Here is a 72,089-nt window from a genome sequence, read left to right as displayed (position 1 = left end):
ATAGCCACCAGCCCTCTACCCAAACAGCTCCTGAGAAATATCTCATGTCACCCTGGTCTTAGTTGGTCTGCAGGCATCCTGGGTGGATGTATAAAGCTAGCGTTAGACTACATATATGTGGAAGTGAGGGACTGAACTCTGTCCAATAAAGTGGCCTGCCTAAAGTGAAACCTTACTTTGTCCAGGAAGTTTTTGGTTTACCCACAGCCGAACAAGTGGCCATCAACTAAAAGCTAGGTACCTACCTGATTCCTGAAGAAGGGCTTATGCCCGAAACGTCGATTCTCCTGTTCCTTGGATGCTGCCTGACCTGCTGTGCTTTTCCAGCAACACATTTTCAGCACCTACCTGAAATATCAAAACATCAAAAGTAGGAGCAGGAGTAGGCCACTTGGTCCTTCGGGCCTGCTCCACCATTCAGTGTGATCATGGCTGATCCTCTATCTCAATGCCATCTCCCTGCTTTCTACCCCATACCCTTAAAGTGTTTAAAAACTAAAAATCTCTCTTTCTTACATGACCTCAGTGATTTGGCCTACACAGCCCTCCATGGGAGGGCATTCCACAAGTTCAGTGCTATTTGAATGAAGAAACTTTTTTCACTTCAGTTCTAAATTATCTGTCTGATATCCTGTTACCGTGTCCCTTGGCTCTAGATTCTCCAACCAGGGAAAACATTCTCCCTGCATCTTGTCTTTCCAGCCCTGTTAGAATTTTAAACATTTCAATCAGATTCCCTCTCATCTTTCTAACCTCGAGTGATTACAGGCCCAGTCAAACCAAGCTTTTCTCATTCGACAGCCTTGCCATCCTCAATATCAGCCTCGTAAACCTCTGCTGCTCTCCCTGCATCCTTTCTTATGAAAGGAGACCAAATCTGCACATTACACTCCAGATATGATCTCACCAAGAAATAAGACATCCCTAGTTCTGAATGCAAATCCTCTTGCAATGAAGTCCATTATGCCATTTGCCTTCCTAATCCCTTACAACACATGCCTGTCTGCTTTCATTGATTGGTGAATAAGGAGACCCAGATCCCTTTGTAGATCCACACTTCCAAATGTATCATTATTTAAATAATACTCTTCCTTTCTGTTTTTCACATCAAAATATATAACTTCACATTTAGTCATGTTGTACTGTGTATGCCAGATGTTAATCCACTCACTCAATTTGTCTAATCCACCTGAAGCCTCCTTGCATCCTCCTCACAACTCATAATCCCACCCAATTTTTTGTCATCAGCAAACATAGAAATGTTATGTTTGGTTTCCTCATCTAGGTAATTTATATATACTATGAATAACCGAAGCTGTAATATTGATCCTTGCAGTATCTAACTAGTCATTACCTGTCATTGGGAAAAAGACCCATTTATTTCCATTTTCTGTATCCTGTCTGTCAATCAACTCACAACCCATGAAAATATATAACAGCCTATTCCATGTGTTTTAAATTTGTACCCAAATATCTTATGAAGGACCACATCAAAAACCTTCTGAAAATCCAAATGTACCACATCCACTTGCTCTCCCTTATCTATTCTACTAATTACATTGTCAAAAGGCTCTAGTAGATTTGTTATTAAAGATTTGCCTTTCACAAACCAATACTGACTTTGTCCAATCATGCTAATGCTTTCAAAATGTTTTGTTACCACATCTTTTATAATAGACTATAGCATTTGATCTACATTTGAGTTGGACAAGTGATAATGCTCTGCCGAGCTCCATTTTGGAGAGCCTCCGCTGAATTGGCTTCTTGCTGTTCTCCTCTGTCCCATTCTCTCCAGCAGGTTACAAAGGACAAGGTAAGCAAGGTTGTGGAGAAAAGGACAAGAATTTAACATGTGTCTGTAGAATGGTTATACCTCATAAAATGGGTAGATTCTATTGCTCTCTAATGGTAAGATTGCTCAACTCTCTCAGGATTTGTCTGAGAGTCTTTCTGTTTAAATGGACTTCTCCAAAACCACATTTTCCTTGGGCTGTAATAAATCTGACAGACTTATCAATAATGACAGCAAGAATTTTTTTTTTGCCATTTCTGATTTCAAAGCTCCACAGTCACAATTTTCAATTCATGTGTAGGGATTATTAATAAAGTTATCTATGGATTCTCTTTTGAATTCTTTGGCTCAAACTTTCCTTCACAAGAATTGTATGTATTCTCAACTTAAAGTGGTCATCACAAGATGTTGGAACTTCTACGAATGAACTGTGTCCCCTTTTAGATTTTTGAAGTTTATAGCTTCCTCTGCTATAGCATTCACTGAATATACCAATATATATTTATTTGTTCACCTTGAGATTTAGTCTTTAATTTTGAAATCTGAAGAACTATTTTCTGCAAAATTTCAATCCTATGTTCTGTTTGGCTCATCTTGGATATTGCACCTTGATGGGAATATTTTGAAATAACTTTACAATAATAAAATATTACTGTAAAGTTATTTCAAACTTTTATCATACATTGGTAGCTATATGGGCAATGGCAACTAAATCTTCTCCCTCTAACTGCAAGTTCATTTCAAACAGGCAACACAGTTATCTGGATTCATGCTTTTCTCTGCAGAGAATGGTGTCAATCCCTATGACTAGACTGTCCCATACTATAAATACCATTCCTTTAAGCTCTCACCATTTGAATTACTTCCTGTATTGTGATGCTATTATCAATTTGTTCATCCATGCTACAGACCCCACTCTCATCTAAACAAGCTGACAGAACATCAATCCTATCAAGACATTGTAAAGACTGAGGCTCCTCCATTTCTGCCGCATTCACAGTCAATACTCTCGTATAATTAAACACTGGTCAAATCAGAAAATACTATCCTAAGAAATCTTTCTATCTGGTACAAAGATTCCAGGTAGCAATCTCCATCCCCGATATACTGCCTTCAGCCTCCAGCTCATAAAATCTGAACCAAAGCTACTCGGGTGAGTCAAATACTTACTGTGGCCATGTTTGCCCGAGAAAGAAACACTGAATTCAGGAGTGCCCATGGGCTGCAGCTGTAACATATCACCAATCCTGTCATGCTTAATGCACTCTCAGTAATTACTTAGTTATTTTGTCAATTATATATTTATTTACCTTACAACTGGTTGCTATATTATGTTAAACCAGAGGAATTGAATAACTCCCAGTCGGGCCGAACCAGATACTTTCCGGTAACAGAACAAATTCCTGGAGTCCGAAAAATACAGAAGCAAAAGAGCACTATTTTTCCTTCCTCCCCTAATTCACTTAACCTCCCAATTTCCAGGACTATTGTAGGTCGAACTAAGTTGGCTTGTTTTATATGCTCCTAATACAAAAGACCTGGCTGCCCCCAATTACAGAGGGGCCATTTTCATCTGCTTCTTTAATTAATTATTCCTATTTGCTTTTTCAGCAGAGGCCTCCTTAAACCTCTATTTAAAACTGGGAGCTCTAGAATTTAAACTGTAGATTTCAGGTAAATGTTAACTACAAACAAAAAGAGACACTATCTGGGCCTCTTGGCTATATGTCCAGCAGGAGGATCAGTTCCACCACAGAACACACCAGATGGTCTCTTTATTTTAAAGACGGAAATTCCCCCTCCCATATGGTTGAAGATGCCCTCCAACGCATCTCATCCATGTCTTGCACCTCTGCCCCTCCAACCGTAACAAGGACAGAACCCTCCTATTCATCGCCTTCCACCCAACCAACCTCCACATAAATCATATCATCCGCCACCTACAAATGGACCCCACCACTAGGGATCAATGTCCCTCCCCACCCCTATCTGCTTTTCGCAAAGACCATTCCCTCCGCGACTACCTGGTCAGGTCCACGCTCCCCAACAACCCACCTCCCCTCCTGGCACCTTCCCCTGCCACTGCAGGAATTGCAAAGCCTGCACCCACACCTCCTCCCTCACCTCCATCAAAGTTTCACCTGCACTTCCACACATCATTTATTGTATCTGGTTGCTCCTGATGTGGTCTCCTCTACATTGGGGAGACTGGACACCTTCTTGCAGAGTGCTTCAGAGAACATCTCTGGGACACCCGCACCAGTCAACCCCAGCACCCAGTGGCCGAACATTTCAACTCCCCCTCCCACTCTGCCGAGGATATGCAGGTCCTGGGCCTCCTCCATCACCACTCCCTCGCTACCCAATGCCTGGAGGAAGAACGCCTCATCTTCCACCTTGGGACCCTTCAACCTCAGGGCATCAACGTGGACTTCATGAGTTTCCTCATTTCCCCTCCCCCTACCTTACCCCAGTTCCAACCTTCCAGCTCAGCAACATCCCCAATGAGCTGTCCCACCTGTCAATCTTCCTTCCCACCTATCCGCTCTACCCTCTTCTCCAACCTATCACCTTTACCCCCACCTCCATCCAACTATTGTACTCTCAGCTACCTTCTCCCTAGACCCACCCACCCCTCCCATGTATCTCTCCACCCCCGAGGCTCCCAGCCTCATTTCAGATGAAAGGCTCCCGCCCGCAACATCGATTTTCCTGCTTCTCGGACACTGCATGACCTGCTGTGCTTTTCCAGCATCACACACTCTCGACAGCATTTTTATGTTAATGTTATCCTGCCTCATTACAGAATTACCATTAGTAGACATTAATCATGAGCTTCTGTTTCAATGGAGAGTTTGATGGCACAATCTTCTGTCCAGAGGCAACAATGTTATAAACTGAGACAAGCTCTGAAAGCTCTTACAGCTCTGAAAGCTGTTCAACAAATTAAGTTTTTAAAAAAATTTATCCATTCTTCTCCCTTCTGTGATACTGTGTCATGGTATGAGGTATGCTCTCCAGTTGCTTTCTCATGTTGGTATTCCTCATTTGTGAGCTGGGCAGTGGATGTTGGCAAGCTAGGAATTATGAGCAGCATCACAACCAAGACAAATGACCTGATGTCCATACACGTGCACTTGCCAATGAGGATAGCTGAATAGCAAACAGGGCCAGGAGCCCAGGGACATTTTATCATGACTTTATTCCTGGCAAAACAATGTTGGTTTGATTTGTAATACTCTAACATCTGCCCCAGCTAAGATAAACCAACTCAATCCAAACCAGAGGCAACCCAGAAAGCTTACTGGTCAATATGGCTCAGTTTTGGTCTCCATGTTTAAGGAAAGATACACTTGCTTTGGAGATAGAACTAGATTGGGTGCTGGAAATAAGAGGGTTGTCCTATGAAGAGAGGCTGAGTAAGTTAGGCCTCCACTCACTGGAAATAAAAAGAATGAGAGGAGATCTCATTGAGACAGATGAGAATCAGAAGGGGCTTTGTAGGGGAGACACAGAGAGGTTCTTTCCTCAGGTTGGAGAAACTAGGACATGGGATACAGTCTTAGCATAACAGCTCATTTATTTAGGACTTGAGTGAGCAGAAATTCCATCACTGAAAGGATTGTGAATCATTTAGCAGTCTTTACTCCACATGATTGTGGATGCTTCCATCAGTGAGTAGGTTTAAGGTTGAGCTGGACAGCTATTTTGTCACTCAGGTAATCAAGGGACACAGAGAGTGGACAGGAAAGTGGCAATGAGGAGGAAGGTCAGCCATGATTGAGTTGCACAGTGAAGCAGGCTTGAGGGGCTGTCTGGCCTGTTGCTTCTGTTTCATTCACCTTCTGCTTACACAAGTAATCTCTTCTTTAAGCACAGCCTTGCCGAGATATGAGGTCAGCCAGACTGGTGAGTTTCAATTCTGCTGCATAGACTTGACACAGCAATAGCTGTGAAGCACTTTGAAACTGGTGCCAAAGTGAATCAATGAAGAAATAGCAGAAATCCTGCAGAGGTAAAAAAAACTGAAACCAAATCAGGAAACGTTGGAAACACTCTTTTGGCCAGACCTTATCTGCAGAGAGAAAGAACTGAATTCTGATGAAAGTCCACTTCTGAAAACACATCCTCATGCTGGGTATTTCCAGCATTTTCTGTGTTGGTTTGTTTGCTTGTGAAGAATGATTGGTGTTTGTTGAATTGGTAAATGCTGCAGAAAAGTGGTCACAAATACACCAGCCTCGAAAATGCCTTTATAAGGTTTGGCACAATACAAATATGAATCAGCAGTCGTATTGTGGAACTTTATTTTGCTTGTAAATAAAAGCTCTGATAATTAAATAAGTAACAAAAGACACAGGTAAGATATGTATTCTTGAAGTTCTTATTGTCTTGGAATAATCTTTACTTCGCTGTTTGAAAATGAGTCATCATTGTAATAACATTTATTTTGCACTTAGTTTTTATGAAGCATTGCCATGTTATTTTTATTGCTATCATACATAGGAGTATAACTCTGGACTGGGGATGAAAACTCAGGAGGGAAGCAGGATTCAGGCAAGTAGAAGATGTTTACTCAAGCAGAAACCAGTTAAAATAGGGAGGGGCGGGTCAAAACATCTTCCCCAAATCTGGCCTCGACGCATGAACTCAATTATTCGCTTAATCTTTGGCTCAGATTGGAAGAAAGATCAGCAACACACTCAAAATCATATAGTAAAAAGCAGTATTTTTATACAGTTCAGTATTACAATGATCACATTCAATGTCGTTACAGCCCTTCCCTCCTAATCCACACAACCAATTCTGTAAAACCTAATCAATGATGGGTATCTTTCTGGCTATCCCGAGATTCCTATGCTCTCATGGTGTTTAACAAACACCATGATCGCTAGTCTTTGGGATCTTTCTATGCACCCATTCATTTGCATTCCAAAGTTAATGGCCACACTCCCTTGAACTTATCTCATGCTGGGTTATCTCTAAGGACAGCTTGAATCCTGTTATTCACTATATTCTATTCAATTACTACCTTTGGATTTCTCACTGTCCTAAATATATATGTGAAAATACGAAATACAGTTACTTTTAACTAACTGCTATAAGATTTGTAATATTGATTTTTGTTATTAAGTTAGTTATAAAGTTTAAAGTTAGATACAGCTATTTCTACTCTTAATATTTTGTGATTAATAGGCTGTGAACAATCTATTTTGTTCAGGGCATATGACAGGGCATTTTTGAAAGCTAACTTTCACATATAGGCATTAATGTTTTGGTTATACGTATCTATTTTTTATGTTGGAGAATCTCTTACTAGAACCTATTGCTTAACAAGGCCTGGTGTGTGGTAAAGTGTTAGTACTGCTGGCTCACAGTGCCAGGGATCTGTGTTTGATTCCGGCCTCAGCGATTGTCTGTGTGGAGTTTGCACATTCTCCCTGTGTCTGCCTAGGCTTCAACCAGGTGCTTTGGTTTCCTCCCACAGGCCAAAGATGTTAAATTGCCCATAGTGTTTAGGGATGTGTAGGTTTGGTGCATTAATCATGGGTAAATGTAGAGTAATAGGGGAATGAGTTTGGGTGGGTTAGTCTTTTTTTTAGATTAGATTACTTACAGTGTGGAAACAGGCCCTTTGGCCCAACAAATCCACACCGACCCTCTGAAGACTAACCCATCCCCCTACACCCCTACACCTAAAACTACAGGCAATTTAGCATGGCCAATTCACCTAACCTGCACATTTTTGGACTGTGGGAGGAAACCGGAGCACCCGGAGGAAACCCACGCAGACACGGGCAGAATGTACAAACTCACACAGACAGTTACCTAAGGCAGGAATTGAACCGAGGTCTCTGGCGCTGTGAGGCAGCAGTGCTGACCACTGTGCCAGCATGCCGCCAATAACCGGCTTCAGAGGGTTGGTGTGGACTTGCAGGGCCGAAGGGCCTGTTTCCACACTGTAGGGTTTCTATGAAAATAACTAGGTGTTGTTCTAGTACTGGATTAGTGGTGCTGGAAGAGCACAGCAGTTCAGGCAGCATCCAACAAGCAGCGAAATCAACGTTTCGGGCAAAAGCCCTTCATCAGGAATAAAGGCAGTGAGCCTGAAGCATGGAGAGATAAGCTAGAGGAGGGTGGGGGTGGGGAGAGAGTAGCACAGAGTACAATGGGTGAGTGGGGGAGGAGATGAAGGTGATAGGCCAAGGAGGAGAGGGTGGAGTGAATAGGTGGAAAAGAAGATAGGCAGGTCGGACAAGTCAAGGAGTTAGTAACTGAGCTGCAAGTTTGAAACTAGGATGAGGTGGGGGAAGGGGAAATGAGGAAGCTGTTGAAGTCCACATTGATGCCCTGGGGTTGAAGTGTTCCGAGGCGGAAGATGAGGCGTTCTTCCTCCAGTCGTCTGGTGGTGAGGGAGCGGCGGTGAAGGAGGCCCAGGACCTCCATGTCCTCGGCAGAGTGGGAGGGGGAGTTGAAATGTTGGGCCACGGGGCGGTTTGGTTGATTGGTGCGGGTGTCTCGGAGATGTTCCCTAAAGCGCTCTGCTAGGAGGCGCCCAGTCTCCCCAATGTAGAGGAGACCACATCGGGAGCAACGGATAGAATAAATGATATTGGTGGATGTGCAGGTGAAACTTTGATGGATGTGGAAGGCTCCTTTAGGGCCTTGGATAGAGGTGAGGGAGGAGGTGTGGGCACAGGTTTTACAGTTCCTGCGGTGGCAGGGGAAAGTGCCAGAATGGGAGGGTGGGTCGTAGGGGGGTGTGGACCTGACCAGGTAGTCACGGAGGGAACGGTCTTTGCGGAAGGCGGAAAGGGGTGGGGAGGGAAATATATCCCTGGTGGTGGGGTCTTTTTGGAGGTGGCGGAAATGCCGACGGATGAGACCACATCGGGAGCAACGGATACTTAGGGGGTTAATAGACTGTATCTTCCATCTGGTGTTCATTCATTTACTGGGATAATTATTCTTTCATTAGTAAATCTGAGAATATTAACTTGTTTGTTTCATAGGCATGCTCTTATCAAAACTGTCTGGGATGGTTGCTGCTCAAGACCCCTTTGCTGGCTTCAAAGTAGCTTTGTTCAAGGGCACCATTGTTTTCTTTACTTAAACGCTGGAACAGACTGTTCGTCTCATTAATCTCCTTTCAGCCATCTTGTTTTTTACTGCTAGGGCAGGCTGCCTTTCTTTGTTTGTCGGCCATTTTGTGTGAGCAGACACGGGGCATTTTGTTATGAGCAGGTATAGATCACTCCTACAGCATTTTTTTTTTAGATTTAAGATATTTGACATTGAAATGAGTCTATTGAAACCCAAGTTAGATTTTCTTTACATACAATACTTGGGACAACTTGAACCAGGAGTTCTTGCCTATATTCCACAGCAATTCCTAAAACCAACCAGTCCAATAGAAATAAGCACTCATTGGCAGTAACAATGGAATCTTTTGTAATCTAAATTCCAAAAAGCTTTCTGAAGAAATTGAGTAGCTTATAATCACTGCACAGCTGTCACTGGAAGCCTGAACCTATAAAAGAGGATTTGCCTAGACTTGTTTCCATCAGTTCAGGATGACAGCTAATAATGTAGTTGAGAGACTAACTAAGTCCAGTGAAATCGTCTTTTCATATCTACATTGCCTCCCCACCTTGAACACTCATGGTGCTCTACAGGAATCAGAGTTCACACCTTGTGAAACTGAAAGAGAATCTACCCACTAAAATTAAAGTTGCCACCTTTTACCAAGTCCAAGACTGAGCAGTGACAGGAGTAGGCACAGGCCTGACCTGAAGCCTTACCTGAGTTTTAGCATCACCATGTTAGTTATGAAGTTAACTTTGGGGATGAGGGAAACTAACTGCTCTTTTAAATAACAATGGGGCACAGAAAAGTGAAATGAACTTTTGTCACTTCAAAAAAAAGCTGTTTGACTCTCAATTCACTTTTTCTGATAAACTAAATGATCAAATCCAAAACCTGTTATGAGACAGCTTTAGACAGATTCGAATGTCTGAAATTGTTCTGCTTATGTTTTCCTGTAGCATGTCGTTGATCTCGGCCAATCCAGGTAACAGATGGAGACTTTGAAAATTAAGAGGATAGGTTCAGTGCAGCAGAGGCTCCTGGTATTGTCCATTCAGGCATTTGACATCCACGAAACATGGTCAGAACGTCAGACTGTCTGGAAGATAGGAGCCCACTACAGTAACTCAGAGCACACCAGAATGACAGTCACCTGGAGAATTTTACTCCTCATGCTGATGTCCATAGTAACTCATGAGAGGGTAAATTGGCAGGTCTAGTAAAGTTCAGCATGTTTGCCCTTCATAGCAGCCTTATGGAGATCACTGAACCTGAAATGAAGTCTAAGCTTGCAAAGTAACATTAATCAGGAAATGTATTACTATATCATCAGAAACACCCAATATAATAAAATAGTAGATTTATGGCACACCTTACTGTGAGGAGGTCGCTTTTCAAGTCTGACATACTCCACCAAAGGATTCAGGATGTCACATCATTCTTCAATAAGCTAGAAGAGAGATTAATTACTCAGTGATAGGTGTTGTTGTCGTTTCATAGCAGTCATGCAAATTGGAGCTGCAAAGCTCTTAACACTGTTTTCTATCGTTGCCATTGAAATGAACTGGCCACTCATGAGGGTTATTAAGAAGGGAAACTCAACACCAGCCAAGCTGCAGTTAATGTATAAGGTAAAAAACACACAATGCAGGATGCAATAACTGCAGTGGTAACACATATACCAGGGAGACTCTGGCAAGTCCCTCTGAGCACTTCAAATCAAAAGATTTGTCAATATAGCCCTGGGCAGTTCACACAAGTGATACATCATGTTAGTTCACAGAGAAGCAAAGACCAGACAAAAACAAAACTTTCAAGGTGGACACCCTGGTGGAAGCAACTTCTCTAAACTTCATTAGTTTGAGAAGAAGATGTGATCCCAAATTTTCAGGACAATTAAGGATATCTAACAATTAGATGTCAACTTAGGCCGTGATGCACATGCTGTGAGAACAAATGAAAATAAAAATGCAAAACCACTCAAAGAATCATGAAGTCACAGTAAAGAAGGAGGCCATTCAGCCAATTGAATTTAGATTAGATTACTTACAGTGTGGAAACAGGCCCTTCGGCCCAACAAGTCCACACCGCCCCGCCGAAGCGCAACCCACCCATACCACTACATTTGCCCCTTACCTAACACTACGGGCAATTTAGCATGGCCAATTCACCTGGCCTGCACATCTTTGGACTGTGGGAGGAAACCGGAGCACCCGGAGGAAAACCACGCAGACACTGGGGAGAACGTACAAACTCCACACAGTCAGTCGCCTGAGGTGGGAATTGAACCCGGGTCTCAGGCGCTGTGAGGCAGCAGTGCTAACCACTGTGCCACCGTGCCACCCACCGTTCATGCCAGTCTCTGTGGACTAATCCATTCAGTTGACTTGCCCATTCAGTTCCATAGCTCTGAGATTTTATCTCCTTCAAATACCCACTAAATTGTTTCTGCATCAACTATTCTCATGGGCAGTAAATTCCTGGCCATAACTAGTTGCTCTATAAAAAAAACGTTCTGCCTCATATTTACTGTGCATATCTTGCCCCTAACCTTAAATCTGTGTTTCCCAGATATCTATTTTATAGTGCTTCATTTGCCTTTACTGGATTCCTCTGTTTGATATTGTTACCCCATTGTAGTGAAATGTATCAGAAGATAATTGCAATTGGTCAATTAATTTTAAGGTGTTAGTCCATGTAAGAATGTACTGCACAATGGTTAACATCTGGTGTTTGCCTTGTTCTGCGAAGTAAATTGGCAGCAATTGCACCTTTCATGTCTTGTTCAAAGGTCAACGTTCAAGCATAATGAACAGAGCAGTGCAGACAAAAACATTTCCAAGTATAAGCTTTTGTTGTTTTCAAACTATTTCTGTCTTGATTTTCTTTGATGTTTTGAATTGTTTTCTTTAATCTCAGAGTCTTTCCTACAGAATCAATACAGCCATCAATAGGAAACCTGCTGTCTGAGGTGTTGTGAAACAGAGGAGTTCCCCAGATGGGATGGCAGGTGGATTAACACGAATAATCTGTTGCTGTCCATTGTGAAAAATGATAAATGTGTGGAGAGCATGTGTGTAAATATCATGTTTGTTGACTAATCTGGTGAATTTTCATCTGAATCTGACAATTACAACTTTCCACACTGGATTAAGACATCTTATATGGTGTATGCTGGAAGATGCCATGTAAAAGTACCATTGTTGACATCTGGCGGGCAATGCTGTTATTGGTCTGTGTCATTCTTGGTATATGTCATGTGGTGCTATTGTTGGTGACCGACAGTGTTGTTCTGGATCTGTAGATGACATTGTTGATCTCCTCCTAGCAGTTGCCTTTCCTGTACTAATATGAGGTGCAGTCACAATTGTAACTCACAGAAAAATACATAAAGGCATAAGACAATGCCATCCTCAAGTGGCAGGTATAATACCAGTATTTAAAGAGATGCAACTTGGCATTGCTGGTCATTAATGCATTAAGATATACAAACTAACCCAGTCTTAAAATATTAAAGGGCAGCACGGTGGCTCAGTGGTTAGCACTGTTGTCTCACAGCACCAGGGATTGGGGTTTGATTCCAGCCTCAGTGACTGTCTGTGTGGAGTTCGTACACATCTGCATGGGTTTCCGCTGGGTGCTCTGGTTTCCTCCCACAATCCAAAGATGTGCAGGTTAGGTGAATTCGCCAGGCTGAATTGCTCATCGTGTTCAGGGATGTGCATGTTAGTTGCATTGGTCAGGTGTAAAATATAGGGTAGGGGAATGGGACTGGGTGGGTTACTGTTTGGAGGGTCAGTGTGGGCTGAAGGACCTGTTTCCACACTGTAGGAATTCTATTCTATTTTGGATGAGCATTTTAACTACTAGCATCAATCAACTTTTAGCCTCAGATCCACAATTACATCAATGTTTTATCCCGGTTGAGCTTTTGAAAGTCCACTATCTCACTTGGTCTTTGTATCTGTTACTTTTAACACAACTACTTTCCAATTCTCAATAGTATCTATTTGAATACCATTTTACTTATGTGAGTGCTGTTTGGTGAAAAGGCTCACAACAATATAACCTGCTAATTATCCTCTTGTCAGTTTGCACTGTGCTGTAAGTAGTAGGAGTGAAGGCAAGAGCAAGATTTTAAATTTTGAAAGCATGGAATGTTGGAATAGGTGGAATAAATTATTTTCACCAACAGAATGCAGAATTCATAAGGAAATAGTAAAGAAAAATGACAAGGTGAAAGACACTTTAAGTTTCTGGATTTGATGCAAAATTATTTTTCATGAGCTTAAGCTACTGACAATTGTGCTGAGTGGAGACTGGAGCTCTGACTGAATTCTGGACTGAGATTAAGTGGGATACCTGTGGTTTGGGTTGTGCAAGCCCTTATAAACCTATTACATAGGTCAATCCATAATTGCTGAAATAAGTCAGATTTTACTGAAACTTTTCATTTTGCACTCATTCGGATATTTATACTGCATGAGATGAGAGAGCTGATTGTTTGCCAAGTAGACTCTAAATGGAGAATGAACTGATTAATATTGATTGACAATTAACAGCCAAAATTACTGAAATTTTAAGCAAAGCATGTCAAGTCTGACTTGTCAAGGTATTACCCTGAGAAACGAGGCAACAAATAGTTGTCACTTGTTCATTGAGTTGAAACTGGGTCATCGCATGCACATGTTCTTTCTGTCTGCTCAGTAGCAATGCAAAACAGAGTGAGGTATCTTAAAGTTTAGGACAACAGGTGAAGCCAAATGTTTAACTTTTCAATTTTAATGCTCTGACCTATCAGAATCAATTGGCCTGGTTTAAAACTTAAGCAAAGCCTAACTGTCAATTAGTATCAATGGTGCATTCTCCATGGCAATGCCTCTGCAAATCACAGTCCACCTGCCAACCAATCAGCCTTTTCCGTGCATGCAATTTAAATATTGGTTTTCCCTCCAATTTTTGTATGCTTGTGAAATGTCCTGATGAGTGCAAGATAAGAAGCTTTGGACTATCAAACAAATATTTACAAACCATGATATTTTGATTGGTTACAGGCACAGAATGAGTACTGACTGTCTGACATTTAATCAGGCTCTGAATCCTTCCATCACTTTCCACTAGTTTGTTACGAAATGTGAATCAAGGACTCTTGACCCAATGTGGTGGGTTTTTTGTCGGCATGGGGGGATATCTCGGCCTGGTACAGTGGACTTTCAACCTGGCGTAGTGGACTCTCGGCCCAGTGAGTTGGTCTCTTGGCATGGCATGGCAGTCCCTCAGTGGCCCAGCGTGGCAGTCTCTCAGTGGCCCAGTGTGGTGATCTCTTGACTTGGTGTGGCAGTCTTTTGGATTGGTGTAGCAATCTCTCAGCCTACTGTGGCAGTCTCTAAGTGGCCCAGCATGGCAGTCTCTCAGCCCAGCGTGGCAGTCTCTTGGACTAGCGTGGCGGTCTTTTGACCTGGCATGGCAGTCTCACAGTGGCCCAGCATGGTGGTCTCTCGACCTGGTGGGGTGGTCTCTTAGTGGCCTGGCATGGTGGTCTTTTGGCCCAGCATGGCATTCTCTCGGACCTTGCGTGGCAGTCTCTTGGCCTGGCATGGCTGTCTGTCAGTGGCCCAGCATGGCGGTCTCTCAGCCCGGTTGGTGGTCTTTTGGCCCAATGTGGCAGTCTCTCAGTGGTCCAGCGTGGCGGTCTCTCGGCCCAGCGTGGTGGTCTCTCGGCCCAGCGTGGCGGTCTCTCGGCCCAGTGTGGCGGTCTCTCGTCTCTCGGCCCAGTGTGGCAGTCTCTCAGTGGTCCAGCGTGGCGGTCTCTCGGCCCAGTGTGGCGGTCTCTCGGCCCAGTGTGGCAGTCTCTCAGTGGTCCAGCATGGTGATCTTTTAGCAGTATGTGGTGATCTCTCAGCTTAACATAGCCTCAGCATGGACTTCTGGACGTGTGCTAATTCCTTGAAGTGTGGTCCCATCATGGCTAAGCATTTGAGAAAGACTGTAATGTTTGAACTTTCAGCTTTATTTCTTTGTTTTCTACTTAAGAAGGTGTCACTGTACTATGATCACTACAATGTTCAACTTTTAACTTTGTTCTTTCTTTTTACCTTGTTCTGAAGATTCTGTACCTAGGTACTTGTACCTAAGATGGTGCCTTGTGTGACAACATTATAACTTTTGACTGTACTCCTGTACGTTTGTACTCGAGGACACCTGACAATAAAATCAAATCAACTGTAATGCCATTTAGCATCATGCAGGATTAGCTTTATCATTGTAACATTTGTGTGATAAATTGTTCAGTGCAGGAACTAAAAATTAAATGAAGCTCATTGGACCAGTGAGTCAAGATTATCTCCAAAGCTGTCAGCAATTGAAGTATCAAATAACCTTCAGTTTTCAGCAGTTAATGAGCTTCTATAGGTCTCAATAAATTGTATCTGAACATTCTCTTTTCCATACATTTCACTTGCGACAGATATAGTTACCAGCATGATTAGCATTGTTAACAAATACTAGCAGATCTCCTGTAGTTTTGCTCCCAGGTAGCCTGGTTTCAGTAGCCTATTTCACAAAGAGCTGATAAGATGGTGTTTAAATGATCTTGTCCCTGTAAACCCAAAGCTCAAGTACTCCTCATGAGACCATAATATAAATAGGAAACTCCTTTTAATTATGGCTGCTTGTGAATACATCAGGTCATTGAGTTGTTAATTAATAATTATTTATACTGTTCTGAACAAGTTTTCTTCCTACTTATGAAAAGTGAGACATTCCAAAGGTCATTAAGAGTTGGTCTGACTGCAAGATTTTTTTTATATATCCATCAGTTCTCCTGAAAGACTGCTCATAGTAAGTTGTAGGATGCAAGTACACAAGGATTATAATGTCATACTGAATGTACCACATTTGGTGATGTTGATCCAAAACGAAGAAATGAATGGGATGAGAAATCATGCACAATTTGACATAATTTATGATGCATTTATATGTTGTGCTGTAAAATAAACTGAATGTGAATTAGTAATACGAGTTAATGAAAAACAGTACATTTTAGAGGGTTTTGCCATTTTTTGTTGAGTAATATTTCTCAGAGTCAGGAAAGGTTCCCCGAGATGGGAAAAAGCAAATGCAATTTGTTTATTCAAAAAAGGAACAGGCCTAAAACCAGTCAACTCCAGACCTGTTGTCTTTTATAGGGAAAATGTCAGAAGGCTTTATGAGCAAAGTTAAAGCAGAGCACTTAGGTAATTAGGCAGATTGAACATGACCTTCTGAAAAGGAAATCATGTTGAACTAATTGAAATTATTTGAAGAAATAACGTACTGTAGATAAAGGGGAACCAGTGGATGTATTGTATTTCCAGAAGTCATCTAATTAAAGGCTGTATCATATGGTTTTGTGGATAAAAAGTTAATGTACAGTATAACACATTGGCACAGATGGAGGACTGGCTGCCTAACACGAAGCAGAGAATAGTCATAAAAATGGCCATTTTCTGTTTGGCAGGATATAATGAATGGTAACAGAGGGATCAGTGGTGGGCTCTCAAACTTTTACAATTTTCACAAATGTTCTGGATGAAGAGACTACAAGCATAATTGCTAAATTTCATGATGATATGAAGCTAGATAGAAAAGTAAGTTTTGTGGAAGATATAAGACAGTTACAAATGGATATGGATAGGTTAAGCGAGTGGGTCTGACAAATGGACTATAAAGTATAATCTGACAAATGGAGTATAAAGTGGCTAAATGTGAAATGTCCATTTTGGCAGGAAGAAAGAAAAATAAGCAGCTTGACTTTAGTGGTCAGAGTCAGCAAAGCTGATGCAGAGGGATCTGAGTGTCCTAATGCATGAATTGTAAAATGCTAATATGCAGATTACTTACAGTGTGGCAACAGGTCCTGCAGCCCAACAAGTCCACACCGACCCTCCGAAGAGCAACCCACCCAAACCCGTTCCCCTACATTTACCCCTTCACCTAACACTATGGGCAATTTAGCATGGCCAATTCACCTAACCTGCACGTTTTTGGACTGTGGGAGGAAACCAGAGCAAACTCACACAGACACACGGAGAATGTGCAAACTCCACACAGATAATTGCCTGAGGCAGGAATTGAACACAGGTCTCTGGCACTGTGAGGTAGCAGTGCTAACCACTGTGCCACCGTGCCATCCAAGCAAGTAATTAGGAAAGATAACTTAACATTTATTGCCTGGGAAATTGAATATGAAATTAGGGAGACTATGCTTCACTTATAACTTTCAGGTGGTGGGATGACATCTGAAGTACTATGTACAGTTTTGGTCTCCTTATTTGAGAAAAGACAGAAATACATTGAAAGCAGTTCAGAGATGTTTAACAATACCTGGGATGTGAGTGTCGTCTTACTAGGAAAGGCTGGATGGACTGGGCTCAACTGCAGGTTAGAGGAGTAAGAAGTGAGTTGATTGAAAAATATAAGATCCTGAGGGGGCCTTAGCAAAATGGTTGTGAGAATCTATACCTAGGGTCACCAATTCAAAATATGGGGTCAACTATAAACCTAGAACCTTGTGACTCAGATCAAGATCAAGCCACAGCTGACAATTAGGACCAACAACATGATATATTTTTCTTCACGCAGATGACATAGGGAAACTAACTTTGCAGAATGGCAATGGAATGCACCGGCACTATATTGTTTACTAATTTAAAATGTCCTAAATCGGTTGAGACATGATTCTGAGAGGTGGCAGCAAGAAAGAATGCTGTGTGCAGCCTTTGGGAATTGCTCCTTAAAAACTGACTTCAGTGTTACTGGAATATTTTAAGTTTACAAAGCCCAGTGCAAACATGATCCAGTTCTCTGGCAGAGAAAGATGGGTCAGTGCGGAAGGAAGTCAGAAAATCCTGTTCTGATTCCCTGATTGGAAAAAGGAATGCACATTTTTCCTCCCAATTTACTGAGTGATCTTCCGAAAAGTGTATCATTCGGAACAGATTCAGCACGGATTCCTCAGAGTGAGCAGCTTAGAGAATCGTGCAGAGGCCATGCCCATATGTTAGTTGCTGTATTCCATTAAGTAAAGAGTTTCAATGTTTTTGAACCTTTTTGAACAGCCATGGAGCTTTGGCATGTCGGGGAATAGAGGGGGTAAAGCAATAGAGCTGAACATTAAGTGCTTCCAGGGATGGAGGGGGATGTGGTGGATAGGTTAGATATGGAGGGGTATATAGTGGATAAAGAGATAGAATTGTTGAATTAATTGTGTCAGAGTCTAGAGTGGGATGGGGTAAGTGTGTTAGGGGATAAAGTGAGTAAAGGAGTAGGGTGGATGGGGTGAGTATGTAAGTGGATAGGGTGCAGCATGTGCAAGAAGCTAAGGTGACTGGGTGAGGAAAGTGAGTAAGGGTGGATGGTTGATATGGTGGCAGGGTTTTAGGATGGCAGAGTGAGATGGGTCAGGATTCCCTCTCATGCCTGGAGGTCCCCTCACAGTGATTTCCGGTTTTGGATCACTGCTGTACAGGGACCTTGGAGATCTGTGCAGTGGGAAAAAAAAAGAAGGAATATTGGTGAGGATAAAGTTGGATTGGGAGGGCAGTGAGAGCGGGGTAGGGGCTGGTCAAGTAAGGGGTTGGGGGTGGATCTTGCGGTAAATGGGATAAGGAGCTCGTCAGGGTAGATTCGGTGTTGCACGGTGCTGAGTTACACGAGGATTTTTCTGTCTCTAATATATCCTGCACCACTATGCACGCAAGTAAATCAGAACTGCTTGGATTTCTAACTGAAGAGTAAGAAGCTATCTTTCAGGGAGTCCCTGGAGCAACAGACTTGCTGACCAGAAGATCACCTTTCCTAAACAGTTCCAATCGAATCTACCCAGACAGCGGGAGATCTGCACTTTCGTCATTTCACAGGATTCCTGACATAAATAATGAATGGTTGATGCTGGGCCAGAGGTGCTTGTACTTTGCAAAGCACACTTTTATCAGCGTTCGCCGAACTAGCTGCTAATTTGGTGTCTTGTGTTTCCATTCAAAGAGCAAGAATCAGATTTGAAACTTGGCAGTTTTATAGCACTGCAAATGCTTTCTCCACAACACTCTCTCCAATCAAGGAAATGCTTTTTAAAAACACTGCAGCCACTGTTAAAATGACGGTAGTTTCAGTTGTATAATCCCACCAATGATTAACTGGCAAATAAAACAAAAAAGAAGTCATGTAACTCAGAAAGTATAACTCCATGAACTACGTGATTCAAGTATGGATTGCTATTTCCACCTGATTCGTTTTTAAAGAAAATACTTTCTTAGTTGTTGGTTTAAATGAAAAGGAAGGGTGGTTCACAGAATGAAACAGGTTTTTGCATAATCTTTGGCCCGGCGTCAGTAAGCGAGTTGACACACACACACACACCTTGACATACAGTACATGTTAGAACTGGTTTCCACGCCCTGTACTCTGGTGCCGTACCCTGCTTACGTACTTACTAAACTGTTCAGTTTGCAGGCCGTCACTGAAAACATTTGAACCAGCGAAGATTGCAGTGGCTGTTTCAACACTGAAGAGAGAATTAGTTATCTATAACTAAAACTGTCAATAAGGCCGTGCTCCCAAGCTACTGGACAGAGTAAGTAAACATTTCAGCTTCTCTTTTGAGCCTGTCTTCTGGTCAATTGCTCATAGGCCAGCACCGACTTCTTACTGACCATTCCTGGGACCAAACAATTCATGCTCTGTCAAAGCAATGTAACGCTGTTTTAAGAACCAAGCATCTAACAATGGGAACACCAGTACAAGTGGAGATATCCATGACAATGCAGCCAAGACGAAAGCAAACTCAACTCCAACTTCTGTAGAAATGTGGAGCAAAACATTTCTCGGGTCCCTGTATATCTGCTCTGTTTAACAATATAACATTATTACAGGCAACTTGTTCGACAAACGTCGTTTGGTAACAATGGTTTCAATGTAAGGGCTTTGAACAGCGTAACCACACTTACAGCGACATCACTAGAGCATGGGCAGCGTTATTTCATTGTGTAGTTTTTGTTAAATCTGGATTAATTTTCTCAAAAAAAACCCAGCACTTTTGTTTTTCCCCACTTCAACCCATGGAGTTCTTCTGTGGTCAGTTATATTGCAGTGATCAGTCGGAAGCTATTAGTTGGTGCACTCATTGCCCGATATGTATTCAACCTTAAGAGTTCTCTCACTGAAACTCCCAATATGTTTTGAATGGATACTGAAACCGCAAACAGCAGTCCCTGTTTGTGTACATCTGAGAGCAGCCAAGCTTGTTATAATGGATGGCAAAACAGAATTTGCCAATATTCAGGAATGTCAGGCAGCATCTAGGGGAAAAAGCAGCATTAATTTTCGGGTTCCTGATTATTCATCAGATCTTTCGAATCTCAACCTGATATGTGAACTCTGTTTCTCTCTCTCTCCACAGATGCAGTCTGACCAGTTAAGTAGTTCCAGGATATTTTTGTTTTTATTTCGGATTTCTAGCATCTGCAGTATTTTCTTTATTATTCATGAGATGCATTTATTGACCACCCCTAATTGCCAGAAGGTGCTTAAGAGTTGAGCACATTGCTGTGGATCTGGAGTCAAATGTAGACCAGACCAGATTAATGATGGCAAATTTCCTTTCTAAACGATGCTAATGAACCACGTGGATTTTTACAACAATCAATGGTTGTTACGATGTTATTTGACTACTTTTTATTCCCCATATTTATTGTATTCAAAGGGCACCAACTGCCATTGGTTTTTGTGTTAATGGTCCGTGCTAACTGTCTTTTTTGTCATCAATATTGAGGTGAAGCAAGACAAGGAAAAATTTTTAAAGTATCTTTTAACAGCAAAAGTTGTAAAATGCTTAAACTGTTTGTGGTCTGGTTTGAATTCCTGGTTGTACAGAATTGTAATACTTGCTTTTCTTCCCCCAGCAGGTACAACATCAACCCTGGATAACATTTCATATTCCATTTTAACAACATGAACTTATCTTCCCACATCTCTTCACTGGGCGAAGAATTCAGATCTGAGGATTATGTTGAACCTCACTATAAGGAATGGTACCGTGTAGCCATTGATACATTAGCAGATGAAGGGATTCCTGCCTATGAACAATTTCTAGCAAAGGAAGGACTGAGTGAATTCCTGGCTGAGGAAGAGATCTGTTTAATCAAGGACAATGTTCAAAAATTAGCCCCATCCATTGCAACCTATTATCTGGATGACAATAAGGATGGTTCATCCTCTGGCACCTACTGGCCTGTTCAATCTGATACGGATGCTCCAGATTTAGACTTGGGATGGCCTTATGTTATTAAAGGCTTGGAGACACAAACCAAAATCGACCTATACTTTCATCCGCCTCGCGATAACTCGCCTACAATCAAGGAGATTGTCAGGAAGTTAATAAAAAATGGAAAACAGGTATTACAATAATTCGCCAGTAAATTAAATGTGGTGCCAAGTTAAGGCTTGCGCTATTTGTTTTGGAAAGTAAGGGCTAACTGATGTGAACAATGGTGAAGATAAGGTAAGGAACCAACTTTGTCTGAAAGCATTCCAAGCTGAGCAGAAAGAGGGTCATTATGCCATTTGGACATAACCATTGTCAAAAATCATGGCAATGAAACAAAGAATTGTGGACGATGGAGGTCCGAAGCAAACACAGAAATTGTTGGAGAAACTCAGCAGGTCTGGCAGCATCTGTGGAGAGAGAAACAGTGACCCTTCAGAAGTTCTAAAGAAGGTTCACTGGACTTGAAATGTTGACTCTCGTTTTCACTCCATAGATGCTGCCAACCTGCTGAAGTTCTTCAGCAATTTCTGTTCTTGTTTGTTTCAAAATTAGGGCATTTTGATTGAATAAATCAGGAGATTTCTAATTAGGGGTCACAGATTTCAGATCATTGACAAAAGAAAATTTATTTAGGCAGAGAGTTGATGATCTGAAATCACTACTTGATAAGGTTTTGGAAGCAGTTTCCATAGTATCTTTCAAAAGAGAATTGGGAATATTGTATATGTGATGAGAGGAAAAAAAATGTGCAGGCAAGGGAAGGATTTGTGGAGTTTTAACAAAGAGCTGGAGCAGGATTAATGGATTGATTAGTCAGCTCCTCATTGTCTCTATGATTCTGACCCAAGATCAATCCAAAGAAATAGAAACAAAATTGCAGTCTTTAGGATTTACAATGTTTACAATTGTTTCCATGTGGAATTTCTTTTACAGTTAAAATTAAGTCTCCAGCATGAAAGTTGAAAGATGCAGGAAGCTGAAAAAAGTGGACACCAACAAGGGCTCATTTGAACACACCCATTTTTGTTGGGAAATGGTAGCTGGCTGATTGTGGGGATCTTTCAGGCTATTGTTGTAACTCGTAGGCTATCCACAGCAGAGGAAGTACTGGGCAAGCAGACAGGTAGGGATTGGTGGTGGGGTTGGAGTTTGCTAGTGAGGAAATATGTTTGCAAGGCTTTTTGAGGAGCGGACTTTCCACACGGGTTATGGAAGAATAGTCCTCCCACAGTAGGTCCCACTAAGTGTGATTTTATTTCACATACCTTGGGTTCGGCCGGCTTCCCAGTAGTTTTACCTGGCGGGACAAACAGGGTGATTACCCCACTTAGGGTCAGACTAAAATTCCAGCAGGATTCTGTGTGCTTTTTGAGCCCTCCTGACTTACTTTCATTCTTAAGGCTAGTCTTGAGCTTCAAATGTTCTCAATGAGTAATGTCTTGATATTAATAGCAGCTCTAATTTAACTATTCACCTCCCCCTTCCCCAACAACTAGAGGTAGGGAATAATTAATTGCCTCGCTGGTTATGAGCCATAGCTACGTGATTTTCTTAATGAATTTAATATTAAATTAAATTAATCCTATTACTTTTCATTTATACCTTGATATTGTTCCCTTAAAGGAATGTGGAGATAGGCAGTTTAACATAGCAATCAGAAAAATCTCTTCTGCTCCTGTTATAGTATCTGTCATGATCATGAGGAGGAGGTCTTCAGAGAATATCAAGATCTGTGAATAAACAACGTGACTGCAGTGTGGCAAAATGAATCACTGGCCTTAGGTGGTATTATCACTGGACTGTTAATCCAGAGATCCAGATAATATTCCGGGGATCTGGGTTTGAATCCCGCCAGGGCAGGTGATGGAATTTGAATTCCATAAGACATCTGGAATTAAGAATCTAATGATGACAATGAATCCATTGTCGGTTGTCAGAAAAACCCATCTGGCTCACTAATGTCCTTTAGGGAAAGAAACTGGCATCTTTACCTGGTCTGGCCTACATGTGACTCCAGACCTACAGCAATGTGGTTGACTCTAAACTGCCCTCTGGGCAATTAGGGATAGACAGCAACGCCCTCATCCTGTGAATGAAAAGAGAAAAAAAAATTCCTTCCTCAAACATTGCATACTGCAGCTACCCATTACCACCATTATCCCGGAAGGTTATGTCACTGGACTGTAATCTAGAACCCCAGGCTAATGCTGTCGGGACATTGGATCAAATCCCATCCTGGCAACTGGTCAAATTTGAATTCAGTGAATAATTTCTGAGTTTCCCACATGTCTTAGTAATGATAACTATGAAATCATCAGGACTGTTTTATGAACACTCATTTAGTTCACTTATGTCCTTGAGGGAAGGAAATCCACCATCTTTACCTGGTCTGACCTACATGTGACTCCTGAATCCAGTAATGTGATGATTTTTACCTTTTTCTTGAGGACACTTGGAAATTGGCAACAAATACTGCTTAGTTAGTCATGCCTACACCTCATGAATTGGAATAATGCCCAACTACCTGAAAAGTCTCCTACATCTAAGGTATGCCCCTTTGTCACAGCCAACCTGTCCCATCAAGCACACACAGACACAAAACCTATCAACCTATTACTCTATCTTAATCTTCCTTTGAACCAACATGTAATAGTAGCTTGTGCCACCTTGCCATCTGCCTTCCTTACAATGCCTGTGTCACCTATCAATTCCTTTCAAAAATACAGAAATTCCAATGAGCAATAAGAAAGAGGAAGAGAAACACACACATCAGATGTGGTCAAAAAAAGCATCATAGGTACATATTGAGACAGAGAGAACACAACTGTTAGTGTTTGTATAACGACTTCAGTATAATGAGATGCCCAGATAATACCCTTTCACTTTCCATGGATGATGATAATGGAAAACGTTATTGAATAAATTGCCCAACCTTAAAGAGTTGGGAGCCTGTGTTCCTGAAGACAAAGTCCAGATTTTTGTTAGGAGGGAAAGTAATGTAATTGTCACTGATGGAAGTAGGGCTGATTGGCTCCAGAAGAGGCCCTAATCCCCTCTAACACCCATGAATCTCAATAGGAGCTGTGAGTGGAAATGACAGTAAATTGAAATCCCACAGTTCCCCTGACTGGGAGGTAGAGCCGTACACCACGAATGGTGCAAATAAAAGGTGATGTTGCTCCATTATTGCATTACTGGCCAAATTCATATTGTATTTTTAAGTTACCGAATGCAGATCTTTAGCATTATTATCATTTATTTCCTTCATACTGTAATCTAGATCTAGGTTAAAACGCCTCAGAACCTGGTGTTTTCTTGCCACAGATGCCACCAGAGGGGAATTAAAGCATTTGACTATCAGCACCATAGGATCTTTTCGATATTATACATAGCCTGATTTTCTTTTTGGATAATCACATGATGATGATGCCTTTTTGCCTGGGTATGTAAATATAACCATCACAGAGGCCAGGCATGACTGTGGTTACTGTTGTGGTTGTCTTTCAAGGTATGTGAGCTTGTTGCCTCTTGCAAATTACCCTTGAGAAAGTGGTGGTGAGCCACTTTCTTGAACGATGTGATGTAGGTATACCACAGTGCTTTCCAGCATGGTGCTCCAGGGTTTGACTCAGTGACAGTGATGTAACATTGATAGGATGGTGGTAGCTTGAAGAGGAGCTGCAGACAATGCTCCACCCATGAAGATGATGTATGTGTTCTCCTAGGTGGTAGAGCTCAGGGTTTTGGAAGATGCTCTGAAAGGAACATTGGTGAATTGCTGCAGTGCATTTTGTAAGTGGCACACATTGCTATTGTTTATGAGTGATGGAGGCAGTTTGAAGTGGTGAATGGGTTATTGACCAAGCTGGCTACCTTGCCCTGGATGGTGTCAAACTGCTCAAGTCTTATTGGAGTTGCATTCATCCAGACAAACGGTGGGTATTCCAACACCCTCTTGACTTGTCCTTTGTAGATGGTGGACTGGATTTGGGGAGTTACAGCAGGACCCCAAGCCTCTGACCTGCTTTGTAGCTGCAGTTTTAAATGGCTGGGCATGAGGATTGAAAATAGTTAGTCCTTGAAAAGAAAGTACAGTCAGTTCTGCTATAACATGTGTTTCTTCAATGTGAATTGGCTTTTATGCATATGGAATTTTGGATAAGTTCTTTCATGTATTTTAAAAGAATGTGTTGTTCCCAAAGTGATACAATGGCAGGTCAGCTCCAAGGGCTAATTGACTTAACATTGTTCGTTGAAAATTTCAAACAGGTCATTGCGATTGTTATGGACATCTTTACTGATGTGGATATCTTCAAGGAGGTGCTGGAGGCTGCTGCCAGAGGAGTTCCAGTCTACATAGTGCTCGATGACTCCAATTTCAAACACTTTACCACGATGTGTGAGAAACAAGGAGTTCACCTTCAGAGGCTCATGGTAAGGCTTTTTTTGCTTTTCAGACCCCTGGGCTTTTCTCGTCTGAACTGAGTATACACTGGGGTAGAAGTCTGTATTCCCTATCTTTGGTTGCAAATGTGATAAAAGTATGTGCAAAGCGTGCTTAAAGTAGGACACACAAAGCTGACAAAAAATGTGGGATCTGGGTCCTCTGCTAAATAATCTGTGCAAACTATGGGTCAAACTTTTCACTTCCCATGGCTGTTTGCCTGATGCCTGAATAAATTTTGTGACAACTGCGGCCTTATCAGCAGGGGCAAATCCAGGGAGTGTGGAGCAGCAGGAGAAGGCAATTTTAATGGCTGTGATGAGAGAGAGACTCAGCCAATGTTCGGCTACTCATTTCAGTGGGGAAGCAGGTTAGTGATTTGGGAAGTGATTTACATATATCATGCATTGTAGTCTTAGAACTCTGCAAAGTGAGCAAAAAGATGTTTGGACTTAGATGGTGACTGATCCGGGCTACTTTGCTTAGCTAGTGCTAAGCTGCTTGACATTTTTTTTCCACCAGATTCTTGACTTCGGCTTTGTAAGGACCAAGAGGCTATTCATTTAGCACAGAAACGCAGTCCTACTCTTGGTATCCATGATAGATATTTGGCTAGCCCAATTGGGGTTGAGTCAACTAGGTAGCTCAGTAATGGTGGGGATCTTGGCAGTGGTAAGGACATTGAAGTTGGTTTTGCACCCTTGTTGGAGAGGTTCATTTCCTGGCACTGGAAGCACACATGTTACTTTCCAGTTATCAGCTGAAGCCTAAAGATTGTTCAAGTCTTGCTACATATGGATACAGACCGCTTCAGTATTTGTGAAATGAAAATTGTCCAATATATAGTAAAAGCAAAGTGCTGCATATGTTGCAAATCTGAAGCAACACACAAAATGCTGAAAAAACCCATAGTTCTGGCAGCATCTGGAGAAAGCGAAACAGAGCTGATGCTTCAACATGACTCTTCTTGGTATGTTCTGAAGAGTGATGTCCTGTGGCTGAGATAACTGGCCTTCACCATTCACAATTATCTTCTTTTGTGTCAAGTATGAATTCTAACCAGTGAGAGTATTCCCCCAATTCTCAAAGACTTAGTTTTAGTAAAACTCCTCAGTGCTTCAGTTGATTAAAGTCTGCCTTGATGTTAAGAGCAGTCCTACTACGTCATTTCTTGAGAATTCATCTTTTGTGAGCAAGTTTGAACCCCAAGGTTTTAGGGCGGTCTGAAGATTGAGTGGTGTTAAATAAATTAAATGTAAGTGTAAATTAAATGTAAGCATATCAGAAAGTAACTGTTACTTTATCTGTCAACTACACCCTCCATTAGTTCTGATAATTAAGCATCGATTAATGAACAGAAATTGAATTTTTCCTGCTTTTTGTAAACAGATTATGTCTGGGAATTTTTGCATATTGTCTAGTCACTGTTGGGCAGTGTTGTACCAGCACTGGAACTGTTTGGCAGCTCATTCCAGGTTAAAAGCCTGCAGCCCAAAAGCTGAGGCCGATTGGATTTGCTCAAATATACCTTGGTGAACCTTGATGTTGCGTAGAATGAGTCAAATTAGCTGAAATCTGACATCTTTGATTGTGGGGACTGCTGGGGAGGACAAGAAAGAATATTCCGTTATGCTTCTGTCTGACGATGTTTGCAAATGCTTCATCTTCATCTTGTGAATTCCATCAGTAAGGAGGGCATATTTAGAGAGCCAAAGCAAAAACAGAAATTGCTGGAGAAACTCAGTAGATATGGCAGCAGATGTGTGAGGGAAAAGGCAGCGTTAACATACTAGACTTGAAATGTTAACTCTGCATTCTTCCCACAGATGCTACTGGGCCTGCTGAGTTTCTCCAACAACTTCTGTTTTTGTTTCAGATCTCCAGCATCTGCACATCTTTGTTTTACTTGTAATATTTAGAGAGCCTTCTCCTCCCATTTGCTTTTTAACAGTCATTGATTCATGACTGGAGTTGACATAGCTATAGAGCTTTGATCTGATCCATTGATTGTGGAATCAGTGAGCTCTGATTATAATGTGCTGTCTTTTCTTATTAACATGCATGTAGTTCCATATGTCATGTTTTATTCTGCTCAGACAAGCCATGGAAGTGCAGGGAAGGGATATAGATTGGATAATAGTTGTGGAAAAAGCAGACTAGACTCCAAATTTCAATTTGACTTTGTGTTTATGTTAGGTTTTAAATGACAACATTTATTTAGTCAGAATGGAAACAACACTTTCAAACACCTTTATCATGGATAAGTGAGCAAATTTGTTCCACTGCTCAAATACAATGCATCATATATAGAGAGCAACTGAACAACACCTTCTCTACTGATTTGAAAATTGGATTAGTCTGCTAAATATACCTTTCTTCAAATTAAAAGGTGGGGATAATAAGAGCAATCTTAAGTTATGTCTAATCCATTAAATCACAGACTCTGCTCAATTAATGTATGTAAAACACAGCACGACTATTCTAGGAAGATATATAGCAGCAAATCATATGATTTCTGTTTCAAATACTGCAGCTTAGGAGATGGCATTACAAGTAATGAAATTGGTATCAGCCATGGAGAAATTATATCATCAGGGTAATGAACACTGAGCATTTGCTTTCGCCCGGAGTTAATGTTAGCATTTTGTCTGCTGGTTGGTTGGCCGAGGTTTAAGCAGTTTTTAAAGTGTTTTTCCTTTATTTTTTCATGGGATGTGAGCATGGTTGGCAAAGCTAGCATTTGATGCTCATCTCGAATTCCACATGAACCAAGGGGCTTACTAGACCATTTCAGAGTTAGCCACAATGCTATGAATCTGAGGCAGGCTCGACCAGGTAAGGACATTCCATAAAGGACATTGATGAACCTGTTGGGTTTTGGTGACATTCTGGTGATTTCATGGTGGTTACTGCTGCTTGTTCAAGATTTGTTCAAGCATTATTTGATTGATTGAACATAAATGCCCCAACCACTCTGGGCATTTGGACTTGAATTTCTGAATTGCTAATGCACTGACATAATCACAATGTTATTGTATATGCAAAAGAAATTCAAATCTAAAGTGCACCACTGATGCTGAGCGGTAGGACAGATGCAAGCATCAATTATACCACATCCAGATAAAGTGGCAAACCACCAACTTATTCTCCAAACTGGTGGGCGCATTATGAAGGCTTATTTCCAGTCAGCAATGATGGGCAATATCGACATGGGTGCTATCTCTGCAGAGATGGGTAGTGACCCTTCATTATCCTCCTGGTGGCTGTCTGTACCATTGGAAAATTGGCAAGATAGTGGGAAGACATTGGCTCCCAGGGCTAGGACAATTTAGCTCCATGTTGCTAACTGGCAGAGGCCCTTTTAGCAGCTCTGTGTGATAGCATCCCAAATGTAAGTTGCTGCTCTGTAACTGTAATCTACTGGTGATCTTTAGTTTCTATTTTAATCTCTGGAAAAATCATTTTGATTGCTGAGAATGATCATCTGTACCTTTACCGGTGCGTTGCTGAAAGATGTTCAGGTAACGTTGCCTTTGTGGCTGGAGGGTGAGGGGAAGCAGCAAGAAAAACAGCAAAAAGAACACAGGAACAGTGACCCCAAGAGGGAGGAGGATGGTGCAGGAGGATAGTCAAGGAATATGTAACCCAAAGTAACTTCACTTGTGCAAGATGTGAGGCACCTTTGGTTCGCTGAAGGAATTATGGGCAAAATCCTGAGCGATGTGCATGATGGGGAGATCTGTGGCAGAATCAGAGAAGGCATCTGATGAGGCCCATCTCATCATCAGGAGCATCTTGGGCTATCTCTTCTGTTTTTGACAAGTGACTTGAAAGTTTCTTGCTCTGCAGCAGGGACTTGCCAGTTAAAGCAGGTTATTGCTTGTTGAATGTTTTGTTAATGGCCCAATTCACGTCCTTGACATTCACCTTTCTATCTTACCAAACAAGTTCTGCATCAAGGAAACTTGACATGGAAGTCAGAGCAGATGCTGACAGAATCAGATTGCCACTTGCTCCAAACGACTTCCATGTTGCACTGAATCAAAGTGCATGATACACAGGAATTAGCTGGTACACAACTCTCATCCACGGGCATTGGCATTTGGCATTTGCCAACTCCTCATGACCGTTGTGGCATCTCTCCAATACACTGGCAGTGCGCTCTGGAAGTACAGTCTTCCACTAGCATCAAACGGAAAGAACATTGCACACGCACCCGGGTACTGTTAGGAATCCGAGCCACTCTAAAGCATTCCCCTGTCTACGTGTTGCACCACCCTACCACAGACATTTCTGGACAACTCGATGACATCAAGACCTAAGTCAATCAAAGCTGCAAAAGAATGGGGACGTTGTGGAAAGGCATTGGCAGCACACGTAGCACTGGATAGGCCACCTTCCTCTTGCTTCTAGACGATGCAGCAGGTTCTGAGCACTGATCTCCAACAGTGAGCTTTGTCTGTGATGACAAAATGAAGCCTGATGCTATAACAATGACATTCCAGGCTACACAGAGAGCTGAACAACCAGATGTGAGATCAAATCAGTCACACTTACACTCAAGTGCAAAGTGTTTTCACTCCTGCCGCCATAGTCCCTTACATGAGTCTTCTTCCTCTCTCTTATTATGTGTCAGTGTTGTCCCAGGTTTTGAAGTTAGGGATTGAAGGACTCTGCTTGAGACTGCAGCAACGGCCTGTAGATTTGGTTTGGCAGCTGCAGGATTAAATAATTTTGCCAGGATCAAAGTGTGGGAGGCAAGGTGATGGTGGAGGACCCCAGCCACCTTGTCTCCATGTAAGGAAGGGCACACAAAATGTGCATGGTGTTCCCCATCCTTCTGTTGCCATGCCTCCTGTTGCCTGAGGACCAATGGGTGAGGCAATGGAGTGCAGGTTTGTGCACCTCTCCAGTAGTCCCTGAAGGTGCTGAACCTGGCTTTCCATGGATGCAACCACTAACCTGTCCATGGAGGCAGCTAGACAGTCATATGACTCACTGTGTTCCTGCCACTTCTGGGCTATGGCAGGGTGGGGTCATTGCCTCCCGCAGACCTGTCTGCTGCTTCCTGTTCCTCCCAGTGAACGTGGAGAAAATCCCTGATTGCCCTCTCCTGCCTGGTCAGTTCTCCAATTGTCAGCAGCCTGAGGTGGTTCTTCCTCAGCTAGCTGCAGAGTGAAATGCTGAGCAGATTGTGCTCCTGAACTTTCCAAATGCGACATTCCCACAGAGGTGTCTGTCTCCGAGGGGAGGAGGAGATGGGTACGGGAGGCCTCAGCACTGTCATCCTCATGAGTTAAGGAGGTGGCCATTTCGCCACAGAGGTGCTGGACATTCTAGAGGTAGCTGCAAGACTAAACAGAGAGAAGGCTTGGCGGCCAGTGGTTGGAAGTGGTGTGTAATGAATGACTTTGACTTTGACAGGGGGTATATATGAGAGTTGCAGTGGAATGAAGACTGGTACTTACTGAGTTAATGAGGCATGGATATCCTAGCATTCCCATTGGTCCTTTGAGGGCTAGGATTCTCTCCTTGTATCGTGTGCGTGCACGTGCTGCGGGGGTTGGGGGTAGGTGAAATGGATGTGGGCAGCACAGTTGTTAATGCTGGTGCAGATGGGGAAAGGTGCTGATGTGTCCTGGGCTAATGAGTAGGCAGCACAGAGGCTTTGCAAGGTTAGTGCTGTGGGAGACTTGGGGGTGGTGGGGGGAGAAATGAGAGGAAGTAAGGGAAGATGTTGTAGGCAGCAGTGAGACTGAATACTGGTGGGAGGTGATGCTGTAGTAGAGAGAGAGAGACTGAGTGTCAGGTGATAGAGAGAAGATTGTGGCATTTACCCTGGCACAATGGAGAAGGTCACTGACTTTCTTGAAGCACTGCTCGGCATTCCTCTGGACTGTGGTGACCACATTGACAAGACTGCCAGGATATAGTGGCATGGCCCCTTCAGCTGGAACTCTGGGAAAAGGTCCATCCTGTCCACCAGGACCTTCAGGTTAAAGTCAGAGATTCAGGGCACCATTTTTCCCTTCTCCAATACCTTTTTGAATGAATGTCTGTTATCCAGCAGGGCAGCTTCAGAAATGCAAGTGCTTGTGTACAGTGGCACGAGAGCCAACGGGGATGCAGGCCTTTCTGAGGCTTTCCATTGAGTGGATGGTCGTTTCAGGAATGATTTATGGTAAAATTGGACTGGAATCAGATGTCACGGATGCCATAGGGAATGGGTACATAGTTAAAGCAGCAAGTTTGCCAAGATACAGTGAGAAACTGGATGGCATGGTGGCTCAGTGGTTAGCACTGCTGCCCCATAGTGCCAGGGACCTGGGTTCGATTCCAGCCTCAGGTGACTGTCTGTGTGGAGTTTGCACATTCTCCCCGTGTCTGTGTGGGTTTCCTCCGGATGCTTCGGCTTCCTCCCACAGTATGGGTGAATTGCCCATACTGCATTGCCCATAGTTTTCTGGGATGTGTAGGTGCGTTAGTCAAGGGTAAATGTAGAGTAGTAGTGTAGGGGAATGGGTCTGGGTGGGTTATTCTTGGGAAGGTCAGTGTGGACTCATTGGGTCAAATGGCCTGTTTCCACACTGTAGGTATTCTATGAAAATATGTTGGACCTCATAACAGAAGTCCCTCCAAAATACTCAATGCAACTCAGATAGAAACAATATGATTCAGCCCTGTCACTGAACTAATTGACCAACATCATTAATGTCAACAGTCCTGACTCATTGAATGAGGAAGATTAGCCTTTCCATTCATTGTTCATGACTCTTGTCAGAAATCTTGACAAAGTAAATCTGCATTGAGAACTACATCTGTATATAAAATGTCACTGAGTGACCTAGGTGTGGCTTCCTCTGTCTGGATAGTTTGAAATGAACTGTGCAGTAAAGTCCTCAGCAGGCAATTCCCATGTGTGGTTGGCTGCTCCATCCTTTGCAATAATGAGGGCATGGTAACTTGCCTCACCAAAGCAAGGAAAAAGGCAGCAGGAGCAAGAAAAGGATAAGGAGCTTGAAGAGGAGGAAATAGAACAGATCCAGGGACTACCAATGCCCCTAGTTGGTAGAACTGTCAGAGCTCTGTAATATCACTCTCATCTTTAATCAGGACCAGTCACACAATCTTTACAAAAGCAATGCAACTTGCTTCCTTCAGTCCAATCCTATGATTCTTCTCCTGTATTCACTAAAACATAAACAGTGACACAAAATTCAGAAAACAGATCAAATTTATCAAATAACGGAACGTCGGTGGCTCAGTGGTTAGCACTGCTGCCTCACAGTGCCAGGGACTAGGATTTGATTCCGCCCATAAGTGACGGTTTGTGTGGATTTTGCACATTCTCCCCGTGTCTGCGTGGGTTTCCGCTGGGTGCTCCGGTTTCCTCCCTCATTCCATAGATGTGGAGGTTAGATGGACTGGTAATGCTAAGTTGCCCATAGTGTCCAGGGATGTGTAAGCAAGGTGAATTAGCCATGAGGAAAGGCAAGGAGTAGTGGGACTGGGTGGGAAGCTGTTTGCAGGGTCAGTATGGACTCAATGGGCTGAATGGCCTACTTTCACACAGTAGGGAATCGATGATGATCTATATTCCATCATGATTGAACAATCACCCACATAAGCCCTAGAGTCCTTTCTTCTATGTTTGTATCCTTGAGGTTTCTGCAATGTTTTTCCCCAATAACTCAAGGTGAGCAGTGAAAAGCTGCTGAGCTGTGGTGGGTACCTTCCACTGAGGCTGTGATGGGTAATGCCGAACACCTTGGAGACTAAGCTGTAGACTGGTGGACCATGGCATTCTGTACCAGCTGGCTGTTTGGCACTAGCAGGGACACTGGGGTGTAGGCATCCTGAGAGAGAAAGATGATTCCGGTCTTACGGAGGCCCAGGCCACTCTCCTCACCCCAGCATTTTGCATGTAAACAACAGTAAGGTGTCAATGTGATGTTTCAGAGAGGCTGCCAGCACTGACCCCTACAGCCAAGCTGGCAGCTGCCTAAGTTTCAACGATAGTGATGTGGGCTCCACTGCAATGTGAGCAGAACTAACTATTTGGTCCATGCTGGGTGGATGCGTCCTTTGCTCAGTGCAAAGACTCGACAAGTCTGAGCAGGATTCCTCCATGTTGTGTAATAAAGTATGCAAGCTCACAAGCACACTTTTCTAATGACTGTCCATCAGCATTCTTTTTGTAAGCCCATGGTTTGTAGTATGTGAACATATCCTCGAGTGAGCTGACCCCACCTTATTGCCCCAGCTGCATGACCACTTGTGGCCAGCAACTCTCCTCTGTTGCCCTAGAGTCTGGGCATCCTGAAGAGCCAATGGGAGTCGACTCCTGTTCTTACTGTTCCTATTTTTAACAAAATAAACTTCAGCTGAGAGAGAAAGTTAAAATTGTTGGGAGTGAACAAATGGAAAAATAATATTTTGAGCCATTGATTTGTTTTGTGTTTTCATTTAATTGCTTTTTTGAAATTGCTAAGTTTGACAATATGATTCAGACAGTGGATGGAAGTCATTTTGATTAGTTTTTTGTTCACTCAGTGACCTATTTGAGCCAATGAGTATGATTAACTTAGAACGTGTTTATTTAATGCAATGATGACTTTCTGTCCTATAGATTAGAAGTGGCATTGAGGCTTAACAATGTGATGCTACCATGTAGAGTTGGTGGGATATTTTAATTAGAATTATAACCTTGTCTGTTTCCAGATGGATTTCTAATTGACTGTTTTAGAACAGCAGCTGCTATAATGTTTGCACTTGAACTCAAAATTGCACAGAATATATTACACAGGGACAAAGAACTTTTGTTCCACCAGCAGCATTTTAACGTTGATACAAGACAGAAACTTTGACAGAATTTCTGGGCTCTTTAAATGTGGAAAGTATATAGTAGGGGAACAAATTCCTCATTTGTACTCCGTTATCAATAACAAAAACTCCTCACCCAGGAAGAGCAGATATAAAATGTTTTTTTTCTGTTGTCTTGGCAGTATGTCTTAACTCAAAGGGATGCTGTTCTCTTATAATTGCCATTTTTAAAACTTCCCATTTCTTCTCAATCAATGAATCAATATTATTGTCCTTCAAACATGTGCTCCGCGGCTTCTAGCTTAACTGCCATTCCTATCACTTTGTATTAAAAAATGGCATTCACAGGATGGCTGGGCTGGCATTTATTCTTCATTGCCCTTGAGAAGATGGTAGTGAAACATGAGACCAGGATGCAGAATCAGATTGGGTGGAAATATATGGATAACAGGGGAAAGAAGTCATGAATGTGAGTCTTCTAGAGGCCCCTAAAGAGTTGCCTCACTGTAGCTACAGTAAAGATCAGGAAATAATGGAGTCGTAAGAGGGACGTTACAATTGTCATGGGTAGTTTTAATCTTCATATTAACTGGACAAATAAATGGGTTTGGGTAATTTAGAACTAAGATTGAAGCATCAGGGATTGCTTCATCTCTGATGTTTCAATCTTATGGTGGCATGGGGGCTCAGTGGTTAGCACTGCCGCCTCACAGCACCAGGTACCCAGGTCCGATTCCAGCCTCGGGTGACTGTCTGTGTGGAGTTTGCATATTCTCCCCGTGTCTGCGTGGGTTTCCTCCAGGTGCTCTGATTTCCTCCCACAGTCTAAAGATGTGCAGGTTAGGTAAATTGGCTATGCTAAATTGCCCATAGTGTTCAGAGATATGTAGGTTAGGTGCATTAGTCAAGGGAAAATGTAAAAAGTACTAAGGTAGAGGAATGGGTCTGGGTGGGTCGGTGGAGCTTGTTGGGCCTAATGGCTTGTTTCCAGTCTCTAGGGATTCTATTCTAATGCTTAACCTGAAAACAGACTACTTTAGATCTAGTAATGTATTACTAGTAGGATTAATCAGAGATCTTGTAGTTAAGGATCCATTAGGGGGTAGCTGTCACTGCATGGTAGAATTTCAGATTCCGTTTGAGGGAGAGCAACTTGGGTCTTAGACCCAGTGTCCTGAACTTAAAAAATAAAGGAGCAATGACAGAGATACGAAGAAAGAACTGGTTAAAGCAAGCTGGGAGTATTGACTAAGGAGAAGGTCAGTGAATGAGCAGTTGCAAACATTTGATATGTAATAATGCTCAGTAAAAATTATTTTGGGCAAGTGAGAAAGCTTGGAAGAAGGATGAACCATCCATAGTAAACAAAGGCTGTCAAGGAGAGTACTTAATTAAAGACTAAGGATACAAAGTGATTAAACCAGTGGTAAGTCAAAGATGGGAGATTTTTAGGAATCAGCATTGAATGAATTAAAAAAGAAATGAATAAAGAGGGAGAAAATTAGTTGGTTAGAAATATAAAAACAGTCCAAGCAGGAGCTTCTGTGGGTATAATTGGGATGTTTAAACGTGTAACTGGGAAATTAATAACCAGGACTAGGGAAGTGGCTGATAATTTAAACAAAAAATTTTCATTGTTCTTCATGATGGAAGCTATTATAACATTGCAAAAATAACAGAGAAGCAAAGTGCTAATGGAACGAAAAATCTTCAAACAGTCTGTATCAGGAGGGACAAAGTATGTGACAAACTAATGTGACTAAAGGGGAACAAGATGGCCTGCATTCAAGAGTTTTATACAAAGTGACTGCAGTGGTACTGAAGGCATTGGACAAATATTCTAGAGTTCCCTGAATTCCAGAGCGATATAAACCACTACTGTGATTCCCCTGTTCTAGAGGGAGGGAGACCGAAAGCAGGAAATTGTGCTTGACTAATCTTCTGGAATTTTTTGAAGATGTAACTATGAAGATGGAGAAGGGAGAGCCAGTGGACGTAGTGTACCTGGACTTTCAGAAAGCCTTTGATAAAGTCCCACATAGGAGATTAGCGAGCAAAAAGGGCACATGGTATGGGCTCAAAATACTGACTTGGATTGAAAATTGGCTGACTGACAGGAAGTGAAAAGTAGTGATAAACAGGTCAATTTTGGAATGGCAGGTGGCGACCAATGGGGTACCACAAGGCTCGGTGCCAGGACCACAGCTGTTTACAGTATACATTAATGATATAGATGAAGGTATTAAAATTAATATTAGCGAATTTGCTGATTACACAAAGCTGGGTGGCAGGGTGAAATGTGAGGAGAATGTTAGGAGAATACAGGGTGACTTGGACAGTTAGGTGAGTGGACAGATGCATGGCAGATGCAACTTAATGTGGATAAATGTGTGGTTATCTACTTTGGTGGCAAGAACAGGAAGGCAGTTTACTATCTAAATTGAGTCAAGTTAGGTAAATGGGAAGTACAACGAGATCTAGGTGTTATACATCAATCAATGAAAGCAAGCATGCAGGTACAGCAGGCAGTGAAGAAAGCTAATAGCATGCTGGCCTTCATAACAAGAGAAATTTGAGTATAGGAGTAAAGAAGCCCTTCTGCAGCTGTACAGGGCCCTGGTGAGCCCGCACCTAGAGTATTGTGTGCAGTTTTGGTCTCCAAATTTGAGGAAGGACATTCTGGCTATTGAGGGAGTGCAGCGTAGGTTCACGAGGTCAATTCCTGGAATGGCGGGAGTATAAAATGATGGAAGATTGGAGCAACTGGGCTTGTATACATTTAAGTTTAGAAGGATGAGAGGGGATCTGATTGAGACGTATAAGCTTATTAAAGGTTTGGACATTCTGGAGGCAGGAAGCATGTTTCCGCTAATGGGTGAGTCCAGAACCAGAGGACACAGTTTAAAAATAAGGGGTAATCCATTTAGAACAGAGTTGAGGAAAAACATCTTCACCCAGAAAGTGGTGGATATATGGAATGCTCTGCCCCAGAAGGCAGTGGAGGCTAAGTCTCTGGATACTTTCAAGAAAGAGATAGATAGAGTTTGTAAAGATAGTGGAATCAAGGGTCATGGGGATAAGGCAGGAACAGGATACTGATTATGGATGATCAGCCATGGTCATAATGAATGGTGGTGGTGGCTTGAAGGGCCGAATGGCCTACTCCTGCACCTATTATGTATTGAAACTATAAGCCACTTAGCCTAACGCATGCCATTAGAAAAATGCTACAAACCATTTATAAGGGAGAAATAGCGGGGAGAATAGAAATATGATTGATATGGTTCTGTGAGAGGAAAATTATGTTTGACAAATTCATTAGACTTTGGAGAATATAACAAGCAGAGCTGATAAAGGGGGCTAGTGGATGGTACTGTATTTGGATTTCCAGCAGGTATTTAGCAAGGTGCCACATAAAAGGTTATTGCACATAATTTGTAAATAATGAAGTGCCTCAAAGATCAGTCCCATGGCCTCAATTATTTACTATTTGTAGGAAAGGGCAGGCTGTAGTTTATGCAAGATAAACAGAAGTTGCTGGAAAACTCAGCAGGTCTTGCAGCAACATCTTCGGAACTGGGAAAGGATCATTGGACCTGAAGCATTAACTCTGATTTCTCTTGACCTGCTCAGTTTTTTTCCAGCAATTTCTTTTTTTTTGTTTCTGATTTCCAGCATCTGCGGTTCTTTTGGGTTTTTTTTGTAATGTATGCCAGTTTGTTGATAATACAAAAATAGGAGGGGGTGTTGCATGAATGATGAAAACATAGAGTATCTGCAAGGAGATAAAGGTTCGTTCAGTGAGAGAAAAAGGAATTGGGAGATGGAACCTTAATGTAAACAAGTGAGAGTTCATGTAATTTGGTAGGAGGAATCAAAAGGCAAACTGTCATGTAAACAGAGAGATATTCCAAAAAATGTGTGACACACAGGCAATTTAGGTGTTCTTGTGCACAAGAAACAAAAAGTTAGCTTGTCGATGTAGCAAGTAATTAAGAAGGCAAATGGATTTTGGCCTTTATTGGTAGTGGTTTGGAGTTTAAAGACAGTGAAGTATTGTTACAGTTGTACAAGTTAAGCTGCATCTGGTGTACTGTGTGAAGTTCTGGTCCCCATATTAGAGAAAGAATACTCAAAAGCAATTCACTAGGCTAATTTCTGGGTTAAAGGGATTGACTTATGAAGAATAGTCATCCAGGTTAAATCTTCATTCATTTGAATTTAGAAGAATGAGGAGTGATATTATTGAAATATAAAAGATTCTGAGGGGCCATGACAGGGTAGATAATGAGCAGATGTTTCTACGAGTGAGGAAATCTCAAACTAGGGGACAGTTACTGAATAAGGGGACACTCTTTAGACATAAGATGCAAAGGGATTTCTTCACTCAGATGGTGGTGAATGTCTGGAATGTGGCAATATTTAAAGAAAAGGCAGATAGACATTTGAAATATCAGTGAATTGAGGGCTATGAAGAGCTGGCATGACAGGAGTTCAGGCTGGGGGCCTACTCCTGCTCCTATTTATTACATTTTTTATGTTCTGACAAAACTGTAGCAGATTTTCAATCTGCTCCACAAAGATTTGAATTATATTTTTTCTTTGACATTTAGCTCACCAAAAAAAATCCAGTACTTAGTGTTGGTTCTTGGGACAAATGGGCCATCAAAAAAGTGAGTATAAGTTAAATATCATGAAGTTCTGCTTTAAAAAAAAAGCATGAATCAGAGATGGCCTATAGTAAGTCAGCTTCAGTCCAGTACGTACACATTTTGCAGGCAGACTCAGACAGTGATATACCACTGAAACAAAAATATAAGGTTTGATTTTACAGGGAATGGGTGTCACTGGCTAGGCCAGCATTTATTGCCCATCCCTAATTGCTCAGAGGGCACTTAAGAGTCAAGTATAATGTTGTGGCTCTGGAGTCACATGTAGGCCAGACCAGGTAAGGACAGCAAATTTCCTTCCCTAAAGTAGACCAGATGGATTTTATAGTGATTGTCAGTGGTTATATGGCCATCAATAGACCTTGAATTCCAGAATTTTTAAAAATTGAATTCAAAATCACCCATCTGCCATGAGATTTGAACCCAGATCCCAAAACATAACCAGGGTTTCTGGAATAACAGTCTGGTAATAATACCACTAGGCCAGTACCCCTTTCCCCTCCCCACCCCCCCTCCCAGTCCCACCCCGTCCCCAGGCCCTAGACAAGAGATGATTAATTGCTCAGAAGACCAACTTAAACTAAATTGAAAAAAATAGAGTGGGATCAAAAAATGCTCAATGGAATTCGATGAGATGAAAGTCTTGGCAAAAGCAGCTGCTGCTCTAAATGGCTGTAGGCTCCATGCTGAAGAAAAATAGAGAGGTATAGGTTTACCAGCAACGTCAACATTCAATATTGGATTAATAGGAACAGGAGTAGCCCTTTCAGTCACAGTTAGATCAATGTGGATTTTTATCTTAACATTATCTATCTTCCTTGGTTCCACTTCTCTTAATACACTTGTGTAATGAAAGCATATCATCTTAGTTTTGAAATTTTCAATTGAACTGCACCCTGCAAGCCTCCAGTCTGCTGGCCATCCTTGCTTCCCATGAGCCTCCAGTCTGCTGGTCATCCCTGTTTCCCATGAGCCTCCAGTCTGCTGGCCATCCCTGCTCCGCTCGAGACCTGCTGGCTATTCCACTCTGCTCCAGATATCCAGCCACTGTACCTCAGGAGAAAACACCAAGCAATGAAAAAGGGGAGAAAGAGAGAAAAAAAAACTGGAAGTAAACGAAAGGAATGGAGCAACTCCGGTTGGAGCATCCCACTCTACCGCTATCTTGACCAGAAGAACTGAATTTTCATGGAATCAGATTATTCTGACAAATCATAGGTTGCCCAGCAGACACTGCTGGTAAAACAGAATTGCAGTAAATTTACTTCAGTATTCTCCTCTATAGTACACTCCCTGTCATACAGGAAATAATACAGCCTTTTTCTTGAGGATCACCATTGACTAACAACTAACTCTATCCCTGTCTACAGTAACCTAATTATATAATCAGATGAGCTCTGCACCTAAGCAGAATATCTAAACAGAAGCTATTTGTCTGCTTCTTTGCCAGCAATGTGAATTTTAAATTAAGTCAGCAGAACATTGTTTGAAGCTGCTCTATGGAGTAAGTCCATTGCAAAGTACCACAAGACTGTCGATCCTTCATCAAAGTGCATCAAACAAACATATGAGCTATGATTACAATTTCTGACTTCTATCTGCCTCTCGAGTTTGCTGGAACCTGAATAAGCTCATTTTACTCTGCAACAAGCCATTAGCCCATTTAAGAGATTTGATATTGGTTTGTACAATAAATATTAACTGGAACAGTGGCCCAGAGGTCCTGAGCTGAAATTCAATTATGGCTGCTTTTGAAACTCGATTTGACGTGCTGCTAATGTGTGGGCTGAGAATAATTAGGGAACATGCCAGATTGTCACAAAAACCCAAGGTTCTACAAAGTTGTGAGTTTACTCATTCTGCCCCTATCCAGTCTCTCAAAATGTGGTTGATTCCTAGTGAGCCAATCAGGCCATGTCACAGAACATAAAGATTCAAAGCAGGTATAGGCTATTCAGTCCATCATACCTTTTCTACCCCGTAACAGTATCATGCCGGAACTCTCAATTCAACTCCATACCTTTGCACACTCTCCCATATCATGTGATTGGTTTAGTATGCACAAATCTACTGATTTTCAGTCTTGAATATATTCAACAATTGAATCCAGATGTAAAAGAAAATAAAATTGGCCTTTGGCAACAATCCAGAAATAATATCGTTCTTAATTTATGTAGTCTCGCACAGAAGTAGGCTATTCAGCCCATTATACAAATGTCAGCTCTATGAAAGAGCTAATCAATTATCCTGAATTCCTTTCTCATTCCCCATAGCTTGACATTTTTGTTCTTTTTAAAAGTATATATAAATCCTCTTTCAAAAGTTATCATATGCTGTGTTAAAATCTCCTCCCACTCTGATTCCTTTGCTTCCCTGAAATCTATGTCCCCTGGTGACAACTCTTTATGGCAATGCAAATAGTCTCTCCTTCTTCACTTTGTCAAAATCCTTCATGATTTTCAGTAAATCGCCCCTTACCTACCCTGCTCTGAGGCGAAGCAAATTACTACAGATGGTAGAATCAATACTGCAAACAAAAAATGCTGGAAATCACAGTGGAACAGGCAGCATCTGTGGAGAGAGAGCAAGCTAGTGTTTCGAGTCTTAGATGAATCTTCTGAGCTGCTCTAAGGAGTCAAGCCCAACTTCCTAAGTCCCTCCACATAACTGAAGTCCTTCGTTCTTGGTCCTATTCAAGTAAGTTTCTTCTATACTGTCTCTAAGGCATTGAAACCCAAAGGGAAACAATAATCCAGCTGGAAATTAACCAGCCATAAATGTTTAACTTTCCTTTCTTTTGCATTCTATGTCTCTGTTTATAAAGCCAAGGGTCTAATTTTTTTTAAAAAATAGCTTTTTACCTTATTCTGTGACCTTTAATGTTTTGTGTCTATATACCTCTGGCCTGTTTCTGAAAGTTCCCTTGAAAATTGTACCATTTTGCATACATCTCTCTCATAATTCTCATTGTTGAAATGAATTACTTCACAGTTTTGTATTCTATTTATTTGCTACTTTCCTGCTCATTTAACTGATTTGTCTATGCCCTGCTGAATTGCCAGGCTGTTTACTACACTTCTGAGTTGTCTGCAAACTTTAAAATCATGCCCTATAAATCCAAGATATAACTAATATTTATCAAAAGGAGAAATGATCTTAATATCAAGTAGACTAATTCACTGATGGCACCAAGTTAGGTAGCACAGTAAGTAGTGGAATTGGCAAACAGAAGAGAATAATTTAAAAGATTAATGGAATGTTAACTTCTAATGAAATGTAGGTGGAATGCAAAGAGTTTTGAATAACACTTTAGTTGTACATAGCTTTTGCTAAGTTTCCTTTGGAATACAGTGTTCAGTTCTGCCATAGGTCAAGGAAGGAACTGTGCAGATTCACCAGAATGATCTTGGGCTTGAGAGGGTTAAATTCTGTGGACAGTTTGCCAAGGTAAGACTTGAATTTAGAAAATTGAGGTGTGATCTATTTGGGGTGTTTCAAATGATTAAAAGATATAGTGGGTTGGGTAGAGAGACACTGTTTCCTGTCGGGGAGGCTAGAACACAGGCTCTCTACGACAGAGAAAATCGGAGCTGGGTCAGCTGAGGGTGATGTCAGCATTCACTTCTACACTATGAAAGGTGGTGGAATCTTTTTAATCCATGAGCTGTGCGCGCTGCTGGGTGGGCCAGCATTATTGCCTGTGCCCAGCTGACCTTGAGAATGTAGTGGCTCGAACATTTTTTTCTTGAAACAGCCATTAAGCTAAAGCTTGACCAGAGTGGTGCTGGAAAAGCACAGTAGGTCAGGCAGCATCCGAGGAGCAGGAAAATCGAAGTTTTGGGCAAAAGCCCTTCATCAGGAATAGAGGCAGGAAGCCTCCAGGGTGGAGAGATAAATGGTGGGGCTGGGGAGAAGGTAGCAAAGAGTACAATGGGTGGATGGGGGTGGGGATGAAGGTGATAGGTCAGAGAGGAGGGTGGAGTGGATAGGTGGGAAGGGAGATTGGCAGGTAGGACAGCTCATGAGGATAGTGCTGAGCTGGAAGGGAAAGTGGGAGGAAGGGAAATGAGGGCTAAGGCTAGCTCAGTTTAAAAACTTCAAATGTGAAATTGGTAAATCTTTGTTAGCCAAGGGTATGAGTCACGATGGACAGATTGAACATCAGACATATCTTCAAACAAAGTGCAAATCCAGTGAACCATAGCATAGAGCTAGGGGAGGCATGGTGCTCAGTGGTTAGCACTGCTACCTCACAGCACCAGAGATCTGGGTTCAATTCCAGCCTCGGGCCACTGTATGTGTGCAGTTTGCACATTCTCCCCGTGTCTGCGTGGGTTTTCTTCGGGTGCTCCAGTTTCCTCCCACAGTCCAAAGATGTGCAGGGCAGGTGAATTGGCCATACTAAATTGCCTGTAGTGATAGGTGCATTAATCAGAGGGAAATGGGTCTGGATGGGTTACTCTTCGGAGGGTCGGTGTGAACTGGTTGGGCTGAAGGGCCTGTTTCCACACTGTAGGTAATCTAATCTAAATATTAAAAGCAACAAGCTATAGGCAGAATGTTATATCAAGAGTGAATCAGACCAAATCTCTCTATCTTCATCGCATCCAATAGAGAATGATGATGATGAACATTAAAGCAACTAACAGAACAAAGGTGCTTCATGTGCATTACTTTCTCATCTACAGTAGATTGTTTTGTGAGTGAGCAAGAGACAGGGCTCAGATGGAATTGTCGTGCAAATAATTTGCATTGATCTCCCAAGGTTCTTGCCTTCATTGATGCCTGCATCTTACTCGTTCAGTCCACATGACACTGAGAAGCAGCTAAGTTTACTAAACCCAACAAAGACTATCTCAGAAACAGTGCTGAAACCTGACCAGCAGAACTGGCTCTTATGTAGACATAAGGATGTTTTATATGCAGTTTACTGGCATAGCCTCAGCAGTATCTCAGTGGGCAGCATTTTTTACATTTGAGTCAGAAAGTTGTGCAATCTGAAGCGTGATTTTATAGAATGTAGCTGGTTCACAGGTTACAGTAACTTCTGGCTGCAAATGGCTCCTCTCTGGAGCTGATGAGCTTCTGGCACTGAGTGAGGTGTTCAGGAAATTACATTCCACTGGTAAAGTAGGGGTTCATTATAATTTTTTCAATTAATTCAAGGGATTTGGATATTGCTGACTGGGACAACATTTATTGTCTATCCCTAGTTGTTCTTTAGAATATGGTGGGTGGATGCCTTCTTAAGTCACTGTAGTCCTATTGATGTAGGGGTACCATCCCCAGTACTGTTAGAGAGGGATCTCCAGAATTTTGACCAAGTAACACTGAAGGGATGATTATATATTTTCAAATCAGGATAATGAGCAACTTGTAAGGGAACTTGCAGGTAGTAATGTGTCCATGTACCTGCTACCCTCCTCCTGTTCGATGGAAGTGGTCATGGGTTTGGAAGGTGCTGTCTTAGGAAACCTTGATGGAATTTCTGTAGTGTATTTTGTAGATGGTGGAGGGAGTGAATGTTGGTAATATGGTGCCAAATCATTCTGTATGGATGCTTCAGAGCTCAGTACAGCAACTGCTCTGCCTAGGACTGTAATAAACTACAGAGAGTAGTGAACACAGCTCAATCCATCATGCAAGTCAATGTTCCATCCATTGACTCCATCAACACTTCTCGCTGCCTCAGAATGGCAGCCAACATCATCAAAGATCCCTTCCACCCCAATTATAATCTTCTTCAACCGCTTCCATTTTTGTATCACAAGATACAAAAGCTTAAACACACGTACTAACAGTTTTGAGAATAGCTTCTTCCTGCTGTTATCAGACGTCTGAAGGACATCTCAAATTTAATGTTGAACTTGCTCTTTATGATCTCCTGTTCAGCTGTAATATTGTGTTCCTCGCTCTGTTTTATTAGCCTTATGCACATATATGACATGATCGCCTGTACTACCCGCAAAACAAATTTCCTACTGTACCTAGGTACATATGGCAATAATCCAAATCAAATTAGTGAAGTGGGCTGCTTTGTCCTGGTGCTGTCAAGCTTCTTATCATGGATTTGGAAGGTGCTGTCAAAGAAGCCTCAGTGAACTTCTGTGGTTCTTGCCCGTTGAGTCACTGGCATGGATGTCTAAATTGGGCTTCACTATGCTGGATGACAGTGAGCTTTTTCAGTGCAGTTGGGGCTCTGTTCACTGAGGCAAATGGAGAGTAATCACAAAGTTTGTGAGAAGATTTGTAATTCGGGTGCTCATTGTTGTGGTTCTGTTCGCCGAGCTGGGAATTTGTGTTGCAGACGTTTCGTCCCCTGTCTAGGTGACATCCTCAGTGCTTGGGAGCCTCCTGTGAAGCACTTCTGGTTGTCAGTTCCAGCTGTCCGTTGCAGTGGCCGGTATATTGAGTCCAGGTTGATGTGTTTGTTGATAGAATCTGTGGATGAGTGCCATGCCTCTAGGAATTCCCTGGCTGTTCTCTGTTTGGCTTGTCCTATAATAGTAGTGTTGTCCCAGTCGAACTCATGTTGCTGAATACCACAAAGGTATACAGGAAAACCACACACGCAGACCAAGTCCTGAACTATGAAAGCAACCATCCCAACACACACAAAAGAAATTTCATCAAGACACTGTTCAAAAGGGCCACAACACATTGCAGCACACTAGAACTGCAAAAAGAGGAAGAAGAACACCTCTACAATGTATTCACCAAAAACAGATATCCCCGCAATTTCATCAACAGATGCCTAAGGGAAAGACAACGGAATGAGGACATGCCACAACCCAAAGGACTAGCCACGTTACCCTACATCACCAACATTTCTGAACTGACAGACAGACTACTTTGACCACTCGGACTCATAACAGCACACAAACCAACAGCCACTCTCAGACAACAACTCACCAGAACAAAGGACCCTACACCCAGCATGAGCAAAACCAACGTAGTGTACAAAATGCCATGCAAGGACTGCACAAAACACTACATAGGGCAAACAGGAAGACAGCTAATGATCCGTATCCATGAACACCAACTAGCCATGAAACAACACGACCAGCTATCCTTAGTAGCCACACACGCAGATGACAAGCAACATGATTTCAACTGGGACAACACTACTATTATAGGACAAGCCAAACAGAGAACAGCCAGGGAATTCCTAGAGGAATGGCACTCATCCACGGATTCTATCAACAAACACATTGACCTGGACCCAATATACCGGCCACTGCAGCGGACAGCTGGAACTGACAACTGGAAGCGGCAGATTCAAACCACTACAAATGCCGGAGGAAAGATCACAGAAGCGCTTCACAGGAGGCTCCCAAGCACTGAGGATCTCACCTAGACAGGGGACGAAACGTCTGCAACACAAATTCCCAGCTCGGGAAACAGAACCACAACAACTGAGAGTAATCCTTCCTAGTTCTGACCTGTGTTTATAAATATTGAAAAGGCATTGGTGGGTAATGAAGTAAGTCACTTACTGCAAAATATTTGGCCAGATATGTTTCCAGTCAGGGCTGACTCTAAAGATTTTAATGTGAGGAATTCAACTATATATGCTAAAATAAAAACAAAGTGCAGGAGGCATTCAGTTCTGTAAAGAGAAAAACAGAGTTAACATTTCAATGTGGCTCTCCTTTGGTATCATCAGAGTTGGGATTATCCTATTGACTGTCAAAGGGAGACAGTTAGATCCTTGTTCTTTTTGGGATTGTCATTGTCTAATACTTATGAAATGAATGTTCCTTATCAGTCATCAGACATCACCTGGATATAGTCCCTGTCTTTCTGCTTGTAGGTATAGACTGCATCAGATTTGAGGAGTTAGGAATGGTATTTTGAGTTCTGGGCATCAACCGTTCGTAGCTGGTGGGTAAGGTACTTCGCTGACACCAAACCTGCTTTGTAATGTTTTCAAAATCAAATTCCCTTCAAATACATTGGCGAAAGTGAGGACTACTGATGCTCGAAACATCGATTTTCCTGCTCCTCAGATGCTGCCTGACATGCTGTGTTTTTCCAGCACTCTACTCTCCACTGTTCAAACACATGTCTGGGGCAGGTGGACGTAGAGTCATAGAATTATACAGCACAGAAACAGACTGTTTGGTCCAACTTATCCGCACCAACCAGAAATCCTAAACTGATCTAGTTTCATTTGCCAGTGTTTGGTCCATATCCCACTAAATCTTTCCTATTCATATACCCATCCAGGTGCCTTTTAAATGTTGTAATTGTACCAGCCTCTACCACTTCCTCTGGCAGTTCATTCCATACAAGCACTGCACTCTGTGTGGAAAAAGCTGCCCGTCAGGGCCCTTTTAAATCTTTCTCCTCTCACCTTGAACCTATGCCCTCTGTTTTTGGACTCTCCTACTCTTGGGGGAAAAATAACTTGTCTATTGATCCTATCCATGCCCCTCATAAGGTCACCCCTCAGTCTCTGATGCTCTAGGGAAAACAACCCCAGCCTATTCAGCCTGTCCCACTCCTTCAACCCTGGCAAATCCTTCAACCCTGGCAACATGCTTGTAAATCTTTTCTGCACCTCTTTAAGTTCAACAATATCTTTTCTATAACAAGGAAACCAGAATTGAATGCAGTATTCTAAAAGTGGCCAAATCAATGTCCTGTACAGCCACAACACCTGACATCCCAACTCCTACACCCAATGCACTGTTCAATAAAAACAAGCATACCAAAAGCCTTCTTCACTACCCTGTCTCCCTGCGAATCCACTTTCAAGAAATTATGAATCGGCACTCCAAGGTCTCTTTGTTTTGCAACACTCCACAGGACCCTACAATTAAGTGTATAAGTCCTGTCCTGGTTTGTCTTATCAAAATGTAACATCTCATATTTTTCTAAATTAACGCCCATCTGCCACTCCTCAGCCAATTGGCCTGTCTGATCAAGATCCCATTGTACTCTGAGATAACCTTCTTCACTGTCCACCATACCTACAATTTTCACCTGCCAACTTACTAACTATATCTCCTATGTCCACATCCAAATCATTCATATAAATGACAAAAAGTGGTGGACCCAGCACTGATCCTTGTGGCACACCACTGGTCACAGGCCTCCAGTCTGAAAAGCAACCCGTCACCATCACCCTCTGTTTTCTACCTTCAAGCCAATTTTGTATCTAGTTGGCTAGCTCCCCCTAGATTCCATGTGATCTGACCTTGCTAACCAGTCTACCAATCAAATCTTGTTGACCATCTTGCTGAAATCCATATATATAATATCTACCACTCTGCCTACCTCAATCTTCTTTATCACCTCTTCAAAAACTCAATCAAGTTAGTGAGACATGATTTTCCATGCACAAAGCCATGTTGACTATCCGTAATTAGTCCTTGCCTTTTCAAATTCTATCCCTCAGAATTGCCTCCAACAACTTACCCACCACTGACATCAAGCTTATCGCTCTATAGTTCCCTGGCTTTTCCTTACCACCTTTCTTAACTAATGGAACCACATTACCCACCCTCCAGTCTTCTGACATCTCACCTGTGGCTATTGATCATACAAGTATCTCAGCAAAGGATCCAGCAATCTCTTATCAGCTTCCTACAAAGCTCTGGCATACACCTGATCAGGTCCTGGGAATTTATTGACCTTTATGCATTTTAAGATTTCCAGCAAGTCCTCTTCTGTAATATGGACACTTTTCAAGACATCACTACTTATTTCTTCAAATTCCCTAACTTCCCCATCCTTCTGCTCAATAAACACTGATGTGAAGTATTCATTTAGTATCTCATCCATTTCGTGTTGTTCCACACAGAGGTCCTTGATCTTCAAGGAACCCTATTCTCTGCCCAGTTACTCTTTTTTTAATAGGATCTCTTTAGATTATCCTTAACTTTGTTTGCTAAAGCTATCTCATGTCCCCTTTTTGCCCTCCTGGTTTCCCTCTTGAGTATATGCCTACTGCCATTATACTCCTCCAGGGATTCACTTGATCCCAACTGTCTCTACCTGACATATTCTTTCTTTTTTTTTCCTGGCTAAACCATCAATTTCTCTCATCATCCAGTATTCCCTACACTTACTAGCCGTGTCCTTCAGACTAACAAGAACATATTGTCTCTAAACTCTTGTTATTTCATTTTTGAAGGCCTCCCAACTTCCAACTGTCCCTTCACTTGCAAATAGTCTTCCCCAGTCAACTTTTGAAAGTTTCAGCCAAATAACTGCAAAATTGGCCTTCCTGCAATTTCGAACTTTAATTTTTATATGAGGTTTATCCTTTTTTATAACTATTTTGAAACTAATAGAATTATGATTACTGGTGCCAAAGTGCTTCCCCACTGACACCTCAGTCACATGTCCTGCCTTATCTCTCAAGAGAAGGTCAAGTCTTGCACCTTGTCTAGTTGGTAGATCCACATATCGAATGAGAAAATTTTCTTGTACACACTTGACATATTCATCTTCATTGAAGTCCTTAACACCATGGCAGCCCCAGTTAATGCTTAGACATTTAAAATCCCCGACCATTACAACCCTATTATTCTTATAGATAACTGAGACCTCCTTATATATTTGCTTCTCAATTTCTCGCTGATTATTCGGGGGTCTATAGTAGAATCCAAAAGGTGGTCATCTCTTTCTTACTTCTCAGTTCCACCCATATAACTTCCCTGGACATTCTCCTAGGAATATCTCCCCAAGTACAACTGTAATGTTACCCTTAACTAAAAACACCACTCCCTCTCCTCTCTTTCCTCCTCTTCTATCATTCCTATAATATCTGTACCCAAGAACATTAAACTACCAGTCTAGCACTCCCTGAGCCATGTTTCTGTATTAGCTATGATATCCCAGTTCCATGTTTCCAACCATGCCCTAAATTCATCTGCCTTTCTTGTCATCTTTCATTATAACTCTAAACATAAAGTTAAAAAAAACCTCTTAAACCCAGAAGTAACATTTGAATAATTTGATTTACAAAGCCTAGAATGGAAATATTGCAGCTTTCAAAATTAAATTTCCCAAGATAATCAGCTAACAAATTACATGTGCCTCTGCATAGATTCGCTGAATGGCAGATGATTCCTGAAGTCCACAGTCTGCCTGATTCTTACTTTGACTCCTACCTTAGAGCACCTGAGTCTGTGGTGGGTTTGCTGGGGCCATATTTAAAGCTCTGTGGAACTCAACTATTGTCAGTACAGCATTCCTTATATTCATCCACAGAAAATAATCACCTCTGTTGCTTGATGGCCATGTGTTTTCTAAAATAGCCTTATTGTAGTAACTTGAACCAGCCAAAAAGCAGCTATCTCCGTGTTGAATGATAGACCAGTTTCGATGGGCTGGATGGTCTACTCTTCCAGTTTCTTCTGTTGTAGACATTATGTTCAGAGATGCTATTACACCCCTCTGGATCAGGTGGGACTTGAACCCAGGCCCCCAATCTAGGGGAAGGGACACTGCCACAAGATACCATCCATCGTCCTTTTTAGATATTTAGATATTTTCTAAATAATCTGTTCAAAGATGTTATTACACACATCTGGAGTATCTAGTCATTAACATTGTCTCCTGGTTCAGAGGTATGGACACTATCACTGCACCACAAGTGCCTCTCTATCATCTTTTATATGCGATGTTTAAGGACCTATCTAATTGTCAACAGTTGAAGATAAACCATTAGGGAGCCTTAAGAAAGAGGCACCTGTCTTCCATAACAACATGTATGATAGTACTATGTATAAGTTATATTAACTGGTTGGACAGAATAACAACTGTAAGGAGCTAAAACTATCACATCTGTCTCCATCAGCACCTAATGTAAGACTAAGTGTTTCTCCACCCAAACATTGAGAGATATAATCAGGTAGAGTGGAACTAATGCAAATTCAATATTAACTCTTTCAGAACCATTACATTTGTAGTCTTCAGCAACATCCTCTGACTTACTGATGAAGGGAAGGTCAGTGAAGCAGTTAGAAATACTTGCTGTCCAACAGTCACAACCATTGTTGTTTGTGCTAGGAATGCTGATCCCACCCAATGGGGAGTTTCCCATCTCCTACACCACCCCCAGTCCCATTCACTTTTTAGTTTTCCTCGGGTGGTTTGGTATCATATTTGGTCACATGTTGTCTTGATGTCAGGGCTAACCTCTCTTACCTTACCTCTGGAATTCACCACTTCGTCCTCAAGCTTGGACCAAAGCTACCGTGAGCTCGGGACCCCGGGTGGTTATAAAGTTATGGAGATCTATAGTACAGAAATAGGTTCTTCTGCCCGTTGAGTTTGAGCCAGTCAAAATGCACCATCTAACTCTTCTAATCCCGTTTTCCAGCACTTCACCATAACCTTGCATGTCTTGGCATTACAAGTATATGTCTAAATATGGCTTAAATGTTATGAAAATTATTGCCTCTACTACCCTTACAGATTATTACTATTCTCTGGTTGAAAAATAATTTCCTCACATCCACTTTAATCCTCCTGCCTCTTACCTTAAATCTATGCCCCCTAGTCATTGATCTCTTCAGCAAGGGCAAATGTTTCTTCCTGCCTACCTTGTCTGTGTCCCTCATAATTTAATCCATCCCTATCTTCTCTGCTCAAAGGAAAACAACCCCCAGACAATCAAATCTCTCTTTAAAACTCTTCAGCCCAGGCAACATCCTGGTATACATCCTCTGCATCCTCTTCAGTGCAATCAAATGGAGCATTTGTGAGCAGGCTATTACTGAATAAGTGCTACATGACAGTGCTGTCAATGACACCTTAATAATTTTGGTGATTGAGCGTAGTCTGATGGAGTGATAATTCAAGTCATGCCTGAACAATTTCCACATTTTATACAGTGTTGTGGCTACCTTGGAAAAGCTTGATTAAAGGTACAGATGTACAGATCTTCAGTCCTTCAGTTGGAATGCTATCAAGATCAACAATCTTTGAAGTATTCAGTGCCTTCAACCATTTATTGATATCACAAGGGAGTATGGCAATAAGGCTGAAGACTGGCATCTGTGAGATTTTCATCATAGAGGTGACAAGTGCAAGAGATTAAATGTTGAGGAGCCTATGACAGACCTTTATGTTTTTATTATTTCCCCATTTCCCCTTTCCCTGCCTCTGTTCTTCCTTAAACAACTGTCACACATCTAACGTCTTCCAACTCTGACGTACGATAATTATTCTGAGATGTTGCGATGAATTTGAATCACAAAAACAGGCGTGGAGGTTGTTAGAGAGTTTTAGATCTGAATTCCAGCACCAATTTGTGTCTCACATACCTAGTTTCAGCTTTACAGCAGGGAAGCAACCAGGAGAAAAACTAACAACTATTTTAATGAGACTGTGGGTCTCCTTGTAATTCAATACTTTGAGCTGTTCTGTAAATGGGTGAGTTCCCAGAACATTAGGGAAACCTGATGCCACAACCCAGTTGAGAATTGCTGGATCCAGGAGATAAGTGTCTTTCTACTCACCTGCCGGATCCACTGATTCTTTTCTCATAAAGTCCCCCAGTCGTACACCTCCTCCTGACCTTACCAATCTTCCCCAGACATAATGCCACTGTTCCCAAGGCTTCTCATTCCAATCAAGTTCTCCACTCACCAGCTGCTCCACTGACAGTGCAAGCACATATACCTTGCAAGGTTAAGCGATTTGAGTAGTTTGCAGAGCGAGAGAAGGGTAAGGCTACAGTGGGATTTGTAAACATGATTAAGAAATGTTAGAAATTGAGGCATTGCCAGGCCAGGAGCAATAGAGGTCTGTGGGCATTGGAATATGTGGGAGGGGAGGAGGAGGATCTGAGACTTGATTGCAGGTAAGCTACAGGCAGCAGAGTTTTTAAATGAGCTTAGATTTATGGAGAGTAGAAAATGGGACAAAGAAGCAAGAAGAGTTTTGGAAGAGTTAAGTTTGTTTAGACTATGGCCAGATTGATAGTGAGGATACCAAAGGAAACACAGGATATAGATCAGTTGGAAACTTGAGTGGAGAAGTGGCAGATGAAGTTTAATCAGGCCCAGTGTGAGGTGATTCATTTGGGGAAGTCAGATGCAAGAGGAAAATATACAGTAAATGGCAGGACCCTCAGGAATGTTGATATACAGAGGCATGTTGGGGTTCAACTCCATAGCTCTCTGAAAGTGGCAACACAAGTGTATAAGATGGTAAAGAAGGCATATGTTTATCAGTTGGAGCATTGGGTATAAAACTTAGCAAGTCTTGTTACAGCTGTATAAGACTTTAGTAAGGCCGCATTTGGATTTTTGTGTGCAGTTCAGGTTACACCACTATAAGAAAGAGGATGTAACAGAGTATGTTGTTTGAATTGGAGTGTATTAGCTGTAAGCAGAGTTTGGACAAACTTGGATTTTTGTTTTGCTAGAGCATCCATGGCTGAGGGGTGACCTGATAGAAGTATTTAAAATTGAGGGTCATGAATAAAATGGATAATTAGTCTTTCTCCCAGGGTGGAAATGTCAAATGTCATGGGCTTAATGGGGAAAGTTTAAAGGAGGTTTGTGAGGAAAGTTTTTTTCACACAGAAGGTGGAAGGTGTCTGGAGGACACTGCCAGGTGAAGTGGTAGAAGTGTAGATAATAGCAATATTTAAGAGGCACTTAGACACTGAACAAACAGAGAACAGAGGGATATGGATCATGTACAGACAGATGGGATTAGTTTAGAAAGAGGCAATGGTATTGTCACTGGACTGTTAACTCAGAGTCTAAGGTAATGTTCTGGGGAACTAGGTTTGAATCCTGCGATGACAGATTGTAAAATTTGAATTCAGTAAAATTCTGGAATTATGAGTCAAATGATGAGCATGAAACCGTTATTGATTGTTGGAAAAAAAAGCATCTAATTCACTAATGTCCTGTAGGGAAGGAAACTGCCAGTCTTACCTGGCCTGGCCTACATGTGACTCCAGACCCAAAGCAATTTGGTTGATTCATAACAGCTCTCTGGGCAGTCAGGGATGGGCAATAAATTCTAGACTTTCCAGTGACACCCTCCTATCATGAATGACACAGTACAGACATTGTGGGCTGAAGGGTCTGATCCAGTGCTGTACTATTCTATGTTCTGTGTAATCAGGGAATGGTAATGCTGGCATTTAGAGAACTGCTTGCTTACTGCTATCATTTACTCATCGAATCAATGTTATATGTTGAGGTTTCATGAAAAGACAAATTTGTCATTTCATGTTGTAGCCACTGTATGTTGTGTATTACTGGTTTGAAACAACTGCTAATTCCAATCAATCTTCTTTGACAGAACATCAGAATTCGGACAGTCAAGGGATTAGATTACCTTTGCAGATCGGGGAGTAAGTTCCATGGGAAGATGACAGAGAAATTTCTTCTGGTTGACTGTAAGACAGCGGTATATGGAACGTACAGGTAACTTTCTGCATATTTATACATACAAAGAAATAATTGCGTGCAAGATTAAAACTAGGGACCATAAGTAGAGGATGGTCAATTTTTTTTTGTTATTATTTCATGGAGCATGGGCTTTGTTGGTTCGGGCAGTGTTTATTACCCTTTCCCAGTTATCCTAGAGAAAGTGGCGGTGCGCCGCGTTCTTGATCAGCTGTAGTTGTTGAGGTTCTGAGACATCCACAGTGAAGCCTAGGAAGGATTTCCAGGAACTTGAACCGGTATAAGTGAAGGAATGATAATATAATTCCAAATCTGGGTTGTGAATGGCTTGGAGGGGAACTTGCAGGTGGTGGTGTTCCCATTCATCTGACTTCCTTATCCATTAAGATGGTAAAACCATGGATTTTGAAGGTGCAGTTATAGGATACACACTGCTGCCACTCTGCGTTGGTGAAAGGAGTGAACATTAAAGGTGGTGGGTTGGGTGCTGATCAAGTGGGCTGTTTTCTTGAATGGTCTTGAGCTTCCTTGTATTGGTTAGAGCTGCACCCATCTCAGCAAATGAAGAGTATTTCATGATACTACTGACTTGTAATATGGACAGTCAAGAGATGGGTTAGTCACTGCAGCATTCCCAGCCTCTGAGTGGCTCTTGTATTCACAACAGATACAGGGTTACCTAGTTCTGTTTCTGGTCAATAGTAGCCCCCAGAATATTGACAGTAGCGAGTTAATGATGCCAATACCATCAACATAAAATGTATAATTGTTAGATTCTGTCTTGTTGGAAATGGTCCATTGCCTGACGCTTGTGCAATCTTAAACTAATAGTCACATTAGCAAAGCTTAACACTGGTGAACTTGCCTAAGCAAGTATCTCATTCAAATAACCCAATCCTGACTTCTTGCAAAGATCAAGAAATAACTGGCCTTCAGTGAGATTGTTAATAATATTTCAGGGTTCAGATATCCTGATGAAACAGCTTTGTTTATACAGTTCTTTTAATGTAGCAAAACATTACAGGGATATGATGAAACAAGTTGATAACCAAACTGCATAGAAAGATTTTAGGAAAGATTACCAAAAGCTGCTTCAAAGAGTTAGGAGCATCTTAATGGAGCGAAGGCAGGTGAAGAAGTGTTGGGTCAACAAGATGTAGGTGATTAAGATTACAGGCAGGAGGGCTTTGGGGATACGAATAGGAAGGGTTTGGAGGGACCTGGGCCAGGTGCTGGCAGGTGGGACTAGATTGGGCTGGGATATCTGGTCGGCATGGACGGGTTGGACCAAAGGGTCTGTTTCCATGCTGTACATCTCTATGATTCTATGACTCTAGAGTTCATTGCACTTTCAAGTCCAGAGGTCACAAAGCTATGAATGAGGGATTCTGCAGGATTTTCTTGTCATTATTTAGATAGACAGGAATAAAACATTGAATTCCAGGAAAAATGAGCACAGAATTGTGAAGTGATGACATGTTCCAAGGACTTTAAGAAAGGAAGGGAGGTCAATACTCTGGTAGTTTATGGTGATGGTGAGAACCTTGCTTTATTTTCAGGAGGTTGGTAAATTTGCTGATGGTAGATTGAAAGGAGTGAGGGATGGCTTCTGAAGAGAGTGGACAATTGTCAGCTAATGGGGCGGGGGGCGCGAGGCTGAGCAATCAGAACTTCAGCACCTTCAGGAGATCGATCACCTGCACTTGGAGAGCAAGAATATGCAACGCATTCTCCACCTTACAGAATTTAGATTAAGGACAACTGTGTTACTGAACGCAAGGAGGAAACCTGGCGACTCCTTTCTGTAGCATTCTTGAAACTTTTCCTTTGAACATTCAATGACTTAGCTTTCCGCAACTAATTAAATGAATTATTTATTTTCAGTTTCATGTGGTCCTTTGAGAAGATAAACCTTAGTATGGTCCAAGTGATCACTGGACATCTGGTTGAATCCTATGATGAAGAGTTTCGGACACTCTATGCCCGATCTGATATCCCTGCTATGTTTTCACCTGAAAGCTCCAGACTATTGGTGGATAGAAAGCAACCATCCATGTGGCAGCATAACCAGAATACTAATATCTACCAGCATTCACTGGCTTCCTTCGCTTCATCCTCTAGCCAATACCAGCCATTGAGTCGGCAGAATCCCAAGCGGCATACTCTTGATACATTGTATCAAAAGTTGTATTCGAGACAAAACGCTCATCTAAATGAGAGGAACAATGCTGACAATAAATTTAATTCTCGGAATGCACATATTCGACCTCCCATTGCAAATGGTCTGGATGCCACAAACCGAATCAGTCGCCTACAGACGTATGAGAGAAATGATTATTGGAAGCGACACAGTTACGCTGGGGAGCAGCCGGAAACATCATCGTATCTCTTGATGAATAGACCAGTAAACCAAAGACCCTTGTTTCAAAGAAGTGACCAGAATCTGCTCGAGGAAAGCGAAAGTGTTACCTCTTCAACTCGAGGTGAATTCATGTCCACCACCATCAAGAACGCTCTCGATCGCCTAAAACATAAGAGAATAACACCGAACTTTGAAAGGAGCTCAAATATTCGGAATACGTATCATGGGCCTAAGACTCTGAACCTGCCTTCCAGCTACAAGGTCCCAACCCTAGAAAACATGAAAAGGACGGGTTTGCGAAACTGGCGAATTGAAAGCTACTTAAATGATAAGGCTGGGCCAGCAGTGAATTCTAGCACTGAGTCATTTGATGGCACCGACCTGAATACAACCGACAGGTTTGAAAACCTAGCAGGCCCCAAGATGCATGAAAATTTAGAATTAATAAACAGAACAGAGATTAAAACCAACCCTAATTTGTCAAATTCCCGTCTGCGTTCTTCATTGGTCTTCAAGACCTCTATGATGGGACAGGCTGATGTCTTCAGCCCTAATTCTGAATCAATGGCTTCAACGATTAGCGCAAACTCAGGGTCAACAACTCCTCGGGAGCAGACACCGAGCAATCTCAGGTATTCGTGGATGATTGCCGATAAACAGCGTTCATCAGATGAAGTGAAAACTCCGAGTGTGGCAGGTATACAGCAACTATCCAGTTATTCAATGTCATCTCAAAATGAAACTGAGGTGAATCAAAGACCTAATCAACACAATCCGAGCTTGCAAGCACATCAGACTGATCAAAACAAGGCGTCAGATTACACTGCTGGACAGGAAACTGGACACTACACGCTGCCCAAGACAAAATTTCATTCCTCTTCTGCTAGGACTTTGTCAATCCACTCACTAACTGATACAAAGGGAAATGAATCTCCCAAGATTTGGCATTTTGGGAAGGGCAAGAAAAACCATGAGCACCCAACAAATTTCCTTACAAGAAGTTCAGAGAAGATCAGATCTCTACTGAGCTTATCAAGCGATAAAAGAGATAATCAGCCGAGGAGTAGAGGGTCAGTTGCATCCTATAAAACAAATAGCAGTACTGACACTTTAACCTCTGAGAGTGATCAGCTAGAAAGGAGAAAAATAGCAAAATATGCACGGAATGAGCAAACGGAGAAGACACCAAGTACATCATCAAATTCTGTGAACACTCCAAAATTTGATCATGCCGACAAACAAGAGCAATTAAACACAGATGGCTATTTGCTTGCGAAGGATAACACGAGGCTGGGAGATGCATCAGCTCCGAGATTTGCCACGGAACAACTGGACGTAGGCAACACGGAACATAAATCACGTACCAGCCCCTCTTCTCTAGTGAGGAAATTAAAACCTGAGGAATCCAAGAACAATATTTATACAACAACGACCACTCAACCTAAAGAGCACCGAGTTTACAGTCGTTTTGAGAAAGTTTACATGCCGCAAACCAGCAACTTGAAACCCGAAAGAACCGAGCCCACTTCTGTCCCAGCAAAGCCGGTTGATAGCAATAACACTTTTCCCAGTGAGCAGTCGCACCGTCAGTCAAGGTTCCCCTCATACCAAGGGAATCACGTTCGCCAAGCAACCCACCACAATGAAAATAAGTTTGAAAAATTTGTGCACAGATTTGTCGGCTCATTCAAATCTAAAAAGTAAGAAGCCTTAAAATTACTTTTTAGTGTAATAATATATGACTGCAGTCCCCCAAACTTCCTCATGCTGCTATTTTAATGAGTGGTAACACATTTTCTATGAGAGGTACATTGGAATAGTACGAAGAATGCACTGTTGCCACCATCACACCATAACCCATATAATTTCAACATGAAGGCAAACGTGTAACTTTCAATGATGGTAAACATGAAATAGTGAAACGTGAATTATTTTGGTTGATTGCTTCAATGCTTTCAAATTTCTTTCAATAAATAACCTCAGAATTTAAAACGATATGAACATACAAATTAGGAGCAGGAGTAGACCATTCAGCCCCTTGTGCCTGCCCTGTCTTTCTATACGGTTCATGGCTAATCTGAGTACAACCTGCAGTCTGCATTCCCAACTATCCCTGATAACCTTCTTCACCCTCCCCCCTCACAAACACTTAACAAGAATCTATCTGCCTGTGTTTTGTTGATATTCAGGGGCTATGCTTTCACCGTCTTTTCAGGAAGACTCATGCCCTTCTGAGTAAAAAAAAGTTTTGCTTCATCTCAGGTTTAAATGGGTAAGCCCTAATTTGTAAAAAGTGACTCCTAGTTCTACATTCTCCCATATGAAGAAACATCTTCTCCACGTCTAACCTGCCAAGATTCCTCAGGAACTTATGTGATAATGGTTGCATGAATTCATTTAAACACTGAATGTCTTTCCTACCTTCAAATATCTATGTTTTTTTTGTGCCTTAGAATATAAATGAACATTTAATGGAGAGTTGAGACTTGCAGAGTATGCTCTCAATTGCTGGTGTTTCTTGATAAGCCGAAAATGTTTATTTTCGGGATTGGACTATCACTGAAATGTTCAATGTGTACAACCACTGAAAATGTTTCAATCTATTACTGTATAAATATCTCAGACTTGTTACCTGTAAAATAGTGATCAATTCAAGACACAGAGAAAGTTGAAATGTTTTTATAATTGGTTCTATATTTTGTACGGTAGTAGCATTTTGAAAACTGGGGTTGATATATTAAACTTGGGAATTTTTTAATGAAAACTGCAATTGTCTTGGTATCATTTAATGATATTTTCCTTCCCAGACCTAAACTTTTGAGTTTCAGCTTCCTTTAAGTTTCAGCTTTGCTACCAGAAGGTGTTGGTTAATCATGTAATACAGTCCCATATGTCTTAGCTACCCTCCCCTCACTGATTCACACTGAGATATGGTTTGAGGGTCATGATGTTTGCATGTACTTTGGCAACATAACAATGTTTCATGTTTGAGTGAGTAATGGGAATATTGACTGTGGCTAGTGAATGGTTCAGATTAATACCGGTGGCATGGGTCTCAAATCCTGTCCCAGATGAGGTAGACTTGGAGCATATCACCTCACCCTCCCGATGGTACCCATGGCATATTCCAGTAGTTCAGTGAATCATCACCAAAGATCTACCTTTGGTCAGAGATCTTGAAGAAGAAATGAGTGATTACATGATTCATTTTGGAAGGTCGAATTTAAATGCAGAGTATATGGTTAAAGGCAGGATTCTTGGCAGTGTGGAGGAACAGAGTGATCTTGGGGTCCATGTCCATAGATCCCTCAAAGTTGCCCCTCAAGTTGGTAGAGTTGTTAGGAAGGCATATGGTGTGTTGGCTTTCAATAGCAGGGAGATTGAGTTTAAGAGCTGAGAGGTTATGCTGTAGCTCTATAGAGCCCTGGTTAGACAACACTTGGAATATTGTGTTCACTTCTGATTGTTCTTGTAATGAGGCAATGTGGAAGCTTTAGAGAAGGTGCAGAGGAGATTTGCCAGGATGCTATCTGAACTGGAGGGCGTGTCTTATGAAGTAAGGTTGAGGGAGCTAGAATTTTTCTCATTGGAACAAAGAAGGATGAGAGGTGTACAAGATGATGAGAGGCATAGATAGAGTGGATAGCTAGAGACATTTTGCCAGGGTGGAAATGGCTATCATTAGGGACCACAATTTTAAGGTGATTGGAGGAAGGTTTAGGGAGATGTCAGAGGTAGGTTCTTTACATAGAGAGTAGTGGGTGCTTGGAATGCACTGCCAGCGGTGGTGGTAGAGTTACATACACTAGGGACATTTAAGTGCCTCTTGGATAGGCACATGGAAGATAGTACAATGAAGGATATGTAGGTTAGTTTGATCTTAAAGTAGAATAAAAGGTCAGCCAATATTGAGGGCTGAAGGGCCTGTATTGTTCTATGATCCCGAATGGATCTTGCTGCTACACCTAATCTTGTCTTCACCCAAAATCCAGCAAGGGAAGGTCGGGGTAATTTTTGTTAATACTTTCTATTCAAGAACCCATTCCAGGCACAAAATCTAAAATATTGAAGGAAAATTCTCAAATTGTTGATGCTCATGAGTAGGTTTACTTGAATACTTTGCTGTAAGCTCAACCAGTTTTCATAGTTATCAGAGGCACAAATCATCTGTCAAGATTGTCAAAGGAAGAAGCCTTTTTTTTGGCGAGATCTGCATTTTCAGTTGGTGTGACTGCTAGCGCAAACCTCTATTCGAGGAACAGACAGATATGGTCTATTCTGAGAACCCTACCATTACACAGTTGGCTTAAAGCAATTAATGGCAGCTTTTCTTTCCATTGGACCTGTGCTCTCCATAAAACACGTATTTATAGTTCACACCATGTGTTGTACCATTTAGTTAAACAATTTAAGCAATTTAAGTTCCACTTGCCTTGCAGGGAGCTGTCACTGGAGCTACCGCTACGTCTTATTTGGAAAGGTGGTGTTTTTTTCTCAAGACATTATCAAAATCACTTTGACCAAATAGATTATCTGGTCATTACCACGTTGGGTCCAATGTGAATGCCATGTTTTCTGTGGTACCCTAGTGATTGCACTTCAAAAGTACTTAACTGGCTTTGGGACACCCTGAGATTATGAAAGGTGCTATATAAATGTAAGATTTTCCCCTCAGTGTTTTGGTGTGATTCAATGAGGGGGAAGTCCAGTGATTTGCATATGCTGCTGTACCACAAAATGGCAGCCACAGTCACTTCTAAAAGCCACTACTGCACTGGGTCCTGCATGCATGGGATCAGATTTCCTGGCACTAAGATGAGAGGCTGGGGGGCAGGCAGGACTCAGGACAGATATGAGACCTCTTTTCTACTTCAGGGCCTTATTATCATCCAGGGGAATGTCTGGAAAGACGCTGCCTGCTGGGTGGCAAATTGAGGCCAAAATTGTCCAATTAAAGATCACTTCTCAGTTTTGCTAGCATCATGATTAGTTCCAGGGCTTGCTTAGTTGCCAAATGGTTTCATTTAATTACAACGCTGTTTCTAATGAATCAGGAACTGACTAAATTTTGTAAATAAACACTTGAGCAATCAGTTGGAATTTTTTTTTGACATATTTAACTGACTATGTTACAGGCATACAGTCTGGATCAGAGTGGGAATGATAAAACAATCTTATTGTTGCTAAGCTCCTTTTGCAGTGCTGTTCACAAAAAATACATTGAGAATAAAGATAAAAAATGATTGCATCAAGTTGCTTAATTGAAGGCAGGAGCATAATTTCAGCATTTAAATTAGATTAGATTAGATTAGATTCCCTACAGTGTGGATCCAGATCCTTTGGCCCAAGTCCACACCAACCCTCCAAAAAGTAACCCACCCAGACCTATTTTCCTCTGACTAATGGGCAGTTTAGCATAGCCAATTCACTTGACCTGTACATCTTTTGGACAGTGGTGACATTTTTTGAAAAATGTCCATATTACAGAGGAGGAGGTGCTGGATGTCTTGAAACGCATAAAAGTGGATAAATCCCCAGGACCTGATCAGGTGTACCCTAGAACTCTGTGGGAAGCTAAGGAAGTGATTCCTGGGCCTCTTACTGAGATATTGATCATCGATAGTCACAGGTGAAGTGCTGGAGGTTGGCAAACATGGTGCCACTGTTTAAGAAGGGTGGTAAAGACAAGCCAGGGAACTACAGACTTGTGAGCCTGACATCGGTGGTGGGCAAGTTGTTGGAGGGAATCCTGAGGGACAGGATGTACATGTATTTGGAAAGGCAAGGACGGATTAGGGATAGGCAACATGGCTCTGTGCACGGGAAATCATTTCTCACAAACTTGATTGAGTTTTTTGAAGGAATAACAAAGAGGATGGATGAGGGCAGAGCGGTAGATGTGATCCATATGATCTTCAGTAAGGCATTCAACGTGGTACCCCATGGGAGACTGGTTAGCAAGGTTAGATCTCACAGAATACAGGGAGAACTAGCCATTTGGAGACAGCACTGGCTCAAAGGTAGAAAGCAGAGTGTGGTGGTGGAGGGTTGTTTTTCAGACTGGAGGCCTGTGACCAGTGAAGTGCGACAAGGATCGGTGCTGGGCCCACTATTTTTCATCATTTATATAAAAGATTTGGATGTGAGCATAAATGATATAGTTAGTAAGTTTGCAGATGACACCACAATTGGAGGTGTAGCGGACAGCGAAGAAGGTTACCTCAGATTACAACGGGATCTTGATCAGATGGGCCAATGGGCCGAGAAGTGGCAGATGGAGTTTAATTTAGGTAAATGCGAGGTGCTGCATTTTGGGAAAGCAAATCTTAGCAGGACTTATACACTTAATGGTCCTTGGGAGTGTTGCTGAACAAAGAGACCTTGGAGTGCAGGTTCATAGCTCCTTGGAAGTGAAGTCACAGGTAGATAGGATAATTAAAAGGTGTTTGGTATACTTTTCTTTATTGGTCAGAGTATTTAGTACAGGAGTTGGGAGGTCATGTTGCGGCTGTACAGGACATTAATTAGACCACTATTGGAATATTGCGTGCAATTCTGGTCTCTTTCCGATCGGAAGGATGTTGTGAAACTTGAAAGAGTTCAGAAAAGATTTACAAGTATGTTGCCAGGGTTGGAGGATTTGAGCTATAGGGAGAGGTTGAATAGGCTGGGGCTGTTCTTCCTGGAACATCTGAGGCTGAGGGGAGACCTTATAGAGGTTTATAAAATCATGAGGGGCATGGATATGGTAAATAGGCAATGTATTTTCCTTTTGGTGGGGGAGTCCAGAACTAGAGGGCATGGGTTTAGGGTGAGAGGGGAAAGATATAAAAGAGACCTAAGGGGCAACTTTTTCATGCAGAGGGTGGTACGTGTATGGAATGAGCTGCCAGAGGAAGTGGTGGAGGCTGGTACAACTGCAACATTTAAAAGGCTTCTGGATGGGTATATGAATAGGAAGAGCTTGGAGGTATATGGGCTGGGTGCTGGCAGGTGGGTTGAATTGGGTTGGCATATCTGGTCGGTATGGATAAAAGATATAACTAAAAGAGAGTCCTGAGCCTTGAATTGTCTGTCCAGACAAATCTGCTGTGCTGTCACCTTGATGTCAGGAATCCCCGTTCTGAGCCTAGTGCAACCAGGAGTCCCTGGCTCTGCTGCCAGACCAAGCTGTCGCCATCTCAGCAAGAGTGCTACTCCGGTCGCCCTCCTCCAAGATGGTCGCCTTATCGGCACTACCTCCAATCACCAAAAGAGCTTTGCTGCTGCTGCCACTGCCAGCCAGGAGGATGGCACTGCCGGGACATCTGAGAGAGATGCCATTCCGCACGTGGTCTTCTCTGCTGCCCTGTCAATTTTGCTGACTAATCCACCACAAAAGGCTCAAAAGAGAAGAAATACAAAGGGAAATTATAAAATAAAAAGGGTAGAATTAAGGAAACAAAATGCACTTGACAGTGGATAAGCCCTGGGCACACATCTCTGCTACTCCGCTGCCATCTTGAATATGTCTGCCATGCTTCTTAACGCTTCTACAATGCCAGGTCATTACCCAGATCTCTGTATTAATCAGGAACAACTACTGCTACACTGTTACATCCTGAATTGTGTTTCTCTGCTCCCTCCGCAGAGCTCAGCTGCCTCATTTTTGGTGCTATTCTATAAATCTGCTCTGTGCCTTTGAAAGACTTTAGATCAGAATGGTGCTGGAAAAACACAGCAGGTCAGGCAGCATCCGAGGAGCAGAAAAATCGACTTTTTGGCCAAAAGCCCTTCATCAGGAATAGAGGCACGAAGCATCCAGGGTGGAGAGATAAATGGGGGGAGGTGTGAGACTGGGGAGAAGGCAGCAAAGAGTACAATAGGTGAATGGGGGTGGGGACAGAGATGATAGGTCAGAGGGGAGGGTGGGGCAAGGTAGCAAAGAGTACAATAGGTGAATGGGGGTGGGGCTTTTGCCCAAAACGTTGATTGTCCTGCTCCCCAGATGCTGCCTGACCTGCTGTGCTTTTCCAGCACCAGTCTGATCTAAACTCTGGTTTCCAGCATCTGCTGTCCTCACTTTTGCCCCTTTGAAAAACTTTGACATGCTTCTTGAACTGTGGGGCCAAGAATTGAACAGAATGCTCCAATGGATGCCAAATTAATAATTTACAAACATTTAGTATAACTTCCTTGTTTTCGTAATCTATGTCTCTGCCTATGACATCAATAAACCCATTGACCCTTAAATGAGTCTTTTATTTTGCAAACTTCAAGCATGTACATACATCCAGCCCCTTCGATCTCTCTAATTGCATCCTTTAAAAATAAACCTTACATTATTTAAATTGCTATTGCACATTCTTTCCACCTAAAATATATGACTTCACATTCCGTGAAAAGTTTCATCTGCCACGTGTCTATTCCACCATGTTTGGCCACGTCCTCCAGGATTTATGGCTATCTTCTAAGTTGGTCACAACATTTCTGAGTTTCATGTCATCTGAAATTGTTGAAGTCATTCCTCTGATAAAAGTCTGTGTCTTTGATGAATCAAAAAAATAGTTTTCTCAATGGAGACTCCTTGGGACACACTGCTCCCCCCCATTCCCCAGTCTGGATCAAACCACTCATCTTTGACTTCTGAATCTTGTCCAATGTGACTATTAAATTAAGAAAGACAGACTGCTGGAGAAACTCAGCAGGTCAGGCAGCCTCTATTGGGAAAGAAGTAGAGTTAATGCTTTGAGTCCAAGAAGGTCCATATCGGACTCAAAATATTAACTCTGTTTCTCTCACCATAGGCACAGCAAGATCTGCTTAGTTTCTCCAGTAGTTTATTTGTTTATTTCAGAACTTCAGTACCTACAGGTATTTTGGATTGAGAAAAGTGTTGAAGTAATTAATAATTCCAGATTTGTTTGTGACCTAAAATGTTTGAATTGTGTGTTTCTCCTCAACTGCCTGAGCTGGCAACAATATACAATCTATAAATATGTCATAAGTTGTGAATTATTTTGTTCCTAACCAGTCAATTAAAGCTCAATGTTTTCATTTAAAAAAAAAATCTTTTATGGCATGTGAGATTTGTTAGCAAGACTATTGATCATCCCTACATGCAGAAGGCTGGTAGTGAGTTACCTTCTTGAATTGCTGCATTCCTAGAGATGTTATTATGCTGACAGTGCTATTAGAAAGGGAGTTTCAATATTTTGACACAACAACAATGAACTACGATGTAGTTCCAAGAAAGGATAGTGTATGACTTGAAGGGGAACTTACTTGAAGGCAGTGTTTAGATGCACCTGCCGCCCTTGTCCTTTTAGATGATCGAAATTGCAGGTTTAAAAGTTCATGACAGATCATGCATCGTGTTATGTTCCTAATTTGCTTGGTGCAACATCGTGTAAACATTCTACATTATCAATGGAGGAGATGACATAGCAAACTGAAGTAAGTATTTTTTAAAAAAATCACCATTTAACAATATCAGATGGTTAACTGATGCTTGTCTGTTATGATGAGAGCCAACTCACAGTTTTCATTGGAAAAGAAATGGTAAGGAAGGATGTGATTTCAAAACAAGGAAAAATGTTATAAAATCCCATTTAATAAAACAAATCAACCTTTATATTCAGTTGAAGTCAACTATGCAACACTGATTATCAGAGCGGTGGGAAGCCCAATTTAAATTTTCAGATTTATTATTCACACAACACCAGGTTATAGTCCAACAGGGTTATTTGCAAGGACTAGCTTTTGGAGCACTGCTCCTTCATCAGGTGGTTGTGCTTCCAAATAAGCCTGTTGGACAATAACTTGGTGTTGTGTGATTTTTAACTTTGTACACCCCAGTTCGACACCGGTACCTCCAAATCATAATTTATGGACATGGCATACCTCACAGTGCCAGGGACCCGGGTTCAATTCCCACCTCAGGTGACTCTCTGTGTGGAGTTTGCACATTCTCCCCATGTTTGCATGAGTTTCCTCCCACAATCCAAAGATGTGCAGGTTAGGTGAATTGGCCATGCTAAATTGCCCTCGTATTAGTTACATTGGTTAGGGGAATATGTACGGGTGGGTTGGTGTGGACTTTTTGGGCTGAAGGGCCTGTTTCCATACTGTAGGTAATCTAATCATTATAGTCTTTTTTAATGAACTCATGGAACTGCGTAAGTGTTACTGCTCTCTTGGTGTTGCTGTTTTGTGTGGCCGATACTTGCTGACTGCATTCTGCTTTAATTGTTCTCAGTTTAGATTACCACAAAGCATGCTGTTGACAAATTAACCTGCCTTCCCACCAACCCAAGTCTACCTACAACCTGGTTTCAAATCTGACTGGATTCATACAAGTGCCACTTTTATGAACCGTTTCAGCACTGTGACCTGGATTCTTGCATTTGACTTATAATTTCTGACAGATTTGGTGCAGTCTTTGTATTGGAGACTGCAAACATTTTAGAATTTGTTGCTTTTGGATTTCTCATTTTGAAAAACTGAACATTTTTATTAAAACACACAGCCCTGATAATTTCCGCCTCAAAATTAGCTATAACATTTTTTAATTTTGTGCTTGCACATAGCTCTTATTTGGAATGCATGACTTTTATTCCTTGAAAAGCAGCCATTTTTCTTAGTAATCAAAGCACTCATTCAAAAATTAATTGCCCTTGACCCTTTTCTTTCATTCAGTGCACATTTTTGAATATGCTTCAAGGGAAGCAAATAATACATAAATAAAAATTATTTTAGAACATAAGTCTGAAAATGCAGTTGCACCTTAGGGCTAAACAAAAGGATTATTTTATGGCTACAGCTTTAGGGCTAGGAGTTACCAGATTACTTGTAGCTGCTTTTCAGTCAGCTCAGCAAGATTTACATTTCAGGTTGCACCGGCTTTGTTTTGTTGCTAGGAAACCGTGCGTCACAAGGCAGAGGTAATTCAGCAAAAGCCCACAGAAAAGGGTGAGTGAACTGAATGAATTTGAATAACTCAGTTTGATAAGTGTGTTTTTTGAACATTGAACAGTATGGAAAGGTGCACTCCCTCATCAACTTCCTACTGTTACTGTGAAGGCTCAACATTTAATTAGAATTTTTGCTGTTAATTCAGCCATAAACTAAAAATGAGCTCTCATCTACCACATCCTGCTTCTTCCTCACACACTCACCCCATACCAGCATTATGCACTTTCTCACACATGTTAACAGCAATGTGGATTTTTAAAAAAGGATCCATGTTCATCACAGTGGCTCAGTGGTTAGCACTGCTGCCTCATAGTGCCAAGTGAGACAAGCAGGTTGGATGACCACAGCAAGTCAGGCAGCATCAGGAGGTGGAGAAGTCAATGTTTCAGGTATAACCCTTCTTCAGGACTGGTGGTGAGTATAAGTGGAGCTACAGATAAAGGGGGTGGGGGAGGGGGAGGGTTGTGGGTAGGAAGAGGGGTGGGGTGGTGAGGTAGGGATAGGTGAACACAGATAGAGGGTATGACCTGGTAAGTCGATGGGAGAAATGAATCTGATTGGAGGCCCAAACTCGCTGCCCCACCCCTTTCCCCACCCAAAATCCTTCCCAACCCCACCCTCTTTATCTGCAGCTCCCAGTGCACCCACCCCCTGTCCTGAAGAAGGGTTACACCCAAAACATTGACTTCTCCACCTCCTGATGCTGCCTGCCTTGCTGTGTTCTTCCTACCTCCTGCTTGTCTACCTTGAATTCCAGCATCTGCAGTTTTTTTGGCTCTAACCACAGTGCCAGGGATCAGGGTTCAAATCCACCCACAAGCGACTGTCTATGTGGAGTTTACACATTCTCCCCGTGTCTGTGTGGTTCCCCTCTGGGTGCTCTGGTTTCCTATCACAGTCTAAGGATGTGCAGGTTAAGTGGATTAGCCATGGGAAATTGCCCATAGTGTCCAGGGATATGCAGGCTAGGTGGATTAGCCATGGGAAATGCAGGGTTACAGGGATTGGGTGGAATGATCTACAGAGGGTCACTGTGGAATCAATAGGTTAGATGGCCTACTTCTACACAGTGGAAATTCTATGATTACTGATGCCATGTTTGCGAGGACCACCACTGATGAAGCCAGTCAGAATGCGAGGGCCTCAGGTTTGCTAAATTTCCACAGAATCAAAGATTGCACACTTTTGGAATTCCAGACACCCCGCAGCATTTAGCACTGGTAACAAATGGAGCGAATTTGTCATTGGATAGTATCTTGTTAAGGAAGATACAAAACAGGTTTAAGTGAGGGGGCAGACATGTAGCCAATGGAAAATTATATGGGAAAATGTGAAATTGTCTTTTTTGAAAGAGGAATTATAAATAGGCACATTATCTAAATGGTGAAAAGTCGCAGAGCTCTGAGATGTAGGTGGATTTGAGTGTCCTCATGCATGGATTGTAAAATACAGGTACCGAAAGGAACTTGGAAAGCTAATTTTAAAAAATTCATTGGTGGGACTTCGGCGTTGCTGGCTGGCAAGCATTGATAGCCCATCCCTATTTGCCCTTGAGAAGGTGGTGGTGAATCGCTGCAGTCCTCACTGTGGATTGACTTACAATGCCGGTAGAGGGGGGAATTCCAGGATATTGACCCAATGACTACGAAGGAACAACAGTATATTTCCAAGTCAGGGTGGTGAGTGGTTTGGAGGGGAATTTGCAGGTGGTGTGTTCCCAAGTACCTGCCGCCCTTGTCCTTCTAGATGTACGTGGTTGTGGGTTTAGAAGGAGCTGTCTCAGGGTCTTTGGTGAATTTCTACAGTGCATCTTGTAGATAGTACGTGCAGCTGCTACTGAGCGCTGGTGGTGGAGGGATTGAATGTTTGTAGATGTGGTGCCAATCAAGCAGGTTGCTTTGTCCTGGATTGTGTCAAGCTTCTTAAGTGTTGTTGGAGCTGCACACACCCAGGCAAACGGGGAGTATTCCAGCACACTCCTGACTTGTGCCTTGTAGATGGTGGATAGAGTTTGGGGTGTTAGGAGGTGAGTTACTCACCACAGTATCCCTAGTCTCTGACCTGCTCTTGTAGCCACTGTGTTTATGTGATTAATCCAGTTGAGTTTCTGGTCAATGGTGAGCCCAAGGATGTTGACAGTGGGGGATTCATTGATGGTAATACTGGTGAATGTTAAGAGGTGGTGGTTAGATTGTTTCTTATTGGTGATAGTCATGGTCTGTCGTTTGGCGCGAGTGTTACTTGCCACTTGTTGGCCCAAGCCTGGATATCATCCAGATCTTGTTGCATTTGAGCACAGACTGCTTCAGTATCTGAGGAGTAGCAAACGGTGTTGAACACTGTGCAATCATTGGCACACATCCCCACTTCTGACCTTATGACAGAGCGAAGGTCATTGATGAAGCAGCTGACGATGGTTGGGCTGAGGACACTACCCTGAGGAACTCCTGCAGAGATGTCCTGGACTTGAGATGACTGACCCTCCACAACCACAAGCATCTTCCTTTGTGCCAGGTGTGACTCTAATTAGTGGAGTGTTTACCCCTGATATCCATTGATTCCAGTTTTGCCAGAGCACCTTGATGCCATACTCAGTTGAATACAGCCTTGATGTCAAGGTCTGTCACTCTCATCTCACCTCTGGATTTCAGCTCTTTTGTCCATGTTTGAACCAACACTGTAATGAGATCAGAACCTGAGTGAGCCTGGCGGAACCCAAACTGGATGTTACTGAACAGGTTGTCAATGACACCCTCCATCAGAGACATGCAGGAGAATTCCTAGAAGCATGGCATTCCAACCAGAACTCTATCAACAAACACATCGAGTTAGACCCCATCTACCACCCCCTGAGAAAAAGAACAGGAAATGACATCACCACAGAAATAACATCACCAACCCAAAGAAACCCAGACATATAATTAGAAAGCAGGAATCATGAACAGTGCTTCGCCTGGAGGCCCACTGAAGATGTTACCTAGTAGATGACAAAACATCTAGAAATGAACCTTTCAGCTCAGCGAGCAAAACTACATCCAGAACATTCCATCAATTTACTGATGTTGGAGAATAGACAGATTAGGCGGTAATTTGCCAGGTTGGATTTGTCCTGCTTTTCACTTACAGGACATACCTGGGCAATTTTCCACATTATTGGGTAGATGCCAATGTTGTAACTATATTGGAATGGCATATTATCATTTATCACAAGGAGGAGTTGAATACAAAAGTAAGGAGGTTCTGCTTCACTTATATAATGCACAAGTGAGAATGTATCTGGAGTAATGTGCTCGGTATTTGTTACCTTATTTAAGGTAGGATATAAGTGTACTGGAAGCATTCAATGAACGTTTATCACACTAACCTCAGGTCGGCTGTTGTCTTATGAGGAAAGGGCGGACAGACTGGGCTTGTATCCAATAAAATTTTAAAAAGTTAGAAGCAACTTGATTGAAACATGTAAGGTCTTGAGGGGTGTTGAGAGACAATTTCCTCTAACAGAAGAACCTAGAGTTAGGGGTCACTATTTAAAAGAGTCTCCTATATATACAGAAAAGAAACAAAAAAAAATTCTCTCAGAGGGTCATCAGTCTTCAGAATTCAGAATCCTTGGATATCTTAAAGTTAGAAGAATCTTGGGGCACAGTGGTTAGCACTGCTGCCTCACAGCGCCAGAGACCCGGGTTCAATTCCGACTCAGGCGACTGACTGTGTGGAGTTTGCACATTCTCCCCGTGTCTGCGTGGGTTTCCTCCGGGTGCTCCGGTTTCCTCCCACAGTCCAAAGATGTGCACTTCAGGTGAATTGGCCATGCTAAATTGCCCGTAGTGTTAGGTAAAGGGGTAAATGTAGGGAAATGGGTGGGTTACGCTTCAGCGGGTCGGTGTGGACTTGTTGGGCCGAAGGGCCTGTTTACACACTATAAGTAATCTAATCTAATCTAATCTAATCTAATCTAATCTAATCAAGGTGGTGAAAGGTTAGGAAAGATATGCAGGAACAGTGGTTTGAGCTTACGATCAAATTAACTGTAATGGCCTATTTAGAGTCAAAGAGATGTACAGCATGGAAACAGAGCTTTCAGTCCAGCCCGTCCATGCCGACCAGATATCCTAAACCAATCTAGTCCCACTTGTCAGCACCTGGCCCATATCCCTCCAAACCCTTCCTATTCATATACCCATCCAGATGTCTTTTAAATGTTGCAATTGTACTAGCCTCCACCACTTCCTCTGACAGCTCATTCCATACATGTACCACCCTCTG

General features: G+C 42.1%; 1 protein-coding gene across 2 annotated transcripts; it reads left to right on the top strand.

The window, feature by feature from the left end:
- The first annotated feature begins 19,211 nt into the window (after positions 1–19,211).
- On the top strand, positions 19,212–59,634 carry fam83b (family with sequence similarity 83 member B). 2 transcript variants are annotated; one of them, XM_072560246.1, is made up of 5 exons: positions 19,212–19,490; positions 20,821–21,310; positions 25,452–25,616; positions 54,402–54,526; positions 56,393–59,634. In XM_072560246.1, exons 2-5 carry the CDS (start codon positions 20,867–20,869, stop codon positions 58,572–58,574), a joined length of 2,916 nt encoding a protein of 971 aa, XP_072416347.1. In that variant the 5' UTR covers positions 19,212–19,490; positions 20,821–20,866; the 3' UTR covers positions 58,575–59,634. The 2 variants fall into 2 exon arrangements, with proteins under 2 accessions (XP_072416347.1, XP_072416342.1); XM_072560241.1 differs by having other exon boundaries at positions 20,818–21,310.
- Positions 59,635–72,089: the final 12,455 nt, after the last annotated feature.

The sequence above is a fragment of the Chiloscyllium punctatum genome, chromosome 3 (genome assembly GCF_047496795.1).
Source record: "Chiloscyllium punctatum isolate Juve2018m chromosome 3, sChiPun1.3, whole genome shotgun sequence".
Taxonomy (NCBI): domain Eukaryota; kingdom Metazoa; phylum Chordata; class Chondrichthyes; order Orectolobiformes; family Hemiscylliidae; genus Chiloscyllium; species Chiloscyllium punctatum.
Note: the sequence above shows the minus strand (reverse complement) of the source record. Positions and strands in the feature narration are given on the sequence as shown.

Bases quoted from the DNA above. Each gene is read 5' to 3' on its own strand.
- fam83b (XM_072560246.1), top strand. From the start codon at position 20,867: ATGAACTTATCTTCCCACATCTCTTCACTGGGCGAAGAATTCAGATCT. The intron at 25,617-54,401 runs GTAAGGCTTTTT...CTTCTTTGACAG, and splicing joins TTCACCTTCAGAGGCTCATG to AACATCAGAATTCGGACAGT. The intron at 54,527-56,392 runs GTAACTTTCTGC...ATTTATTTTCAG, and splicing joins GCGGTATATGGAACGTACAG to TTTCATGTGGTCCTTTGAGA.